This window comes from Urtica dioica, chromosome 2, assembly GCF_054948205.1.
Source record: "Urtica dioica subsp. dioica isolate 48M chromosome 2, U.dioica_male_clone48M_v1_H2, whole genome shotgun sequence".
In the NCBI taxonomy this organism is placed as follows: Eukaryota; Viridiplantae; Streptophyta; class Magnoliopsida; order Rosales; family Urticaceae; genus Urtica; species Urtica dioica.
In genome coordinates, this window is record NC_142757.1 from 33,741,772 (window position 1) to 33,796,834 (window position 55,063).

Here is a 55,063-nt window from a genome sequence, read left to right on the forward strand (position 1 = left end):
GTTATTATTTTTTTATTGGTATAAATTGTAGAGTCATATGCATATAATTTGTTGTGAACTGATTTTATAATTTATTTCAAAAATTGTTAAAAAAAAAAAAAAAACCTCCGATGGTCAACTAATGATAATTTGTAGTGAGATCCAATTAATTTGTTATAAAACTATAGTTCATATTCAAGAAATAAAATACATTTGTAAACAAAATAAATATAAAAATAAAGCAACCAAAATTTTTACTCAATAAACATAGAGTTAGTTCAAGTTTAAATGTAAAGCATATATATAAATAAAATAAAAAGAGAACACAATATAAATATAAAGATTGGGAAAAATAAAAGCTATTTTTTTATATTAATTTGATTTATTTTAAGGACAATTAGACTAATAGTCTAATAGTTCACTTTCTTTTTAAAATATAAACAAAGTTTTATTTTATTAGAGAAATAGTCAAGCATGTCGAAGTTAATTAAATTAAATGTTCAGTTAATTAAATTAACTTTTTAGTTAATTTAATTAACTTTGTACAACTGAACTATATAAAATAAAATTTAGATTAGATCCTAAAAAAAATGACTAATTATAACAAATACTTTTTTATTATTATTATTATTAATAATATGGCCTTGACTTGAGTCTAGTGTATATATGTACACCCATTCACCATTAACACTGAACTCATAGTTAAATTTATCCAAGAGTTTGAATTTTTTTTTAATCGCGAGTTTTAAATTTTAATACAAGAGATTTTAATTAATAAGAAAAGAGTACAAAAAAAGAGAGGCCTTCTTTAAACTTGTTTAGTCGCGCAGTGTAATCGTTGTCGACAAACCCAATCGATCGGATCTCTCTTAAACGTCCGTACCACAACCCTCTCCTCAACACTAAGCAAGTCTCACGCATCAAGCGACTAGTGTGGTTTCAAGGATCTAAATCTTAGGGTCGATGGGCGTGATGGAGGTGGGACCGCCGAGTCCGGTGAGGTACATGGTCGGAGCGGCGATTATGATCGTCGGAATTGTGTTGCCTCTTGGTTACATGATGCTCCGAAACAAGCGCGTTCCTTCTTCTTCTTCTTACTCCAAACAGACGTAGGTCTGCTTGAATTGTCATTACATTTTGAAATCTGTATGAGCCTAGTCATGATTGGTATTGTTGTAGAAACTTTAACTGATTTTTTTTTTTTGGCGCGGTTTAATTGAAATTTGATTTGTTACAGTACCGTTTTCTGGAGTATCTTCGACCAAAATTTGGAATCTAAAAATAGTGGACGAAATTGATAAGATAGGATTGTCATTATTTTTTATTTTTTTTTCAATTTTCGCTTTAACTTTTTGTAATTGGTTTGAGGTTCTCGAAAATTGCATTTGAGTAGAACTGAGTAGAGGAATCTTTGAAATGCTGATTTTGAAAGATCATCTGTTCATAAACTTGTTCAAGTTACTTGGAATTGCCATTTGACAGTAGTCTTTTTGGGCTTAAAGGAGATCGTAGACATTGAAATCAAACTAATTCTTGGACTTTTCTAATCTTTTTGTTTTTCCATTTTTTGTGGGTATTTCAGGAACAAAGTTTTGATATAGAGGTTATAGGAAACCGAGAGCTGTTCGGATTAAAATATTCCTGGTTAAGATGGATATTCAAAAGGCATCGAGGAATCTACAGAAGCAAAAAATGTAAATTGCATTCAAAACTCTGATTTGTATCGTATCTGTTCAGGAATTCAATTCTATATTACAATGTGATCGAAGTCACGTTCGGGTTGGTTTATTTATTTTTTATTTTTTGTTTGTCTCTGTGTATGTCGGTGTCTCTATTCGTTGGTTGAAATCAAACCTGGCTATGTTTTCTTTAATTTTTTTAGCAAATTGAGTTTGATTAAAGTTTGTGAGGAAAAGAATGTATGATTGGCTTCTGTGACCGGGTTCTGAATCCTCATATATCATGGAGAGTATGAAAAAACTTATTATCAGACAGGATTGAAATAGAAACAAGAGAAATGAAGACTGTGAGGATTGTATGTATATGAAATCGAGGAAGTGCAGAATTGGAAGTATCTGAGTTCATGGCATGTCAAGTAGTAGCGCCATCTCCATCGCCGACCCTCGCGTTCCTTCTCAAGGTCTCGCTCTCGACTTGGCTCGCTCTCACGATTGGCCTATCAAGGTATTCCTTGCTATTTGTTTCGCTGCAATCTTATAATAGGTTGGAATCTTGTGTTTTGGAACCCTGATTATTTTTTCCTCCTGATCTGATTACTTTTTGGGGATTTTTGAGGCTTGTTTTTTTTTACTAGAGTTGATCAAATGCCCAGGAATAAAACTTTGCTAATTTTGGAGATGTAGTGATTGTACCTCAAGATACTCAAAGAGCTTGAACTGTGCTGTTTTTATTCGTGGAAATTTCCTTTTGTTTGTGATAATTAAACGAGCATACAATTCATAGATATCTATTTGAATTATAGTCTTAACAGTACCTGTAAATCAAGCCAGAAAGAAATTATAACTTGATTTTTACAGAGGGTAACTTAATCTTAAGACAATGCGTGTCATCTTTACTTTATTGTGATTTTGATTCTTAGTTGCAGTGTTTCTTAGGTGATGAAATTAGGGTCCAACTCTCGAAATAAACGATCATTTGGTGGTTGTGTAAAGTAGTTAGAACTCTAGAATATGTACACTTATTAGTTGCACTTGGTCATTCTTATGCTTACATGAAATTAGTGATTGAAATGTGTTTGATTTCTAAAACAGGACTAGACTTCCTCAGGCCAATCTTTTGCGGCCGCTGAAAGGCATAGAAACCATCAATGCGCATCTAGATTGCTTGGCCATTGTTGTAATTATGATAGGAGTCATGAAATATGAAATTATGATAGAAGTCATGAAACCATCAACTAAATGATGGTTCCTCTACTACCAAATCGTGAAACAGGCAACCTTTTGCGTTCGGTCTGTAATTCTACGGATTAGGTTTCAGTATTACGGGTCATGTAAAAAAAACCATTGTAACACAGCTTTTGCCATTTTTTGATATATAATAATTCTTTCTTAAAAAAATGTTGGTTCCTCGACTGCTACCAAATCAAACCTCAGCAAAAGCAACTTTTATATTTTAAGATGACAGTAGCATGTTATTTATTTCATATAGTGAACCAACTTTTTATTTAGGTCTACCAAATGACATATATAATGAAGTACCTCCAAGTTTTTGTCGCACAGACCATGATGGTATCTTGCTGTTTATAGAGAGTAAATGTGTGATGGCAAAAATGAACGTGTTAGAATGGTAGTGTATGATAAAATTCATAAGAGCTTTCATTTTATTTTACTCGATTCTTGTATATACTGAATTACACACTAGTTATATGGTGGAACTTTTCAAAGATTATTCACCGTGTAGCATGAGCAATAAGCAGCTTTTTTTTTCTTTTTTTTTTTTTTTTCTCTCTCTCTCAGGTGCTATGTAAATTTCCGAGAGGAACTGGTATGTACCAAGGAAAAGGAATAGATGAAAAACACTCTTATTTTTTTACGTTTCCATGTTTCTAATTAGACTGTGTTCAAGAATTCTTGAGACAGGGTACTTTGTCACTTGTGCTTTAAGCCAATAAAAAAAGAGTTACAAATGAAGTCTCTGAGTGCAGATGATTCAAAAAAGAGTCAAACTCTAATCTCTAGTATAATCCTCCTTTAAACGGATTTGAACCTTTCTTTCTCAATGCATCATTATACGGAAGTTGATTAATAACATGAAGCATCCATGCTTTATATGATGTATAGGTGCTCAGAGTTTTCTTCTTAAATAAGAGGTATAATTGCCGATGATGATTCTGCCACAACTGTCAAGTGAATTGTTTGCTAAAGGCTACACAATATGTCACTCATATACCAAAGTTGTGTCATTTTTAGGATAGGGGAGGTGATTGATGAAGATGTACACATTTTATCTAATGCTCTGAATGAAGCCAATGGCATGTGAGACCTACAGATATGGTTCCTTAACATTCCACCATTTGCTCTATTAGCCTCTCTTGGCTAAAAGGCTCAAATCATGTACCACAAACAGAGAAGCCGTCACACGTAACATACTCAGCTGATTATTCCAGTTTTCTTCATCACAGAACAGCTTTTTGTCAGCTTCTTAATTTGTTATCTGATTCTGTCTAATGAAAACTTCAGCAGAATGTTCAGGGTGATATACTAGAGCATAAGTTTGCTTTTAAGGTTTGGCTTTTATCCCTTTCCCTTGGGTCATATTGTAAGACCATTTATTGACACTTATATGGTCCAAACTCCAAATGCCTCTTATAGTCTTTAATTTGTTCAAAAAATTAGGTAAATAGCCAACTAAAACGATTGGAATTACTATATAGCCAACGTTTCGTAAATTTTAAGTAAATAGTAATAAAGATGACATGTCCTAATAAATAGATGTGTCTATTTACCGAAGATTTACTTTTGTAAATATATGAAAATGACTATTTATCTAAGATTTACGAAACGTTGGTTATTTAGCAATGTCAAACCGTAAATGTGAATTTTTACCTGACGGACTTGTTATATTTATGGTAGCACATTCTATGCAGCGTAGATAGACGCTATAAGAAAGGTTGTTCGTGTTTTGGATATGATTTTCAACTCCTTTGCACAGCACATGCGATATCCACTATACTAGTTGATCGTTATACAGGGCCAACATTTACAGGCAAACTGATTTACATACAGGTGCTACTAAACAACCGTGAAAACCGATACATGCTTCTACATTAAAGGGAGATCAATTATTATGGACTTATTTTCTCCATTTAAACTTTGAGAAATAAATGAACGTTGATAGTTGCAACTCCATGCTCTAGAGAAGGGAAATTTACACGTACAGCATAGTCACTGTGTATACTCTCCTAAATCAATTTTCACTTGAAAAACATCTGTGATGAATAGAAAATCAGTTTGCCTGTAAATGGTCTAGTATAAGGATTCAAGTGGCATAGTGGAAACTGCTTTTTGATGTGCAAAGGAGTTGACAATTATATCCTTTTGGTCCTGTTTTCATTGTGAAAAGAGATGGATGATGTGTATGGATCAAGGATTTAAATACCGGGGGAACCGGACGGGAACCGGTCCGGTTCCCCCTTTTTGAAGCTACCCGGCACCGGAACCACCAAAACCGGAGTTTTCCGGTGGTTCCGGGGGATCCGGACCGGGATCCCGGCCCGGTCCAGCTAAAAAAAAAAACAAAACCGGGTATAAATACCCGGTTAACCTAAAAAAAAAAACATTAGGACGGTAAGCTCGAGACCATATCCCGGCGCGACCCATAGCAAATTTTCCAGCTTCCCGACCGGATCCCGCCGTCTCGCCCATTTCCCGACGCGTCGAAGGCTAAAGCTGCCCAGATCCCCCCGGTAAACGACTTCCCGGTGAGCTTCCCGGCCAATTTTTTTTTTGGTTGATTTTGAGTTTAAATCTTGAAATTTCTTGATATATTTAATACCTGACGAGCTTTTCATTCTTGGAGACCATCTAGGAGAGAGAGAGAGAGAGCTCAAATCTGACCCTTCAAAACCCTAACATTAGCATCGGAAGATTTGCTCAACTTTAGCTCTGACTTTCTCATGTTTCTCTATTTTCATAGCTCTCTATTTCTCTCTCTCTAGCTTTTTTTTTCTTTTCTTGCCAATCTCAAGTCTGAACCAAGGATTGAAAAACCGGGGGAACCGGACCCCTTTTTGAAGCTAACCGGCACCGGAACCACCAAAACCGGAGTTTTCCGGTGGTTCCGGGGGAACCGGGCCGGGATCCGGGTGGGAACCCGGTTCCCATTTCCCGGCCCGGTTCAGTTAAAAAAAAAGGAAAACCCGGCTATAAAAGCCGGGATCCCGTTTGTAATTCCTCATTCGTGTCGGTTTTAGGGCTCGAGCTTCCCGACGCCGCGCAGCCCAATTCTTCCCAGATCCCGGTCGGATCCCGCCAAGCCGGCCTCTTCCCGACGCGAACACGGCCAATTCTCACGACTTCCCGTCGGTTCCCGCCCTTCCCGGTGAGGATCCCGTCCTTTTTGAGTTTTTTTATGATTTTGAGTTTAAATCTTGAAATTTGTTGATGATTCTTGAAGATTAACTATAATTTGATAGTTATGACTACTTAGTGAGCATGAATGTAGTTTTTATTTAGAGTTTGTGTTGATGTTTGTAATTTTTTTGTATTTAATGATTTAATCCGAATTATTTATTAATTTTGGGATTAGTTAGTGATGATTAAGCTTATGTAAACTTGTTTATTGATTTATGAAGAAATTGTTATGAATTGTTTTTAATTTTAGAGTTTGTGGTGATGTTTATAATTTTTTTGGTAATTAATCCGAATTATTTGATTATTTTGTGATTAGTTAGTGATGGTTAAGGTTATGTAAACTTGTTTATTGATTTATGAAGAAATTTTGTGACTTGTTTTTAATTTTAGAGTTTTTGTGTTGATGTTTGTAATTTTTTTGGATTTAATCCGAATTATTTGATTATTATGTGATTAGTTAGTGATGATTAAGGTTATGGATTATGTAAACTTGTTTATTGATTTATGAAGAAATTTTGTGACTTGTTTATAATTTTAGAGTTTTTGTGTTGATGTTTGTAATTTTTTTTGGATTTAATCCGAATTATTTGATTATTATGTGATTAGTTAGTGATGATTAAGGTTATGGATTATGATGAACTTGTTTATTGATTTATGAAGAAATTTTGTGACTTGTTTTTAATTTTAGAGTTTTTGTGTTGATGTTTGTAATTTTAGAGTTTTTGTGTATATTACAAGTTGATAATTAGTTAGTGATACTGTGTAAATGTTATTTGTTCATTTGTAGATTACAAGTTGCAAGAATGTCGGCCCCCGACCCAGCTAGGAAGTATTGCACACCTATTCCCGGGAAAAGTAGCGGCCACAAGTGCATATTTTGCGAGCACAATATGGGAGGTGGCGGCATCACGAGAGTGAAAAACCACCTAGCCCATGTAGACCCAACGAGGAGTGTCAAATTCTGTGAGAAAGTCCCTCCTGAAGTGAGAGAAGAGATGCAAGCTTTACTTCAAGGCAATGTCGTAAAAAAGAAGAACAAAAAGTCGTTGGACGCTACGCTTCAAAAGACATTGACTAAGAATGTCGGCGTGGAAGAATCAGACGAAGAAGACTACGAAGCGCAATTACGAGCAGCTATGAAGAGGTCAAGACAAGAGGCGGCTAAGACGGAATGGGAGGCTCGGATGATGTCGGGGCCCGGCAGTGGTTCTACGGCAAAATCTCCACCAGCTGCTCCGTCATTATATAAGTCAGCGAGTGCGAAGCAAACAAAAATCGATGAGATCGTGGATCCGAAGAAGAGAACGTGGCTCGGAAGGCACATAACAAAATTCTTTGTTCACCAACATATGCCGGCGAGTAAGGCCGCCTCGCATGAGTTCAAAAACATGATAGCGTCCGCTCAAGACTTGGGTAATCCTCAATTTGTGATAAGTAATTTTATTTTCATATTGTCGAATCGCATGAGTTCTTGAAACGTTAACATGATGTATATTGACATATTGCAGGTCCAGGCGTTCCTATACCAACTCCGTATGAAATTCATAACAAATACCTCGATATGGAGGTTGCAGATGCGGAGAACTACCTTGACGAACAAAAGAAGCGGTGGGTAAAATACGGCTGCACCATACTCACTGATGGTTGGACGGGGCCGACCAGACTGAGCATCATAAACATTATGGTTTATTGTGCTGGTGCAACGGTGTTCTTAAAGTCCGTTGATGCATCAAAGCACACGAAAACAGGGGAGTACATCTACGGAATACTGAGGTCAGCGCTAAAAGAAATCGGAAGACAGAATGTCGTCCAAGTTGTGACCGAAAACGGCTCGAACTACAGGAGTGCCGGGTTGAAATTACAACGCAAGTACCATGTGTACTGGACACCTTGCGCTGCACATTGTCTAGATCTGATGTTTGAAGATATTGGGAAGAGAGATAGTGTTAAGCAAACTATCAAATCTGCGAGGGATGCGACTAAGTTCATCTACAACCACGGCACTGTGTTGTCCAAGTTACGGGAGACATCCCCAGGTGAAATCATCCGTCCCGGCGCAACAAGATTTGCCACAAACTACCTAGCTCTCAGAAGTCTCCGAGAGAAGAGAGCTGCGTTGAGGACGATGTTCAGTAGTCAATGGTGGGATGATTCCAAATTGAGTGCAACTCCTACAGGTACATCCATAGCCGAGACTTGTTTAAATCCCAGATTCTGGCATTCGGTGGACGAAGTGTGTGCCATATTCGAGCCGATGTACACCACTCTTCGATTAGTGGACACTGAGGTGCATCCCACGATGGGATTACTATACTACGTCTTCCACGAGATGAGAAAGAAGTTGGAAGCGATGAATGGGAAGAAATGGGTTGTCGACATCGTGAACCACAGATGGAGTACTCAAATGGAACATCCATTACACATTGCAGCTTTCTTCCTAAATCCAAAGTTGCTGTTTAACCCGGATATCCACATGGACAATACCCACATGGCAGTTGTGACAAGGGTGTTCGACTTCTTGCATCAGGATCTTGATGGGTCAACTCTTGGGAGAGAGGTATAAAACTATAAATTGTTACAAGCTATATCACATTATGAATATACGAGTCTTATTTGATTTTCTAATTACAGTTAATCGCATTTCGAGACGCTCGAGGGGACTTCTCACAACGAAGTGCTATTTCGGCACGAGGCACCCTTTGTGCAAGTAAGTTTGTGAGATGAATTGTATGCATTAAGCCATTAACTATGTCATGGAATGGTAATAAATGACATGATATGATTTATGTCACATGATTGCAGGTGAGTGGTGGGAGCTTTACGGAAATTGGACCCCGACTTTACAGACGTTGGCTATTCGAATTTTGTCACAAACTGCATCCGCCTCCGCTTGTGAGAGGAATTGGAGTACATTTGCCCTCGTCCACACAAAACAAAGGAACCGTCTAGCGTACTCCAGACTCGAGAAGCTTGTTTTCTGCTCGTACAACATGAAGTTGCAGCTCCGAGAAGAAACTCGGATTCACGACAACAACCTCAACCCCCTGGATCCTTTGGATATCATCGAACGAGCTTTCGAACGCTCGGGGAACGACAATGAAGGAGACGACGAAATGCTCCGCTGGATTGACGAAGTTCACATGGACGACGTCAACCAGAACCCGGATCCGGCAGTAGCTGAAGCGGCTCGAGATATTGGACTTGATCCGGAGCGAGTGCTGAACGAGGACGTCCAACCTCAACGCGGATCCGGAGACAGTTCGGGTTCAGATGGCGGAGGTTCAAGCCGTAGATCAAGCGGAGCAGGTGGAGGTGCAGGTGACGGTGGATCAGGGGGAGGTGCTGGAGGTTCCTATCGGTCTGGGGGTTCCTTTACTGCTGGAGGCACCTCATTTGGTGATGTCGGCGGTTCTCAGCTTGGATACGCACCATCGCAAGAAGATTTTGATCGTCTTCATCACCCTGCCTTTTTTTATTCAGGATACGGGCGCGGAGGTCAGGGCGGAGGTATGAATGATGCCATGTCATTTACGTCTAGCAATGACGTTGATGACTTGTCCTACAACTTCGGATCGGTATCAATTGGTCCTCAAGGCACAGAATCATCTTATGATGACGGATCTTCCAGTTACAACTACCAGGACTCCTATGCATCAACTTACGCTCCCGAAACGGTGCAACCAGTTCCAGGTTATCCCCTCCACTCCATGACTGTTGGTTCATCTCAGTATGAGTACGACTATCACTTGAACAGGTACTTTAGTGCATATGCTCATTACATGACTTGGTATGATTACTGTATGACCGCTGCATACGGTCGCTTTGAGTAGTCATTTGTATCCCTCCTATGTTGAATTTGTTGAACAATAGTATTTGGTAGATTGTGTTGAACTTTATCATTTTGGTTATTGAACTTAGTTTTTGTTGTGTTTGTAATTTGGTAGTGTGTTGAAACATTGTACACTATTTTTAATTTTATGAATTTTATCCTACGTACTTTGTATGTTTTTTTGTATATTTCTTTTCTGAATTCCCCTCGGTAAATACCGGTATTTGACGGTATTCCTCTACGGTAACGGTAAGTTCAACGGTACCGGTTTCCTTTTTTTTCTCGCTTCCCCCGGTATTCCTTTACGGTACGGGCGGTTCCCCCTAAATTCGAAGGCTCGGAACGGTAACGGTAACGGTATTTCGATCCTTGGTCTGAACACGGTGCTAACGTGGAGATGCATTTTTTGGTTTTATTTTGAGAAAATTGGGAAAGCCTTGTAGTCTAATTTGCTGTCGTAATCAAGTCAATGACCTTTTTGACTGCTACGGAAAGCAAATGTGAAAATCATTTTCTAATTTGTCGATTGTCCTCGTCTTTTTTGGAATCGTTGATAATCAATTAAAAAATAATAAATACACAAATTAATTAATATTAATAGCCTACCGTTTATTTAAATTCTATATTCGGTGACATAAAATTATGATGCAAAACACTTGAAACATAATAAAAAACTTATAATATGCCACTATTTCAATTCAAATCTCATACATATACTAAATAATTTGTGTATCATAATTAAAGACAAATATATAAAAAGCCACTATTTAAATATTAACTCAGGATATTTGGTAAATCTGTATGTCATACATATCTTCAAACCCCGTATGCTGAAAGTTAATATTAGAGAAATACCGTACTAAATAAAATGAGTTCCTAAATCATACGTACTTTGTATGTTTTTTTGTATATTTCTTTTTTGAATTCCCCTCGGTAAATACGGTATTTGACGGTATTCCTCTACGGTAACGGTAAGTTCAACGGTACCGGTTTCCTTTTTTTTCTCGCTTCTCCCGGTATTCCTTTACGGTACGGGGGGTTACCAGTAAATTCGAAGGCTCGGAACGGTAACGGTAACGGTATTTCGATCCTTGGTATGGATAAACGCACATGGATGAAGACAGCATCAACCTCAGGAATGGACTCGAACATGTCACCACCACCATGGGTCAACCCACTGCAAGTTTTTTAGAGACAAAAGTACATGACCCCTTCACAAATAATGTTGAATCCCAGAAAGTGGTGACGATGAGATGTAAACCGGGAATAGGCGACCACCTTGGGAAAGTCGAAGCTGATGGGACACATGAATCCGGTCAAGATCAAGCATCATAATGGACTTTTGACCCAAAAAATTATCAAAAAAGCCCTTCCAAACAAATCTTATCATAATTTATTGTATCTTATCGTAACTCGTCATAACTCTTTAACCATCTTATTTCATCGTAATCCATCTTAATTTTTTTTTTAATTCACAGTAAAATTGGTTCAAAAGTCTTGAAAGAGCTTTTTTGTCTGTTTTTTTTTTTTTTGTCAAAAGTCAATTATTAGATATTTTGCAATTAGAAGGTCCATCTTTGATATTTACACACTTAAAAAAAAGGTAAATTTCTCATTACAAACCAGTATCAAATAAAAAGAGGTTCTTAACAAAATTAATAATGAAAAGACTTTATAGTCCTCCCTTCTTGTCTCTCCTAGTCTGTCAGAAGGGCTGGGTCTCTCGGGCCTGGGGCGACGTAGTCATTGACATGGCTCGAACCATTAGATCCGGAGAAACATAAAAGGCAAAAATACTAATTGAACTGATTATTCATCAGCCTGTTACATCCAGAGCGGCAGATCTTCATGAGAACCAGAGGGGGATATATCGCCACTGAATTTAAGAAGAAAAAAAAATTGCATAGATTTCTGTTCATGCCCTCCCAAAAAAAAAAAAAAAAAAAAAAAAAAAAAAAAAAACTGGTTCCATTAGCCATTCCAACTGGAAAATAAGTTTCAAGGTTTTAAAAAGATTCTTATCATATCAGCTGCTACAATCTTTATTGACCTTTAAAATGCTATTATTCATCACACTGTTTGCTTTACATGTTTAGGAAGTGAAGCAGATGGCTGTAAACTGTGTACAGCATCGTCCAATTCAAATGGCTTTTTTTTTTGCTCTGATCCAATTCAAATTGCTTACCACATGGCTTAGCAGCTTGTATGTCTGATTTTTTTTTTTTTTTTTTTTAAGATGAAGGTTTAATTAATCAGACAAGCATTCCAAGATCTCAAAGACGGCTATGTCAACGAAAAACTTCGGGCACAAAACTAATATAGAACACGAGACGCTTGACACAATTAGAATTCAATATCTCATAGTTTATATTAAGGTAATGGAGAAACAAAACAAAGTGTAGCATATTCACTTCAAAATTGTACTACTAGAAAACATTAGGTTGGGTGAAAAAGAAAAAAAAAAAAGAAAAGAAAGAAAAGTAAATCAATTCCAAAAATGCAAAAGGCAAGAGAGTGACAACTACAATAACGTCCTTCCTGATCAAGGCAATCTCCAATAATAAACGACGAATAAAAGAAAGGCAGAGCAAGCAGTGCGAGTCTTCAACGGTAACGCTTGAGGGAGAGAGTGTTGTTTCTCTTCCAGGTGGCCCTGCGAGAAGGCCTCTGCTTGTGGTTCAAGTGTCCCTTTCCGCGCAGACCTCTGTACTTCTTTCCGGCGGAGGTGAGGCCTCGAAGCTCTCTGTGCTTGTGCACCGGGTTGCACAGCCAGTTGATCCTCGGGTCATTGCGAATCGCGTTGTGGGCCACGTCCACCATGATCACCTCGAAATACTTGTAAGTAGAGTCCTATCACATAGCACCCAACAACATATTGTTAGCAGTTTCAATGGATGATATAATAAAGAGTCCATTAGGTATATAGCCATATTTACAGTATCACATTGCTATATAGCCAACGTTTCGTAAATCTTAAGTAAGAAGTCACGTTCATGTATTTACACGCGTAAATTTACGTAAATACCCCATAATTTAAAAAAAAAAAAAAAGAAACAGCAGACTTTATATTAAAAATCACGGCAAAGCCGGAGAACAAGAACAAAGAGTACAAAAAAAAACCAGAAACAAAACATAAGCCCTTAAATAAATACCCCACTATTTTATTTCAATGAAAGGGCAAATCAGGAATGCCACGTCATGTTTGTGACTATTTACCTAAGATTTACGAAACGTTGGCTATAAAACAATTTCAAACGTTTTAGTTGGCTAGTTACCTAATTTTTTGTATAATAAATTTGAAATGGTTAAGGATGGTACCTCGTTCAGCCAGTAAGAGTTGAGAACCCTGAGACCTCCGATCTTGCGGCCGGCGCGTTCCTCGGCGACAGACCTCTTGCTGCGTTGGAATTTCAGCTGAGTGACTCCCTGGTTCGTGGGCTTTCCGTAGACGATACCCTTGGACACTGGCCTCTTACGCCCACCACGCCTCACTCGCACACGGTAAATCACGTAACCCTAATCGAATCCACCAATGTGTTATTAGTACACGCACACAGATAGCACCATCGTGTTCACAACACAAGAACACAACTCGAGCGTCAATAAACAAACCCAACAACAAAGGACATTCACTAGTGACGGTAAAACCAAACAACTGATTAGCTGTGACCCTTAGTGATGAGACACCCTCAACATGTGATTCAACTAGATACGTATATATCTGGTACGATGACGACTCACTTGCATAATTAATTAGTTGAAACTGATCATCAACAAACATGAATTTCAAATGCCGATACTGGATACCACCCAGAGAAAAAAGGGACACTAATGCGCACCAAAGCCAACACAACACCAACAATATTTTTTTATGAACACACTATTGAGGAAAGAGTGAACAACAAAAACATGAATATACTGGTAACGAAAACACATTCGCCCATTTGGAACTCGTAATCAACAACAAGGATGAATTCCGAATGACACCAATCCGAACCAAAGCAGCATACAGTAAGACAGCAAAACAAACAACAAATTAATGGAAACACAGTTTGGTCAAGAGTGGTAATATTATAATAATAATAATAATAATAATATACCTGCTTGGCCTTGTAGCCGAGACGGCGAGCCTTGTCGGGGCGAGTGGGCCTTGTGACGCGGACAATGGAGGGGTGTTGGCGGTATTCCCAGCACCTCACTCTCTGCAAGAACCTCATCACATCCGATTGCTTCTTCCTCCATAGCTCCGACACGTACTTGTAAGCACCTTCAATTTTTATTATTATTCAACCCAAAACTTCATTATTAACTTTCAACCATCTTAAAAAGAAACAACCACCGCTGGCTTGTTTATGTAACAGTTGATTATTACTTATTTGTGTGAAACAGATCTAAGAGCGAGGCACTTGAATTTGTAAGCCTCTGAAAGCCAATCACCAGAAAATTTAGACGGTTCTCGGAACTACGAATCTAAACAGAACGGTTCTCGGAACTACGAAGCTAAACAGAACGGTTCTCGGAACCCTAAGCGGCATATACTTTATGGAATCAAATTCAGACGGGAGAGATGAGAGACTTACCCATTGGATCGAAATGAGTTGCGACGGGGTTTTGGCTACGGTGTGACTTTGTGAGCAGATTAAGGTTTTGGAGGAACATTTACTTGTACATTGTCAAGAGGCCAGAATTCTGGGCCTTGGACTTGGGTGTAAGTCTCCAACTATCCCATTTAAGTAGGCCCAAATAAGGGTTCTTACTGCGAGAAAAATTACAATGCAACGATGATAATAGGGAAATAGCCACAAGTAGTAGAAGAAATAGCCACAACGATGATATTAGTTTCAATACTATTGATCAAAATAAATCAAAACATAATTTTGAAGTAGTAGTGGATCTCATGTCATTTTTTTTTTCTTTTGTATCTCTCAGCGTCATTGTTGATGTCGGATTTCGGTCCCTCAACAATCACGAGACTTTATAATATATTTTTATGTAGTAGAGGAAATAGCCACAACGATGATATTAGTTTTAAAGTACTGATCAAAATAAATCAAAACATAATTTTGAACATTTGTAGTAGTGGATCTCATGTAAAATGTCCATATTACCATGTCATTTCATTTTTTTTCTCATTTATTTTCTTTTTCATTTCTACACTTATTTTCAAATTTCATTTTTTCTTTTTCTTTTTTTCATATAAGGCGGTGAAGGTAGCGAATATTTTTTTTTTCTTATTTTGTATCTCTCAGCGTCGTTGTTGATGTCGGATTTCGGTCCCTCAACAATCACGAGACTTTATAATATATTTGTGTATCGTATTTATTTGTATCTATGTGGATCTTAAGAATTCGTCGTAATAGAACTGAAATAAAGCTTAAATATATCAAAAATAATAACAATAAATAAATAAATAAGCGAATCAATTGATTTTTTTGCAAGCTGATCGAACTTAGTACAACTGGGGTCGAGCTCGACGAACTAAGAAGTGACGAGCTGAACAAAGTTTAAGCACAAATTCGAAATAAAATAACATAGTCAAATAATGAAAATCACGTAATCACATAGGAACTAATCTAATCTTCTTCTATCTATAGATGAGATTGTTGTCGTTCTGTCGTCGATCTGGTGGACACGTGGTCGGTCTGGATGACTCCGAGGTGCCACATGCTGGATGACTTGAACTGGAGTGGCAAGAAGATAGGCTGGAGATCGCTTCTTCCGGGCTGACATCTGTTGGGAAATGAGGGGGGTATCGGACATGAACAATTACTCCAACACCACTCGTCAGTGAAGCACGTAGGATATCAGACATGAACAATCGCTCTAATACCACTTGTTGGAGAAACACGAGTGGTATCGGACACGAACAATCGCTCCAATACCATTTGTTGTAATTATGTGCTCACCTTGATAACCATATAAGTTGTGGAATAAATTAATTATACTAACAAGAGCCAATTAAATGTATAGTTATCTAACATGATCAAGATTTACTTTATTAATTAAATAATGAAAGCATTCAAACATGTCAAGCAACCAATAACAACAAAGAACAAGGTTCATAGAGAACTTACGGATTGGGCTCACGAACAAAAACTTCAAGCTTTCTCAATCCGTCTTCAAACACCTTGATCTCCTTCTTCAAGCTTTCAGATCCTTGTACTCCTCTTGGTGACACCGTAGTCTTCCGAAACGTAATCTTCGGACGAATAAAGAAAGCCAGCGTGGGACCACACTCTTTAATCTCACACAATCAAGAAACAATGTTGTTTCAAGATCTCACTCTTGTTTTCTAAGAACGGAATAAATTAATTCCAAGGGGAGAGAGAGAGAGAGAGAGAGAGAGAGAGAGAGAGAGAGAAGTCGGTCACAAACTATCTTGGGCGAATTTTTGGTCTTCCAAAAGCTTATTTTTCTTTTCTCATGAACCCATATTTATAGTAGTGCAAATGATATATTCTTGGTAGTTTCCAAAATATATTATTTCCTTTTATTGTGTTCACACTAGTGGATCAAAGCTTAGCCATTGGATCTCATCTCATGAATCCTACTTTATCTCTTAGCTATCAGATCAATATCTACGAGATTTTATTTTATGTTTAAATAAAGAATATTTAATTATGAGAGAATAAAGGAAATATCTTATTTCCTTTTAAATATTATTCTCTTCTGATATTCATGAGAGAGAATAAATGACAATATCTTATTTCCTTTTAAATATTATTATTTCCTAATATTCATAAGAGATAATAAATGACAATATCTTGTTTCATTTTAAATATTATTCTCTCTAAATATTCATGAGAGATAATAAATGGAAATATCTTATTTCCTTTTAAATATTTTCTCTCTCCTTTATTTAAACAACTAAAGAGAAAATATTGGTAAGTACCAACATAATAGTGGACGAATTTTATGGCTCTTGGCCAAAGGATTTGCGCGACTCCTTGTTGCCAAATCCTAAAATTCGACTTCCACTTTTGTGCAATGCTCAATTGCTTAAAGCCCAATTAATGATTTATTTACTTGGTCCAACAATAAACAAATAAGTAATTGATTAATTATTTACTTGATCAAACAATAAATTATTAATATTATCATAAATAATTATTTAATTATGCAAATACCCATATTTCAGAATTGATGTTGTCAATCACAATTACAGCTTGTGAGATCTATAATAATGAAACACATTATTATTAGAGGTTTTTTATTCGTCTTATCAAAGCCGAATCGAGGACTATGGACCTAGCAATAGAAGCTTAACAAATCCTATGAAAAGATGAAAAAGTTCATTTTTCTTTTCCACATCGATTTGTCTAATCTTTGTCAGACTCCACCTATGTACGTCAAGACTGAATTCTCCTTCATACTAGAATTATATTTACTCATCGTGACGAGTGTCCACTGATCTAGTCAGTACGTGATTAAGATCCTCCAAGTTCAACCCGTCTCGAGAAAGGTCAATAATCCGTTATACCTTTCTTGATACATATATACCCTAAGCATTGTTGCTTCCCCAGCGAAATATTCTTCCGAACGTACATACTTCGGAAGTGTCGGCAATCTATCGGTTCTGGAATGAACCCTTAGGTGAGTGAACATTGACTGTCTTTCAGGAAGGTTGGATTCCGTATCTTGAACCACCTCCCACTCGATCATGATCACTTCAGGATTTAGATCAAGTCTCACTGTGACCATCATAACGATCCCAGTTAGTGTGTCGTAACGGTACTGAACCGACAAATCTACAACCAAAATCTGTCCGGATCGTGCATTTACCACAAGTGCAGAATGCTCGCACGTCGTGATCAACCTTCACTAGTGTTCCGCATATATGACTTTAGATACAGCTACCCAGACATGTTTTAGCTCATCGCTCGAACTCAGGTGCTCTGCACGTGACTCAGTGTAATACGAAGGCTACGGATGATAGTTTCTATTGATTCTAATACTCAGAGCTCAACCCACTAATCATATTATACTAATAAAGTAAACTATTATTCTATTTAGCAATCATTTATGATTTATTCATTTTCTCTCGTGGGCAAGAATTCCTAACAACAGCATGATGGTTCAGACTTGGTCTAGGCGGAGAGCTGATTCATTGTGAGCAGACTGGACTTGGGCTTGTGACGAAGTGGAGTGCTCTTCACGAACTAGGCTTGGAGTTGAGCTGATTTAGTATGCCGAACTGAAGATTCTTGGGCTTGGCCCCAATTGAATGTATTAGGTGGTAAGGTTAATTCCTACACCCACAGTCGTCACATCCAAAAATCACGATTACAAATATTGTAGACAAACATTATTAGAATTACAGATTTTGTGGACATATTTGTCTACATTTTCGAAATTGTAAACGTAGACGTCTATAATTATAGAAATTGTACATATACATGATTCGTAGACATACATGTCTACTAGGGCTGTGCACAGTCCCGTCCGATCCAAAATCAGCCAAAAAACCAGACCGGACCGCTCAAAATGGTCCAAAAAAATCCAAACCGGACCGGACCAAAAAACTGTATAAACCAGACCGGACCGCTCAAAACGGTCCAAAAAAATCCAAACCGGACCAGATAAAAAACTGTAAAAACCAGACCGGACAGTTTTGAACAGTCCAGTCTGGTTTAAACTGTTTTGAACCGTTTAGACCGGACCCTTCTAGACCGTTTTAGACTGTTTGGACCGTTTTGCATAATTAAAAAAAACCATTAATTTTCCACAAAAACAAAAAACATATAATTATGTACTGGAGGGAAACACATGCACAAATGCCTAATTTAGCTAGTTGGACATTAATTTTTTTTTTTTTTTTTTATAAATAAACCGGTCCGGTCCGGTTTAACAGTTTTTTTTATTAAAAAAACCCCGACCGGACCGTTTGTAATGAGTAGACCGGATCGAACCGGATGAAAAAAAAACCATTTTAAACTGGACTGACGGTTTGAAAATCATCGCTCCGGTCCGGTTTACGGTTTTTACGGTTTTTTTGCGCCGGCCTAATGTCTACATTATCGAAATTGTCGATGTATATGTCTACAATTACATAAATTGTAGATATATATGTTTATAATTATCGAAATTGTATACATAAATGTCTACAATTGCATAAAATTGTAAACATATTGTAAAAAAAAAACATTTCAAACTAGTAATTTGCCGAGAGAGAATAAAAACCTCAAAGCTTTGGCCAATATTTTTTAAAAGGTTTTGGCAATTAGTGTTCGATTCTTTTAAATTAAGAGCATTCTTCAAGTGGTAGCGAAAGTCTCGCGATAAATTGATGATAACCAAACAATGATATATAACTATTTATTCTACAGGAGTTCTCATTTTATATAGAGAGATGCTATTTAGCACGATTAACGACCTCTGACGATCCACTCAAAGATTGACACGTGGATGTTTAATGCCACGTGTCAACTTCTGAGTGGATCGTCAAAAGTCGTCAAGCGTTCCAAAAAGGATTCCCGTTTTATATAAGATACCAAAGGTTTACAGTGATATATTATAGTCCGTAGGCTACAGACTATAATATATCTTCAAGTGGTAACTATAATATATCACTGTAAACCAAAGAAGAAGGAGAGAGTTGAACCGAGAGAGAGAGAGGGAAAGAGAGTGAGACAGAGGAAGAAGCTGAGAGAGCGAGAGAGAGAAGGAGGCGCGCCACCAGCCGAGAGGAGAGAAACGCCGGCCAACAGCTCCTCCACCAAGCCGCGCGCGCGCCACCAGCCGAGAGGAGAGAAACGCCGCGTGTCTCAGGAGCTCTGGTGAGCATCTCCGACGAGGGAAAGAGAGAGTAGACGGTCTGGGTAGCTAAACTCTTCAAGCAAGGTAGGAATTTTTCTTGGCGGAATTGAAGAACTCGAAAATTAGGGTTCATATTCCAATTTTGGGGGTTTCGAGTTCTATGGTGATTTATGAGGAATTGAGTGTTGTTGTTTGAGCTTGATAATTAATATTGATAACTTGAACTCGAATTTCTTGTCTTGGTTTGAATTTGGCCGAAAATGGGTTAAGGGTATGAACTTGTTTTGGGATTCTGATTTTGAGCGTGAATTGTTGTGTGTTTAGTTGTTTGAGAATGATTGATGAACGTTTGTAGGAGGCTATGATGATTTTGGGGTTTTGGAATTGTTTGGTTTGAGTTTTGTTGTGGCCGTGTGTGACTTTGTCGTGGGTTTGGTTTGGGTTGGTTGTGTGTTTTTGCCGTGGGTTTGGTTCAGAGAATCGAGTATTAATTTTTTTTTTAAAAGATAAAGAGCATCAGATGCGACTTTTCGCACCTGATAATCAAGACTTTCAGGTGCGACTTGTCGCACCTGATAATCAAGACACTTTCAGGTGCAACTTTTCGCACCTGATAATCAAGAGGATTATCAGGTCAGGAGTTTCAGATGCGACTTTGTCGCATCTAAAGTCGCACCTGAAAGTACTTTCAGGTGCGACTTTTGCACTTTCAGGTGCGAAAAAAGTCGCACCTGATGCTATATTTTGTACTAGTGTACCATTGTCTCAATTAATCATTTTCTTTTATAATTTATTTTTAACCCAAAAAATACCCTACCCAATCACCTTTCCCTTCTCTTTTCTCTAGTTTCTCTCTCTTCCTCATCTTCCTCTGTGCTTGTCCTCTCTCTCACTTCGATGTCGACCACATATTAGCTCTGACCAAGCTCCGATAAAGCTCCACAGTAGTAAGCTGCTTTTTTTTTATCGTTTTTCTCTCTTCCTCATCTTCTCCTCGTACGTGCTTTTCCTCTATCTCTCTCTCTCACTTTGACAGCGACAACCAACTAGTTCACTTCAATCGCGACAACTTCCAAGGTCCGACCAGTTCCAATCTCCGACAAAGCTCAGCAACATCAAGCTCTCCGACAAATCTCAGCAGCGATAAGTTTCGACCTTTCATCCGGTACGTTCCTTCATATATGAGTTTCTGTTGAAGATTTCCTGAGTATGTTGTCGCAAAAATAGGGTCTACGTGGCAACAAGGTCACACAATCTTCAACAGAAACCCAGATTTGGTTAAACATGTCGTGACATATGTCACGAAATAAATCTTTGAGACCATATTATTACGAAACATATGTATTTCATGATAACATATGTCTTCACGATGAAGAATTCATGACAACATTGTCACAAAAACCTAGATTTTGTCTTAATATTACGTGACAACAATATCACGAAACATGTGTATTTCGTGATAACATGTTGTCAAGAAATACTATGTCCGCTTCGACATTTTTCTCAAATATTACTTAAATTTTTTAACGAATTTTTATTTGTTTTGTATTTGAACTATGTGCAGTGATGAGACACGTTCATGCTTTTGTCAAGCATAGCGGAAGGTGGGTGAAACCTGAACGTTACAAGGCCAAAAGTAGTGAGTTTATCTTAATACATGTGTGGGCGACGTCTATGTTCTTGACAATGTTGTCACAAAATGATGAAATACTTAACTATGCAAACGACGATGTGTCAGGAAATAACTTCAATCACTAGATTTGGTGACAATAAAGATCACGAAATCAATGATAACACAATATCTGTACATACACCAAACGAGCATATGAAATTCTTTGAAATGAAATAACCAAAAAATACAAATCAGACCAACATCTTAACCTGCATTTTAACCAAAACAAACCAGACCTATATATACACAAAAATACAGTTTATCAAACCAAATTTCTACCAAATAAAGTAGCAGTGTTTAGGATATTAGAAAACTGAAAAAATTCGTGATTAAATTCGTGATTTGAATTCCTGAAATACCGCACATTTCTAACAATTTTGGTGTCAAAACAACGTTATAAATCTGCACATTTTTACAAAGTAGTCACGAAATTCGACAATCCACATCCATGGAAAACAGAAAATCTCCATCATAATCCATGGAAAACACTAAAAATCCAGACATAATTACAAAAAACTAACCTTCCGACATGGGTCTGTTCTTCACGGGGCCATGACGAATGCTACGACGTCGAAATAAGAGGAGCTAGACGAACCGGTCCTCAATTTTTTGGCGTTTTCCAGAAAACTTTGGCGGCGCTGATGGCTTTCTCTTCTTTGTCGTCATCGATTTCTTTGTCACAGGAGCCGCCTTCTTATCGACTACGCTATGGCGTTGTGACCCACTTATGATTCCGATGCGATGTTACATGTGTCTCAGGCGGATGATTTTTTGTGGGTGTTTGATGAGAATCGTGCTTAGAATGTTTTCTAGGTTTTGTGGGTTTTTTGGTTGTGGGACCAGATTTGTTCTTCATTTCAGTTGGGGAATGATAGTGAAGAAGAAGAGGTAGAGACGGCAATAGGGTCGGCGAAGGAAGATGAATTTTTTTTTTAAACTTCAGAAAGAGGATATGAGAGAGAGAGAGAGAGAGAGAGAGAGAGAGAGAAATGGAAGAGAAGAAGATAAATGACGTGAATGAAGAGAGAGAAAAGGAGGTTACGTGTGTGAGGGAAGTTAATTAACTATCCTAATTCAAATTAATTTATTATCATGAAAGTTGGAGGAATGATAAATTTGTCATTACTTTTGCTTAAAGTGAGTGTAAAACATAGAAATTCTTTTTTTATATCTCTTGAACGAGGTCTATTTATGATTTTTTTTTTTTTAAATAAACAAAGTTGTAATAATGACATTTTGGTCATAGAATAGGCTAAATTCCTTTATTCAATAATGAATTAGTTATGAGATAATGAATTGTATAGAGTAAAAATAAGAATAAATGACAGGATTGCCCCCTGAATTATAGCACTTGAGACAACATGCCCCTCGGTCTTTAAAATATCGATATTTTCTCCTTAATCTTCATGTTTGTTACAGATTGGTCCTTCCGTCTATGTTGGGTCACGTTCCGCCAGTTATATTTTCACGTGTGAGTCACGTGTTACTAAGTAAAAGGGTATTGTAGTAAACTATCAAATAAATATTAAATTCATTGATAAAATAATTAATATAATCATTAAATAAAGAAAACAAATCAAGAATTATTCACGCTCGGCCACGCCGCTCTGGCTCTGCACTACGCGAACGTGGTCAAAGTGGTCGAGAGGCGTCGGAGCTGTCGCGCGCGCCGATAGGAGTCCCAGCCCGCGTCGGATCTGGCTCGCGCGCTCCGGGAGCGTTTGGGCCAGACTCGTCGGACGACATTCTCGTTGTGGGAGCTCTTCCCCTCGGCGCCCATGGCGTATCGGCCGGAGACCGAGTTTCTCCAAGTTCAGCGCTAGGTCGCCTCCACGGGGTCGAGCCGCTTCCCTTCACTGTGGGCCGGTCCAGATCTGCGCTTTCGGCCGTCGTTCCACCTCGGGAAGAGTTCGTCGGCGGCGTCCATGGCGCGGTCGGGATGGAGGTTTCATCTCGCGGGCTCGGACTGGATTCTGGGGCCGAGCGCTGCCTTCTCTCCGTGGTGTCGGACCCGTCGTCGCTAGAACAGATCTCGCCCGAGACCAGCCCGGTGGACCTGGCGCACGGTCGTCCCGAGGAGTGCGGGTCCCCGCGAGGGCCCTCACCGAGATTCATGGCGCCGAGGCCCCTGCGCGTGCTGGTCGAAGCTCCCGGGGGCGTCGGAACCGAGGCGCGGGCGCTGGGCTCGGCCGTGCCTCCAAGTGTTCGACGAAATGACCAAACCCAATTGTTGTTCGCTTCGTGTTTCTTGATTCTTGCAGAGGCGAGTCGAGAATCGACGAGTATCAGATGCAATTTCAGGGACAACCTCGTTCTGGTTTGTGCAATTTCAGGGACAACCTCGTTCTTCCCTAGCTCGAGTCAAAGAGACGAGAAAGAAGGTCACGACGCCGAAGAGGGCTTTGTCGAGATTTCTTGACGGAGACGTGGACGTTGGCGAGGCGAGGAAAAATTGAGATGTGGATCGAGTGCTTGGTGCAGAACGAGAAAGACTGTGTAAAACCCCATTTCCCTTATTGTCCATTTCCAATCGCTCAGTGGTAAAACCCCAAACCCAAAATATGCGTTGTTGTTTGTTTGTTTGTTTTTAGATATGAGAGAGAAAGAGAGGGCGAGCGTTTTAGAGAGATGAGCGGGAAAAGTGGAAGCAACAATGGAGCCAAGGTCAACAATGGAACTTCTTCAGTGCGAGGAAGATGGTTCAGTGCGAGGAAGATGGTTCTGTATTTCGATTGATTTTAAATTGTTTTGCTTTTCATTTTTATTTCATTATTTTATTAATTTGACCATAACACCTTTATACTGACCAACATCAACATGTGACAAACACGTGATCTTGTCTCTAACGGTGTAACTTTGAATTCAAACAGAAGGAGTGTAATGAAACAAATTGTGATATTGAGGGGATAACATCGAGTTTTTATATTACAGGGGGCAGATTGTCACAACTGCTGTAATTCAGGGGGCATTCTTGCCATTTATTCTAAAAACAAAGGTAAACATTAAGATAAATAATTTTTACCCTTCGCAAAACTTTAGACATTTGGTATTTCATGATTATAAAATTATAACCGGTATTTGTGGAAGTCAAAAAAATTGCATGTCAAATAATTTATTCAATAGTGAATTCGTTATGTGATAGTAAATTGTATATAGTAAAAGAAAAGTTAAACATAAGAAAAATAATATTTATGCTTAAAATTTTAGACATTTGCTTAAATAATTATTGTGTGTTTGATCATCTATGTATACTATTTTAGGGAAAAATATTTAGAACACACCTCATTTATTCATAGTTTTTTTTTAAAGCCAATATTAGGTCATAAATTGTCTGCTAATTGTTAAAATAGCCGTTATATTGATATAAATTTACCACACAAACAAGATCTTAGAGGAATATTTGCATATTCATCTATCAAAATGAGCCTAATAAAGTATATTATTTTTTCGTACTATAGTCTATATTAGAAATTGAGATCCAAACTGACTAATGGGCTAAATCAATATAATAATATTTTATTTGAGTAATTTTCGTAAATTAAGTAGTGAAGTTCAATAAAAAAAAAAAATAGGATGGATAATTGATACATTGTCTAGAATTGTTTTGGCATAAACTTTTATTATCCCAATTTTAATAAGTTAACATAAAAACAGTCAATCAAAATACTGTAAGAGATAATATGTTAACATTATTAAAATTTAAAACATGCTAGTCAAATAAACTGAATGATTATTATATCAATATAATATATTGATAGAGCCGATTTGATTAAAAAAAAACACATGGAATAAAAACAGCATTGGCTAAAACTCAGAAGACATAAATGATACTTTTCTTAAATTTATAGCAGTAATTAACTCATTTTGAAATGAATTTTAACTTCGTTCCTACATATGTACACTACTATAATCTTGGGCATCGGAACTGATTTCAATAGTCGGTCGAATTGAAACTTTGGGTTTCGAAGGGTAGCCCAGCAGCAACGGAAATTATATAAATATAATTTGATAAGATAATACATACACAATATTTATGAAAACTAAAAATACAAAAATCCATAGAATTTCACGTAAACCCTATAATTTTCCCACCCGTTAATCCTTTGTGGTGATCCCTCCTCAATTTTTTTACACAACAAAACCAAAAAGAAAAGAAAAAAAAAAAAGACAAAAATCTTCTTAAAAAAAAAAAAGAAAAAAAAAAGAAAAGAACAAAGAAAATAAACAAAACAAAGACAAATCAGTGACACTCTCCTTTACGGCTCTCAAAGTCCACACCACACCACGCAACAGAGCAAACTCAAACCCTCGACCAACAATGGCGGCTTCAATCTCCGTCGCTTCAAACCCTAACCCTACTCAAGCCTACCTCACCTCCTCCCGCCACGCCTCCCTCTCTCCCTTCCCTCGCACCGTCAAATTCCCCTCATCCACCGGACCTCTCACCAAATCCCTACCTTTCCACCGCCACGCGGCTCCACGCGCCGCCGCAGAATCCTCCTCCTCCTCAACAGCGTCGTTCCACGGCCTGTGCTACGTAGTCGGCGATAACATCGACACCGACCAGATAATCCCCGCCGAATACCTAACCCTAGTCCCATCGAACCCCGCCGAGTACGAGAAGCTCGGCTCCTACGCCCTCTGCGGCCTCCCGGCGTCCTACTCCGACCGATTCGTGGACTCCGAAGGAACCGGAAAGTCCAAATACTCGGTGGTGATCGGCGGCGCGAACTTCGGGTGCGGATCGTCGAGAGAGCACGCGCCGGTGGCGCTGGGCGCGGCGGGGACGACGGCGGTGGTGGCGGAGTCGTACGCGAGGATCTTCTTCAGAAACTCCGTGGCGACCGGTGAGGTTTATCCTCTGGAGAGCGAGGGAAGGGTCTGCGAGGAGTGTCGTACTGGTGATTTGGTGACGATCGAGCTCGCCGAGAGTCGGTTGGTCAACCACACCACAGGGAAGGAGTACAGCTTGAAGCCCATCGGAGACGCCGGTCCCGTCATCGAGGCCGGCGGAATCTTCGCCTACGCCAGGAAGGCCGGGATGATTCCAAGCGCTTGATTCAGGTCATTCTTTCTTCTTCCTGCCTTTTTTCTGTTTCGAAATGTCATATGTAAAAAAAAGATAATACATTGTAATTCTCTTGTTTTGTTTGGAAAATGAAAATTTTAGCAAATTTATAAAATTCCTTGACTTGCAAACACAACAGCTGTGAGTTAGTGAATTGTGATCTGAGATTTGTGTGTCTCTGTTTGCTCTACTGTGTTGTGTTTTAGTAATTTTATAACTTTGATTCCGAGAGTTCATGGTAATAAGGTGTGGTACTAATTTTACAGTTAAGATATCAAGTTTAATTCATAAATGAGGTTATGACAGAATCATGGAGAGTTCACTATTCTCAGAAATCTAGTAAAGTTGGGGCATATCACCTAACAGGTTATGGAGATTTGAGACTACTATTAGAGAAACTTACCAATAAGTAGATAGTAAGGCTTAATAGAGATTGATTAGAAGTAGTTTTAGTCTACAGATAGGGTAGATTATAGGAGCAAAGCCAAAGATCTCTCAACTTCCGCGGATATGTCAGTATTCATCAATCATGAGGCTCCTGAAATATTCAAATTCATCTTTCAGTTATCAAATTTTTTTTTTTGCCATTATTTACATGTCTGATTATAATTTGCCATACGTTGCCATACAAAGAGAAATTGACAATCTTTAACCTCTCATACAAAGAGACAATCTTCTCCAAAACTTTGCATGAGGGTTTGTTATTGGTGCATGTCGTCTTGTGATTGTATTCAAAGTATTTGGTTTACTTATTATTGTGTACTACCATTCTGTTTATAAATTCAATTTTGCAGGAATCTATGTCCCACTACCTTGAATCTTTATTGATATTACGTTGCTTCTACAATTCGGCTTAACTTACACATTTATTTGGAAACAATGCAGGGTTTTCTCTGTGGTGCGAGTCTCAAGAGACTGAATGGTTTCAAGATTAGTGAAACTTGCATTAGAATTTTTTTTCTGCTCATCAAAATATGATCATCCCTTCTGTTGCTAAATAATTCCCAGGTCTCTCTGTCTTCTTACATGTTCCATCTAGTAGGACTCGGCTGAATTGTTGTTTGATGTTCATCATTGGAGTTTTGAATGAAAACAAAAAACGTTGAATTTATTCAGATTGTTTCAGGATCCGTGATATTTTACTTAGGTGTTTCAGATCATATCAATAATAAAAAAAAAACCTTGGCGCCTCTAGCCGTTTGACTCCTTGATAATCTTCACGTTTATCTGTTGATGTAGGGTTATTTATGGCTTTTGATCTAAAATATCAAATACTACATATTCAAGACAACAAATAAACTCAAAATATACACTACAAATAATAAAATACTATGCAAATACTATCAATTTTTAATGTAAATTCAAATATTATTGATTTTCTATTTACATACAATACAATGAATTAATGATCTAGTTTATAATATATTTTAACAATTACAAAAAAGTAGAATTATAATAATTATATGTATATATACGTATATATATATATATATATATTAAAAAACTTGATTTTTTTCTTTTTCATATAAAAATTAAAATTAAAACGAAGACAATGATATGTATATATACATATATATGTATTCAAAAGCTTGATTCTTTATTTTACACAGATATATACATCTATATTGTCATATATATATATATATATATATATATATATAAATATGTATTATTAAATATAAATAAGGAAATATTGATAATAGTAATATTAAGTAAAATAAATAAATAAAAGAAATAAAGAATAAGAAATAAAAATATAGAAAAATAAAGAAAACAAATAAAATAAAAAACAAGTAATAATATTTTTTAAAAAAATTCAAATTTGAATGATTTTTTCACGATATTTGTCGATATTTTAGATTTTTTAATTATTATATATCGATATTTTGTCTGTATATCTTCAATGTTTATAAAACGATAATGCTTATAGCTGATATTTTATCGAGACTCTTCAAAACACGATATATCGCCGATATATAGCTATATTTTGAACCTTCATCCGAATTGAGTCAACAACATAATCTGATAAGGAACTAGCCTTTAGGCGTAGGTTGTGTTGTCAATCCTGTGCACATCAAATTACAAGCAATGTAAACCATGTCGCGTAGATTCAGACTGATTTTAAGTATAGACAATTGAACGAGCACATGAACAAGAAGTTGATTTTTTGTCATATCTATCAAAAATCATGAAAGAGCTGATCAACTTGAATTGAGCTGTCAAGGATTTCGTGTGGTCCGGCGTCGTTCTCCTTGTGTAGGCTCGAACTCGTTCCTGCTTTTGAATTTGTGATTTTTTTTGTTTCTCCGTATTTGGCTGTATTTAGGGGGTTTTGGCTTCTCGGGTTTTAGTTAGAAGGTAAGTTGGATTTTGTTATAAGGGAAGGGAAAAAGAAAAGAATATTGTGACTTTTAAAGTGATAAGAATTAAATTGAATAAAAAATAAAGGCATCGTCTGACATAACTTTGTTTAAAAAAAAATGCTTTTAGAAAACTGTTTTTTTTTTTAAACTGACAGGTGTTTGATAAACTGTTTATAAAACAATTATTGCTGGTAACAAAAGTTTATTTAGCGTTTGCTAAAATAAATATATTATAGTAAAAAAAACTAAAATAAACATGTTCTTAAAGTAATTTGTATAGCAAACTTAAAAACACTTTTCCAAAAGCTAGAAATCCTAGCTTTTCCAACTCATGTACAAAATCTAAAATTGCTTTTGAAGTTTTTTGTAAAAACAGTTTTGACAAACACCAGATAAACAGTTTAGTTTATTCTAAAAACAAAATCAGAGCTTTTTAATCTCAACCAAACGCAGCTAAAATGTGTTTTAAAACCGGTGCAAAGAGGTGTCAATGGAAGGTTATTGATACAAAAAAAAAAAATCCATTTTTTTCTTCCATGTTCCCTTCTTCTACTTTGTGTTCAGCGTCGTATTTTCCTAAGGAATCACTGTTGTGAAGAGAAGGAATTTGTAAATACTTTCGTATTCCTACCAAAGCAAAACTCCGCAAAGAGCTTCGAAGCTGTTGAACATAGAATGCATTGTGTTTGTCAGATCCTTTAAGAGAGATGGAAAAGCTTTATAGATCTTTGATGTGCTTTGTTATTTGTGATTTATGAAGAATGGAATTGGGTTTTGGTGCTCTTATATAGGAGACTAGAGATTGTGTCACTTCATCTCATTTTCTGTTATGGAGTTTGTCGAATAAATCTGAGCCTTGACTCAGTCTTGTATATATATTTATTATTGTAAATATAGGAAATAATATCCCTGAGTATTAGGAGTAGATATTTGATTTACATTAGCTGTTTTATTCTATCTTTATTCTGTAGTTATCTGATCCTAATTACTAGGGATTTAGTTAGTCTATTTACCTGTATAAATATCTATTCGATCAATGAGAAGAATTATCTTTTCCGCATATATTTGTTTCACTTTCATGGTATCAGAGCCTGGTTCTCACAACCATGGCCGATAAAAAAAATAGTACCAGCTCAACAGGTGATTCAACCAGAGCTGTTAGTACAAATAATAATTATATGTCCTACTCTACCCCTGAATCTAATCAGAGCCTTTGTATCACCTCTCACAAATTAAATGGTGGTAATTTCTTGGAGTGGCAACAATCAGTCAAGCTCTTCATCATCGGGAAGGGCAAATTCGGCTATCTCTCCGGCACGGCGGCGACGCCAGCAAGCGACGATGAAGGCTATGGTCGCTGGGAAGAAGAGAATTCGATGGTGATGTCTTGGTTACTTAATTCCATGGAGCTAGGGATTGGAAGAACCTACCTGTTTCTACCGTCGGCAGGGGCCATCTGGACAGCTGTACAAGAAACATACTCAGATCTGGGAAACGCAAGTCAGCTGTTCGAGGTCAAGACCAAACTCAGACTTGCCAAGCATGGAGAAAAGTCGGTAACTCAATATTTCACTACACTTAAGACTCTTTGGCAAGAGATAGATCTGTATTGTGACTTGAAATGGACGTGTACCATTGATAGTGCGATGTATGCTCGAGCAGTCGAGAAAGACAGAGTCTTTGACTTCCTACAGGGTCTAGATAAAGAACTCGATGAAGTTCGTGGGCGGATCCTTGGTCGAGAGCCTCTCCCGAGTACTAGAGAAGTGTTCGCCGAGGTCCGGAGAGAAGAGAGTCGTCGCGCCGTGATGCTTCATAAAGAGTCAGCCTCTTCCATCGTGGAGACATCAGCCTTGATGACATCTCAGCCTGAATACAATCCACAACGACTTCAGAAACGACATGAGAGACCAGTGTGTGAGCATTGTCACCGCCCTGGTCACGTCAAAGCAAAGTGTTGGAAGTTATACGGAAAACCCGCAGACTACCAGCCATCCAATCGTACACCGCGTGACAGCAAAGGCTACCAGGTCTCGTCAATTGAAGCAGCCCCCAATTCCTCGACCGAGCAGTCCTTCTTTAGCAAAGAAAATCTAGAACAATTGTATCAATTGTGGAGTTCTCATCAGAATACCAACCCATCTGCACCCTCATCTTCTCTTGTTCAAAAAGGTATAATAGGTTCAGTTTTCCATACCTCTAAAGATAACCTTGACCTTTGGATCATAGATTCCGGAGCCACAGACCACATGACAGGTTCATCATATATGTTCTCTACATATTATCCTTGTTCGGGTACTCAAAAAGTCAAAATTGCAGATGGTTCACTATCATCAATTGCTGGAAAAGGGTCCATAATTATATCTCCAGCAATAACGTTACACAACGTTCTCCATGTTCCCAAATTATCTTGCAATTTAATATCTGTTCACAAACTCATATTCGACAGAGTTTTTATGTAATCTAACTTTTTACAATTTCTCAAAACGCGTGGAGGTCAAAGTTTCAAGGCATCTATTTTTTTACAAAAATGAGCTTCTACGTCGCTTTAGTTCCAAATTATATATTCAAGTGTGCTTTGCTTTTGTTTCTACTAATTTTTTCTAACCTATTATTTTCAGAAGTAATATTCTTTGGAAGAGTTCCTGGACTGGTTTGTGGTTTTAAAGACTGGCTCAATGCAATAGAGACAAGCTGGACTAGTATTATGTCAATAGGTACATTGTACCAATGCACTTTCAATATGAGGAGCAACTTCTAGTTACTCTTTCAATCCCCCAAAGTTATCTTGTGTTCTGGTGCAGTTAAAAGATAGAAACTCGGTGAAGCTTGTGGCGCCTTTAGGGCTTCCAAGGCCCTTCTTCACCTATAAATACCCTCCCAGTGGAGGGGAAGAGTTAATCCCTCATAATTCATTCCAAACACAGAGATTCCGATTCTAGAATATTGAAACACTGCCGAAGACTCTCGCACTTGACTTCGCTTAGAATCTTCCAAATAAATCTCGATGACCCCACCTCGACTAAAGCAATCAGACGAATGTTGAGCGTCAGAGAGCGCACCAGACTCTTTTCTACTTCTTCTTATCCACAAGTCTCTGTGACGAGCAAATAACGATCTTGAAGCTAAGAGAGCATACTCGAGACTTTCGAGTTTCGTATACCCGACTTGGGTGCGATCGCTTGGTTCAGCCTTTGATGGAACAACCCAAGTTCATAAATCGTTATTCAAATTTCAACGACAACACACTACGCATCCTACACTATTCTTTTTCTTCTTTTGTTCGAAGGATCTTTGTATATGAGGGTAATTTTGTCATTAAAAAATTTAGCTAATTAAAGTCAAACAAATTGAAAAAAGAGATATATTTGATTTTTTTAAAAAAGTTAAAAGATAACTAAAACAATAAACTCAAGGTATCATGAATCATTTGACTAAAACTGTTCCATACATAATTCCAAATATAACTAGACGGGTTGAGGACTTCTTTCACCAGGCAGAATTTGCCATACACCCATAATACAAAACAGAACAAGTACTCAACTCAAGTACACTAAAACATAAATATTATTAACGAATATTCAACGGGAACCATTAAGATGCACAAAACCAGATCATTGATGAGAAATATGTGCAAGAAAAAGCGAAATTGTTGAAAAATACTTCATATTCTCAATTCCTGAGGGGAAAAAGTTATACAAATTCTGGATGAAAAAAGGTCTCCAATTCCAACAAAAATAAATTTTGATACATTACAGAGACTGAGAGGATCATCATATCACCACTCTCCCAAGTCTCAGGAAAAGAAAGTATGGAAGCAAGCGCGCTCGAAAATGACAGGCAGGTTTTCCATTCATCATCGTATCGTGCCTTTTGCTATTTGATTCTCTATCTGTGCTTGTTGTAGTCCCTCTCCCTGGAGCCCCTCCTCGAGTGCTGCCTCGTGTCCACCGGCGGAGGCGGCGGAGAAGGCTCATACCTCGACGGCTTCCTCTTGAAATGCCGATCCTCCTCGTCCTCGCTCGAGTCATACTCCACCGACCGCGATTTCCGGCCCCCGACGCTCGCTGAAGTCGAAGTCGTCGTCGTCGGCGTCGGCTTCGTCTTGTGGTCGTCGTTGTAGTACCCGTTCGGGTTCTTGTGATCATCGTCGTGGTGTCGGTGATGGGACGAAGAGGAAGCGGGCGGCGAGGAGACCTTGCTTCGCTTCTTGCTCTTGGCCTCTCCCTCGGGGAAGCTGATGCGAGAGAACACGCTTGCCTTGTGCGCGTCCGAGGCCGCCACCTGGGCCGGGGTCGGGGATTTTCTGGAAGGTTCCGTCGCCGGAGGCCGGGCAGAGGATTCCGAGCGGCGGTGATCTCGGTGATCGCGGTCCGTGCTCCGGTGGTGGTGGTGGTGGTCGGCCTTGCGCTTTAGAGGGCGAGAAGATGGGTCGAGGTCTCTGATGTTGGGCCTTTCCGAGGTCGACGATCTCTCGGGTCTGTGCTGGCGCCGCTGATACTCTGGGCTTGCTGGCCGCTCCAATGGTCTCTGCGTGTTTGATATACTATTAGGCAATAGTACTCGTGCATAGATCTTTGTTCTTTCTACTATTCTTGCTTTCTTATTATGATGTTGTATAGGTATGGTTATCCCATCATCATCTGTCATTTTTTTTTCTTTTTCAGGAACTTGGCTGTGACAGTGACGACTAATGTTACGTTAAAAAGTAAAAACTGCTGAACCAACTGGCTAGGGCATGACTAAAGTGCCTTAAGTTCGATACCTCTTCAAGAAACAACTCTCAAGTGAAAGAAAAGAAAAAAAAAAAAAAAAAAAAAAAAAAAAACCTCTTTGCTTTGCTAAATCAGATTGTTGAGACTGAAACATCTCATTATAATTTTGATAGGAACCAAAAGGTTGATATGGTTCCACCTTCTACGGTATACACACACACACACACACACATCACTGAAGCCTCCCATAATTGATTAGAGATATAACAGGAGAAAAAAAAATGTAAACAAAACAGCACTAGACAATAATTTGTAGCTTCATATATCATCAATCACTCGGTTATCCATCCTAAAGTCTACTGAATTATATTTTAACAAATTAACATGTAGCAGAGTTCTGTTTCCTTTCTCATAGAAAAAAGAATCGAGTTGAACGTCACCAAATTGGAGTTCTTTAACCAACTTGGTGCCCTCTAGTGAATCACAAAATTTATAAAGGTGCTTAAAGTTAAATGTATCTGTACACATAAGAGAAGAGAAACTAGGACTGTAAAAGGGACATACAGATTTTGGTTTCATCATAGGGCCGTTGCCACCACCGCTGCTCACTTCTCGGTTGAAATCCCGGTCTCTTGGAAATTCTCGACTGCTGCAAAACAAGAAGAAGCATAAGCATTAGCACCTAATAATCGTACTAAGCCACAAAAGTGTCACGCTATAACCATCAAATAAAGGCTCAAAGAAAGAAACAACGTCATGAAATTTGACCACATCTTAAACTTGAGTGAAAAGGAATAATATAAAAGCTCAAACTGCAACATCAGTCAAGCAAAACATGCAAACAAAATGAATTTACAGCAGAATCATTTACCTTTCAACCCGTCTCTCCATTTCACGTTTCCTTCGCAAGTCAGCCTTCCGGGCCTCAAACTCCTCTCTACTCATGGCCGGGGGCGGATTTTTCATACCCATATTAAACTCCCCAAGATCCCTGCAAATTTCCCATATTAGAATACACATACAAAACGTTCAACCCCATGTCTTGCTATTGACATTGTGAGTACCTTTGAGGTGGCATGGCGGGGAACATATATCCTTGATTGGCATAAGGGTCGTGTGGCGGCATAAAGCCTCCGAAGGGCATGTCTAGTGGGCCCACATTGTAGCCGCCCATGAAGGGGGGTGGCATTGGTTGAGGGAATGGTGGCATATATCCGTCCATGCTGGGTTGCATTCCCCCTCCCCAGTATGGATTATACGTTGAAGGCCCCATTGCCATTGGCATCATGTAGTTCTCAACTGGAACATCTGGAGGACCCTTCCATTGAAGATCTGCGACGAGTTTCGTAACAGTCAAAATAATAACTAATTCGCAACCATCAGAGTTACATTAATAACAAAAAAAGAAAACAAAGTATGATACCATTAGTGGGAGTGGGGCGGAGAAGTTTCTTCTTTTTCTTCTTCTTTGCTGTAATAGCCAAATACAAAAAAAAAAAAAAAAAAAAAAAAAAAAAAAAAAAAAGAAGAAGAAAAAGTTATAAGAGCAAGCAACATGAAAATCAGAATCCCGCAGAATATGCATTACCTGCCTCAGAGGAAGCCAGCCTCTGCTGCACTTCTTCATCAACCAATAGAGCACTACTTTGAGATGCTGGTTCCTTGACACTCACGGACTCATGGGTGGCTTCAGATACATCAGGTATTTTATTCATCCTATTCTCTACTTGCTGCTCTGTGACAATTACAGGCTTTGCTTCTGCTGATGCGATTTCATGTACCTTCGGAGTTTCTTCATTGCAAGGCAATGAAGTGCCTTCTCCTTTAGATGCAGCGGACATGGTCGGGGATGGAATCTTTGGCTGCACACACCGCGCTGACTCCATATCTAAAAACAGCGGATCAAATAAGTACCTTTTTATGCTTTTAACATTACATCAAATTTGACAAGAAGCATGGCGGCAATAATTATTGAAATACAAACCTTGCACATGATACGCACTCCCTGCATTATCAGCACTACTGTTACCGGATTCCAAGATGCGGTTGATCGTATCCCTGAGTGTTTTATTTGGTAAGAGATCATCGGCAAGTACGTTTGTAGCTCCGCAAACACAAATGGACCTTGAGATTATATAGTCTCTTATACCTGAATAAAATATCATTAACTTGAGTTTACAATATATTTTTAAATTATCAGGAGGCAGCAACAAAGTTATGAGAATGTCTTCATAGCTCGCCATCATAGAGTAAACAACAACAGGAAAGATGGAGCTATGCAAACGAAATACGACAACATTATAACTTCTGTAAAAAATTCTTCTTGACTCGAACCCAAAGAAGCTCACTTATCCTTGTAAGATAATAAGCAAAGAGAATTAGAAAGTTACATTTATCACAGAAGCTCGTAAAGCAGCACTTGCTTGTCAATACTGCGTCCTTCATTACTTCCTTGCACAAGGGACAGTGTAGCTCAGGTGGTAGATCCCCAACAGAACGTGTGGTGGATGGTAACCCTTCAATTTCTCTCTCAAAAGCAGCTCTGTTCAGTGATAAAACATTAGTTACAATTTTTTTTTGAAAGCCAATGGTAGTCTAAAGAATAAAGCAACATGGATATGGAATTCAGTTTGCATACTCGTTTGGCCTTAGGACCGCCACTGCCCCACTGGGCAATGCATATGAACCATCGGGCGTGGCCATTAGCATGGACTTGGGAATCCCGGTGGGCGGTTTTACTCTTTTGACATCAAACTTCGGATCACCATTAGTAGGGCAGTGCTGAATAAAATGTCCTGAAAAATTGGACAAGTCGTGATGCAGAGTTTGACCCACTAAAAAACTCAGAAGAGATAATATACATACTGCAATAAGATGGAATATATATTCTATATATATAAACTTACCAGGAACTTTACACCTGTGACAAACATAGCCCTGTGGAGGTGTTTTCCTCTCCAATCCTGCTCGATGCAATCAACAAATAAGCATTCAACCACATCACAAGATTGCATACTAAAGATTAGAACAGATAATTACCACCAAACCCACGTCCACTCATCATTCTTCCAGGCATACCCCTGCCGAAGCCCCTACCTCCACCAAACCCATCGGAACCTCCTTGACTGCATCAAATACAAATAGTGAGAGACATGATTTAAGCCAACAAAACGGTAGGCTTTTAAAGAGTAAGACAGTAGTTGATGATAATATCAGAACAAAAGACTAAAAAATGAAAACAGATTTGTTTATGTTTTTCTTTTTACCGCTGCCAATCTAATGCCGGGGTATCAATTAAGGCCTTAATCTTGCTATCCTCGTCAGCGTTATTTGCAGGTGGAGCTTCTGAGATTACATTGATTTGCTGAACTTGTGGGGCATCAGGAAGTTCATACAAATCAGCCCCCAGATCATCCCATTCCGAGTCATCAGGCTATATACAAAGTAAAGATCAATGTGAGAAATTGAAAATACACAATAGTGTACAAATATCACTATGAGTTAACTTCAAGAAGGGGGCGGCCGAGGATTTACATATTTCATCGTAGACGAATCAGCCATTTGGAAGCTGGTCCTTTCTGGTTCAATGTATTCCACCTTCTCTTCAACCTTCGGACTGCACCAAAAATACAGTCCAAAATTAAACTAATATTTTTATTTCTCATGCAATTTAAGGTTACAAATATTTTAGCTTGCAGTCCAATAAGCTACAGTGATACTCAAAATCATGGGATATTATACAAAACTATGCAGCCATTAAAACGAAATTATAACTGAATGTACAATGATAGCTATACACTCTAGAAATTCAGACAAATAACAACCAGTTAAAAAGGTTTCGAGATAGTACTTTGGATCAGCAACAATGGGCATACGAGGACGTCCTGGAACCCGGCGAATTAAAACCGAAGTATTTTTTGGAATCAACATTGCTTCATCAAGATATTCTGAAATTCCAAACAGAAAAGAGGTCGATAAACACTGCATAGACATTAACCAAAAAAGCGAATCTACCCCCAAAACACTACTGATTGCTTCTCAGAAATAAAACTAAGATTGATCACTCACAGGAATCCAATCTCAGTCTTACTATGAACCCCTTATAGATTAGGAAATTCTTCACAGATTTGATGGTGCCAGTTTTCTTATAACTCAGTGGAAATCTATGAAATCACAAGCAGACTTGTTGAAATAGAGTATGAATTGGGACATGAGATAGCAAAAGAATCTCTCCCCTCATTCACATCTGGACCACTTTTATTACAAAAGCAAGATCATGAAAGACAGGTTCGCTGAGATTACTCTCAGAACAGTTTTAATGATGACCCAGAAAGGAGACTCGGGGCTAAATTAGCTACTTTACTCATAATGAAGAATACTCAAGTCAATTAAGGTTGTTAAGACAGTCTACTAATGGGGCTGTGTTTTGGGGGTAAATTACAATACTCAAGAACAAACTAAGATAATTAAACCAACCTTCATTGGACTGGGCATTGGTGACCAGAAGGTCAAAATCAGTACCCCTTCCCAAATGCTTAGATTCAAAAATTTTCTCTTTCAAGGTACCAACTGAGATGAAAGGACCGTCCATAGCAATTGAATCATAATCTTTTGCACTCTTAAATTTATAATACACCGCCATGGTAAATCTTTTTTTTTTTTAATATATTCTAAATAAGAATATTATATCAACAAACAAAAGCCCTGAAAGAAAAAAAAAATCAGAGTTCAAAGGCCTCCCAAAAATAACGGGCCCTGTATTGATAGAAAACAATAGAAAAGTACAAAAAAAATCCACTCTTTTTTTTCCTTCAAAAAGTAACGAACAAATCGAACCGCTACGAAGGTAAAAGCTTCAAAAATCTTCTTATACGACTATGAAGACTGTCTCCGATGCGATTCCTGGATCTTGACGGCAAACCAGCGAGCGTTGAAATCTGCAGAGCCTAGTTGAAGATGCGATTTGATAAGCCTCCAACGATTAGTCCGAAGGTTCATCCACAGCCGGTCCAATCCTTCAATCTTCAGATGCTGAACCACCGATCTTCACCGAAACTGAAAACTCCGCCTAGTAAAAACAACCCAAGATTCAGGATTTCCTTCAGAAAGCGAACAGCAACATAGAACTCGTGCGAAATCCTTCGATCGGCCGATGAGTATCTTCCGAGGATAGATGCGCCAGCCGAAAAGCTTCTGTGCCTCCGATTGAGAAGATGGAACGAAATCGGGAACAACCGTCCTTCGAAACAGAGAACTGATGGAGCGAGACCTGAATTCCTCGACTGTGAGGCTGAGGCTCAATCCCGGGGAGCTAGGGTTAGGGTTTGTGAATTTTTAGCCTCAGTTGGTATCGAGGATTGGATTATGATGCCATATTAATAAAAAATGGACCTGATGATTTCTGATTTATAGGGATTGGAATAAGCGAAAAATAGGAAAGTATCTGTTTCCTTCCTTTGTTTTTTTTTTTTTACCTTTCCTTTTTCTTTTCTTTCTTTTTTCCCCCCAAGTTTTCTAACATTTATTTCTACAGATTTTTCAATTATAGAACTAGACAAATTTAAAAGTAGAAAGTTCTAATAATTCGATAAACTGTATAGTCACATCAAACTTTAAAATTAGATAATGATTATTTTAAGAAAAATTGCACAAACTAACCAAACTCAAACGTTAAGATTGCATATTAGTCAATGTTTAATTTTTTTTTTTTGAAAAATAGCCAAATTCGTTGATGTGACGTTACAGCCAACTTTTGAATGTCGAAAAGTTGGGACACGTAGGGGATTTTCAGTAGAAAGCCCTAGGCACAGCTTGTGCGCTAGATTAAGCGCTCGATCAGAGGAAATTGTGCTCAGAAAGTCTCCATCAGCGTTTCAGAACTCTTAGAGCGAGTAATCTTGGAGTGGAATGAATGTATCTCTCCCCCTCACTTAGAGGGTGTGTTTATAGTGAATGAGGAGGACTAGGAGAGCTTCTAGACGCACCTCAGGGAGCAGGGCGCAGGTTTCGGGCGCGCGAGGCTATTTCGGGGTGCGCGCAACATTTGGGAGCGCTGCGCGGGCGCGCCAGGTGCTCTGCGGGCCGTGTGCGCGCTCTTTTAAGGAGTGTGCAATAGAAAATCTTTGCTCCATGTGGGAGCCTGGAATTGGACTTTTTGGGCCATTCGAATGGGCCTTAGCCATTGTGGGCCTCATGGATTTCTTTCGGAGTTCGGGATTTTGCTCAAGTCGACGCGAGGACTTGTCAGACGACTTGTGGACGGAAAACTCGACTCGAGGAGTTGGATAGATTCGACACGAGGACTTGTCAGTCGACTCGTGGAAGAAGATCGTCGCTCCTTGGGACCTCCGGCCTAACATCGGCCCCTTGAACAGCGTGTTTTCTTGATGTTTTGGGTTTTTCGAGAACGACCGACAACATAATCTATTCCATTCTATTACCCTTTCATTCTTTCCAACTAAACATGCCCTTAGGCCCTGTTTGGTAAAGTGGATTTAGGAGAGTTGAATTATGATAAATGGATTTGGGTGGATATATTTTTTATTTTTCTTGTTTGGTATATAAGAAGGATAGTAGCATGAGTTTGAATATGTGGGATCAACCAAAAAATCCTCTCTTATTTGGAGGAATTGATAAGAAAAAGAGCATTTTTTATTTATTTGTTTACAATAATCACCTTACAATGTAATGGCAATTTTGTAATATATTCTCAAATTCACTCTTTTTATTCCCATGAATGATTTTCTCTACCATACACAACTTGTTACACAAGTAAGCTTTAATATATATATATATATATATATATATATATATATATATTTTATCTTCGCGCTACGCGCGAATGATTTTAGCATATTATAAATGATAATAGCAAGTAAAATTTGTAGAGGTTAATTTGTGCTATCAAGAATCGTAAACAATGGGCACCAAAGAAATCGACGATTAAGAAAAAAAACTCTTAAAAATCATGAACGAATAATAAATGTAAAAAATTTATTTTGTACATTGATTAGACTTTCATGGGTAAATAAGACTTGCGTTCACTTTCTAATGGAATATGAAGACACATATAAGGTGAAAGTAAATAAATATCAAAGATAAAAAGAAAGATAATTTGATAAAGGAAATATAAAACTAACATACCCTCAAAATAATGTATGTTATTGATATAGTATAATATAGTATCAGTAATTATGATTATAAAATACATAAAAAAAATTATAAAAAATATATTGATGAGAGAGAGAGAAAAAAAATAATATACATTAATTTTTTTTTTTACAAAATAGATTAAAAAAAACTAAAAAAAAATGATATAGTATAATTAAGAAAAAAAACCTTAAAAATCATGAACGAATAATAAAATGTAAAAAATTTATTTTGTACATCGATTAGATTTTCTTGGGTAAATAAGACCTGCGATCGCTTTTCAATTAAATATGGAGACACATATAAAGTGAAAAGAAATAAATATCAAAGAGAAAAAAAATAGAATTTAATAAAGAAAATATAAAACTAACATACAGTCAAAATAATGTATGTTATTGATATAGTATAATATAATATCTGTAATTATAATTATAAAAAACATAAAAAAAATTATACAAAATATATTGACGAGAGAGGGAGAAAAAAAACAATATTTACGTAAAAAAAAAGATTTACAAAAGAGATTGAAAAAAACCTAAAAAAAACGATATAGTATAATTAAGAAAAACCCTTAAAAATAATGAACGAATAAGAAAATGTAAAAAATTTATTTTGCATATCGATTAGGCTTTCATTGGTAAATAAGACGTACGTTCACTTTCCAATGAAATATGAAGACACATATAAGGTGAAGGGAAATAAATATCAAAGAGAAAAATAAATAGAATTTAATAAAGAAAATATAAAACTAATATACAGTCAAAATAATGTATGTTATTGATAGTATCAGCAATTTTGATTATAAAATACATAAAAAAAATTATACAAAATATATTGATGAAAGAGGGAGAAAAAAAACCAATATAAATAAAAAAAATTTACAAAATATTTAAAAACTAAAAAAAAACAAAAACAAAAACAAAAAAAAGGCAAAGAAAAAAGAAATAAGAAAAAAAAAAACTGAAACGCACAAAGGCAAAAAAAAAAAAAAAAAACCGAAAGGCACAGGGCAAAAAAAAAGGCGCCACGTGGCGGCCTGAGGATAAAAGTTGGGGGAGAGGTTGCATTTATTATATATGTTATAGAAATAATGTATTTTATTGATAGTATCAGTAATTTTGATTATAAAATACATAAAAAAAATTATACAAAATATATTGATGAAAGAGGGAGAAAAAAACCAATATAAACAAAAAAAAATTTACAAAATATTAAAGAACTAAAAAAAAAACAAAAACAAAAACAAAAATAAGGCAAAGAAAAAAGAAATAAGAAATAAGAAAAAAAAAACACCGAAACGGACTAAGGCAAAAAAAAAAAAAAAAAAAAAAAGCCGCCACGTGTTGCCGCCTGACGACGCTACGTGGCGGCCTGAGGATAAAAATTGGGGGAGATGTTGTGTTTATTTTAGATGTTATATATATATATATATATTATTGCTCTGAACATTTGTTTCTATTTTTTATTTTAATTGTACATTTTTTTAATTGTTTGTGCTTTGAAAAAAGAGTCTTTTATTAACCAATTTATTGCAACAAAATTCAGTTACGGTTAAGTCGAAGTACTATTTTTCTATTGTTTAGTTGTTGAACTAAAGTTGTCACTTTTATGCTTATTGATTTATTTTTTATTGGTTAATTTTGTGTGTTGTACAACAGTACAAGTATATGATAAAGCAATTTGGTATTATTTAAGGGTACAAAAATAATTTTAATACACAAACATTAATCATTCTATTCTTTTATTTATTTATACCAAACTACGGATTATTATATTTCATATCATTATAACGAGCTGCTCCCTTGAGTTAGAACGGTAAGTCACGAGTCAAGCGACCCCTCTAAAGTCTTCAATAGAAGCCACAAGCGAGGTCATTCTCTAAAGTCTTAAGTTCTCAACCTCTGAGACGAAGATAGCTATAACCTTCACATTGAACTACGTTCTGACCTGATTTCAGACCACGGGTACGTAGGCATCCAACACTTTGCACGGTCACACCTTCCAAACTACACCTCCGGGTTTGGAGGGTGCAACTCGGTCTTCGAGTTCACACTTTGGCTCGGGCGCGATCACTTGGTTCAGCTTTGGATCGAATCGCCCATAGTTTTAAATAGTTGTTCATTTTCATGTGACAACATTTGATATGAAGGATCTCGGTGATGCTAAGAAGATTCTTGGTATAAGCATCATCCGAGACAGAGCTAACGAGAGCCTAGTGATGTCTCAGCAAGGCTACGTGGAAAAAGTCATTGACAGGTTCTCTATGAGAGGCTCAAACCCTGTTAGACAGCCTCTTGGATCTCATTTCCAGCTGTCTAGTGCTCAGAGTCGCAATACCTTGTCAGACAAGGAATATATGAGCAAAGTGCCTTACTCAAGTGCAGTAGGATCAGTGATGTATTCTATGATCTGCACGAGACCTGACCTTGCTCATGCAATCAATACTCTAAGCCGTTTCATGTCAAATCCAGGCAGAGAACATTGGCTAGCAATGAAGTGGTTGCTGAGATATATTGCAGCCACAAGCAATGTTGGTCTGGGGTACTTGAAGACAGGTACACAATTAGAGGTTGAAGGCTACGTGGACTCAGACTACGCTGGTGATAGAGACAAGAAATTCCACAACTGCCTATTTCTTCTTGCTATGTGGAAATTGTATCAGCTGGAAGTCTCAGTTGCAACCTGTGGTGACGTTATCTATAGTTGAGGCTGAATATATAGCAACTACTGAGGCAGTGAAAGAAGGAATCTGGCTTAAGGGAATGCTAAAGGAATTGAAGCTTTATGAGGGCTCTGTGAATATCTATTCAGACAGTCAGAGTGTCTTGCATTTGTGCAAAAACCCTGTGTTTCATGACAGGACAAAGCATGTGGATATTAAATATCACTTAATCAGGGAAAGTGTATCAGATAGAGAGATTGTCATGAACAAGGTGGGCACAGATGACAACCCTGCAGACGTTGGCACGAAGGTGGTAACTCTAAGCAAGTTTAAGCATTGTCTTAAACTGCTGAGAGTACTTACCATGTAATTCAGGGTGTATTCGAACAATGATTTTAGAAATGAAAGGGAAGGTTTGCACTAAGTTTTTGACCAAGGAAGGTGTCTGAAGCTGAAGGTGGAGATTGTTGAAAATTCAGCTCCAACAGGTGCCTTGCAGTACACGTCATGAAGATCAACGGTGTCTACATCGTCCAGGGGCATCTCCAGGCTGAAGATCAAGCTCGAGTCACTTGGTGACGTGGTCTTCTGAGTGGTCAGGATTAAGAGATCATGGACGGTTGTGATTCGTGCTAGGAGATCTAAACGGTTATTCGGTTATGCTGTGTATTTGTCTTTATATATGGACTTGTACTGAGAGATAAGTAGAAGATATTGAGAGTGAAAAACAGATAAAAAATCACAAAGAAGAAAAAGGCAAACTGAGTGCGATTCTCTGGAAAAGCCAAGTTCTTGAGAGTTTGTGAGTTTTTGTAGTTGCTCTCGGAGAAGAGTTGTAATCGGATTGATTGTTTGTTGCTTGAAGATTAGTGCAAATCGAACTTCCTTGATCTGAAGGAGTTCACGGGGATGTAGGCTCGTTAACGCCGAACCTCGATAAATCCGGTGTTCTTCGTTCCTTTATTTTTCGTTTTAATTTCCTGTTGATTTGTGTTTCGTGTGTGTTACGTGATATTCAAGTTTCTATCCAAACATAGTCTGAGTAGTGTTCGATCTTTATAACACTTTCTTTTACTTTTTCTTCCATCTTACTTAATCTATCCACCCATTTTTCCCTCTTTCCTACCAAACAAGACCTTAGTGTTTGGCAAGGGATTTCATTTCCTGGGGGTTTAGTGTTTGGCTGGGAATTGTGTTTTGACAAATTTAGAAGTTAAGGGACTGAGAGAGTGTTTGGGAATGGGGAGGGTATTTTTGAAATTTCAAGCCCTCAAAACCTTAGTTTTCCTAAAGTTGACGATAACGACCTTGGTTTTCAAACGCGGTGTTACATGAATTTGGTTTATCAAGTTTCCATTTTCACCTTAAATATATATGAGATGGTAAGCTCTTTTGCTTAATTTAAATATAATTATAATAATAATAAAAGATACAGAGTATTGACTTTTATTACTTGTTAGCGTGTTACCCCTTAGTCAAGAACGAACTTTCTATGAAGCATCCCATCGATTGTAGATGAATCAGCATCGTCCAAAGCTTCTATGTATATATATATATATATATATAGAGATATCGTATACGGATATATTTCACATATAGATATCAAATCATTAATAACTAGTCTCATAGATCGGACAGTATATACTGGTTTTTGATGGTAAAGAAACGTGATTCTCGTGACCAAGAAGACGAAGCTTTTGGAGTCCCTTTCCGCCGACAATTCAAAAGGCAATCAACTTTGAGGTTAAATATTAATCCTTCTCTTAAAGCCCTTTGATTATTCGAGACCAAAAGTATTGACAGCTTGTTGATTTTTTTTTCTTTTTCTTTTGTAGCCGTATCAAAGAACTAATCAATGGGTCTTCTTCCAGTGAAGCTTTCCTTGAAGCATCTCTTCGGAGAGTGGTACGAGAATGATTTTCTTGCTTTTTTTTATCTCTCTTTCTCTTTGTCAATTATGATCAGTTTTAGCGAAGGGTTTTGGTTTGTATTGCTAATTAAGTGTTACTTGGGAGTCAAGCAACCAAACTTGTTGCTTTGAGGTAAATAAACTTGTCGTCGGTTTTGCAATTAACTTGAAAAGTAATTTAATTCCCACTTTATCTATATTATTTTATATTTAACGTCGTTCTCTGCTGTCCACCGATCTGTTTGGTTTCAAGGATAACCCTCAAAATTGACCATACTTTCCTTGTTGACTTATCTATGGCACAATGAAATGGCCAAAAACAAACTAACCAGTTTTAATCTCTCCGTGGAATTCATAGGTCCGTGAAGAGGTAGAAAAGAAACTTTCGCTCTTCAATGCGTCTTCAAGGTTAGCTCTCCGTTTTTTTTTTTTTTCTTAAATGTTTAAACTGAAAAGATGAATTAGTTTTCTAGTCAAATGAAAACACTAACATGGTCGGTCTGCAGCGGCGCGGGCCCGCCCATCAGAGTAGTTTCCGATCTCGAGCTCCGATTCCATGGCAAACTCCCGAACATTCTTTACACCGGTAGCAGGATCAAAACGGAGGACCACCCAAAGTCCAACCTCAGCGTCCTCCTCTTCGACACGCGGTCCAAGACCCTCGTGGCGACGGGGCCCATGTCGTCCATGAAGGTCGAGATCGTGGCCCTAAACAGCAAGTTCGGGTCCGATCCGGACGATTGGACGAAAGAGCAGTTCGACGGCAGCGTGGTGCGCGAGCGCGAGGGCAGGCGGCCGCTCGTGATCGGGGACACCACGGTGAGCCTGTCGGGAGGGGTTGGGGTCTTCGAGAGCGCAACATTCACCGACAACTCCAGATGGCAGCCCAGCGGCCAATTCAGGCTTGGAGTCCGCACAGTCTCCGGCGGCTCGGAACGGGTCAAGGAAGCCATCACCGAGCCCTTCAAGGTCAGAGACCAACGCGGAGAAGGTGAGAGCAGTGGTGTCGTTTTGAGTTACTAAATTAGGGGGGGCTAATATGCTAATAAAAGTTTAGGGTAAAAAAAACTAAAACTTGCAAAAAGGGCTAATCCTCACCTGCATGGATCCACTTCATTAGGAAACTAGAGCAACTGCTTTCTTGATTTTTGAAGGCGTAAAATGTTTAGAAAAAAAAAAAAAACAGCTATGAGTAAAATCGATTAGGAACTATTTCCTCGACATTTGTTTGTTATTTATTGATTATTGCCATGGTTTCACTAATGAAAACATTTTTTCTGATGCAGTGAACAAAAAACACCACCCGCCCTACTTGAGGGACGAGGTGTGGCGATTAGAAAAGATAGGCAAGGACGGCCCCGTCCACAAGAGGTTGGCACAGTACCAGATAACAACCGTGCAGGACTTGCTGCGCTTGTACGCACGCGACCAGGATTTGTTGCGTCAGGTAAAAGAGAAAAAAAAAGGATTTTTATTGAGTTGGCCCGAGTCTCTCTTTGCTTTGTTGTAATTAGGTGTAGCAATGTTTCGGATTTTTGTGCAGCTGTTGGGCGGGAAAAAGAAGACTTGGAGCGCAGTTGTAGACCATGCGAAGGAGTGTGTCGTTGATGATAACAAGCTCTACGCATTCCAAAAGCACGAGCACGACGTTATACTTGTCTTCGACTCGATCTACAGAGTGACCGGGGCCTTTTTCGCCGGTCATTTTCGTTGCTTGGATCAGTTCAATCCATCCCAGATGGTAACCGCTCAAATCTCTTTCCCGAGTTTTAGAAAGAAAAGCAAAATGGACTCAATTTAACCTTGTCTTTTTGTGCTTGGATCACAGGTTTTGGTGGATAATCTGAAACAGCACGCGTATAGGAGCGTGAACGAGTTGGTCCTGGTGGACATGACATCTCTTGTTAGTCCCGATTGGCCTATTCTCCAGCCTCACCACCCAGGTAAGATATTCACTATTTTGGGTCCTTTTTATTTCATTATAATATAAAGTCTTGAACTGAAAGAGACATATTCATTTCATGTGATGAAGGGGAACAAATCTGCTGTGAGCCGGAACCAGCTCCTCTGATCTGCGGCCCAGATCTCGCCAACCAATCAGCGGTGTCATCACAACCGTACATCAGTCAACAGATTGTGTTCCCCCAAAACTACCACACATTCGAACTCGGTAGCTCTTCGCAAGCGCCGGATAATTTCAACATGGGGCCGAACATGTTCAGCCACGCATGGGACGACACGGGGTTGGGGTTTTACGTAGGCGGCGAATACGAGCCACATGGAATATTCCCTCTGATTCCCAGGAATGGAAAAGGAAAGGTGCAATGGGGCAAGATTCGTGCCGCCATCAAGTGTTGGCTTTCATTCAAAGACGTGGCCACTAGAAAAATGTCAACGCCTGTGTACTTAAGCTGCTAGAGATTCATCATTCATCTCCCTTACAGACACACTCTTCTTTCTAAAGATTGCTAGGTCTTTTTTATTTTTTTTAATTAAAAAACGCTTCTAAGGTCAGTTTGATTTAGTTTCTTGTTCACTCAGCAGGACTTGGGTTTTGTAGTGCATGACAGAATAAAATGTGTGGTACGTTGTTGTTGTAATTTTTATTTTTATTTTTTTTAATTTCTTCTGTAAATAGGGTATTCATGCTAGGGATTAAGGCAATGACCGAAGAAGGTTTCTGATCAGCAAATTGATCCACTTGTTTTCTCTAATAGTACCGTCTGTAATATAGTGTTCTTTATTCAAAAAGTAATTAATACAACGCTCTTTTGTAGTGTTGGGTTTATTTTTGTAACATCAATCAAGTATAAAAGCTAGCTATACTCAGTTTACAGAGCTATGTCTCTCAATTTCCACAACAATTCTTTAAAAAAAAAAAAAACCACGTAAGCATTTGTCTTCTAACTTACTAGCAATTCACAACCAATTCTTCTAACTCAGTTCAGATTCGAAGTCGTCACCTGTATACTTTTTTTTTTGTTTGCAGTGTAGCGAAATAGCCAAAATGAAACTATAAAATTTGTTTTTAGACTATGTTTCACAACTTTTAGGTAAATAGTCAACAAGTTTATGTGGCAATAATTAAGGTCTGATTTACCCTTATTTATTAATAAATTCGTCATTTTCTCTTTCCTATTTTTTTTCTACGCTTTTTTTTACATATAAACTTTAAAAAACCATATTTATCTCATATGAACTCGAAATTGAGTGATTCCAAATCTTACGGATTCGTGACGCCGAGATCTTAAAAAATAGATCCATTGTGTTTGATGAAAAATCATGTTTAATACCATAGATGTAGAAAAATCACGTTACTACCTTAAATATGGAAATAACTGAAATTTTTTGAAATTATCAAAAAAATAAATGGAAATGTAAATATGATGCATTAAATAAAAAATTTCATCAAACACAATGGGTCTATTTTTGAAGATCTCGACGCCACGAATTTGTAGGATCTGAAATCACTCAATTTCGAGTTCTTATGAGAAATATACGAATTTTTGAAGTTTTGATGCAAAAAAATTATTTGAAAAAAATAGGAGAGAGAAAGTGACGAATTTATTAATAAATAAGTACAAATCAGACCTTAATTATTGCCACATAAGTCATTTGGCTATATCCCTAAAAATTGTCAAACATAGGCTAGATCCAAAATCACATGTTTAAAGTGGTCTACTAGTTAGTTACAAATCTTCTCCCAATAACGTTTTAAAGTACAAAATACTTATTTTTGTTGATGCCATAAATAACTAATATTTTTAGATTCATATACTTATATACCTGTTCTTCGAAACAGCCATCTGTGGACAACAAAAAGACAAAAAAGCCATTGGTTTATTTTAATTAATTAGCCACCATTTTGAATAACCAGAAAATGGGCAACAAAAAAGACAATTTTGACCAATTTAATTTCCCGTTATTTGCTACTGTGTGCGATTTTGTTTTGAAGTATTTGTTGCAAATAGCCGATCATGTGATCTAGCTCAACTATCATTTTATTAGAGAAATAGTCAATCAGACCGAAGTTAATTTAATTAATTGTACATCCAATTTAATTAAGGGCATTCTAGAACTATGGCCAAAAGCAAACCTTTTTTTTTTTTAGTCCATGTTTATCAAACTTTTGGAATATAGCCAAACGGATTGATAAGCAAAAAAAAAAAAAAAGAAGTCAGATTTGCCCTTATCTATTAACAAATTCGTCACTTTCTCTCTCCTATTTTTTTCCTACACTTTTTTTTTCATAAAAACTTCAAAAAACCATATTTATCTCATATTAACTCGAAATTGAGTGATTCCAAATTCTACGGATTCGTGACGCTGAGATCTTCAAAAATAGATCCATTGTATTTGATGAAAAATCATGTTTAATGTCATAGATGTAGAAAAATCACGTTACTACCTTAAACATGAAAATAACTGAATTTTTTTGAAAATCATCTGGAAATAAATGGAAATGTAAATATAATGCATTAAAAATGATTTTTCATCAAACAGAATAGGTCTATTTTTTAAGATCTCGGCGCCACGAATCTGTAGGATTTGGAATCACTCAATTTCGAGTTCGTATGAGATAGATATGCATATTTGAAGTTTTGATGCAACAAAAATGTTTGAAAAAAATAGGAGAGAGAAATGACGCATTAAAAAATACGAAAGAGAAAAAATGATGAATCTAGAAAAAAAACGTTATATTTATTTAATGACAAATATGAAATTTTAACTCATTACATCTAGTGCCACCTAATATAATTGGCTACATTTCTAAAACTCTCAAAACGTGGGCTAAATCTCAATATTGAGTTTAAGGTGGCCTAGTTAGTTATAAAATTCTTTAATTAAATTAACTTCGGCGTAGTGAGCTATTTCCCAAATAAAATGAAAGTTTGACTATTTTTTAAAGGGAAGGTGAACTATTGGATTTTTGGTCTAATTGCCCATTTTATTTTTACAATATTAATTTATTAATTGAAATCGCGAGAATCGGGGAATCAGTTGAATTTTCTTTTAAAATTCTTCTAATTTTCTTTCAACATTTTTTTTCTTCAGTTTTATTTTTTTTCTTAAACATTATAACAGTTATTAACTACTTTATCTTGTTTATGCATTTGAGTATTATGTAGAATAAAAAGATGACATTAGTCATTATTATCTTTTTTTTTCTTTTTTTGTAGAATCTTAGTCAATTTGATCTTTCAAATATTTGTTTCCAATCCTTCGAACTTATATTCAACGAGAATTTCTCAGATGTTCGTTAATGATGCATATTAATTATTGTTTACAATTATTAACCTGCAGATCATGTTCTATTTTTTCAGTCCAGATTTTCAGCGTTAATATTTGAATCTCATAGCTTATCATTATCGATTATGAATTTAGATGTTAATGATTGTTAATATTTATTAGGGTTATTAAGTTATATAGCCACACAGATATAGTGGATTGAGATATAGCCCACATTTGGTTAATTTCTTGTAAATAGTCAAGTAAACTTATTAACAGATTAATAAAAGTCTTATTTAACACAACCAAACATATATTTTAGGTAGTTAATAGGCTGCCACGTATGCAAGTTGGCTATTTACAAGTATTTACCAAATGTTGACTAATTTACAATTCCTATAGTTTAGGTGGCTTACGTAGCCAATTTTTTGTATTTATTATGAACATAAAATCGCAGAAAAAAGATGAACATGCATATTTGATTGATAACAATTAATAGTAGTAAATAGTCGTTAATGGCCCCGTTTGGTTAAGTTTTTTAACGCCTGTTTTCGTTTTTACAAAAAACTAAACTGCCAATGTGACGTTTGGTAAAACAGTTTTTTCTAAAAACTTCAAAAACGATTTTGCAGATTGTACGTAAGTTATGAAAGCTACAATTCCTAGCTTTTTTTGTAAAAGCGATTATATCTTCTGAACTATAATTACTGTAATGTCCTCATTTATTTTTGAAATCCCGAAATTATTTTCTAATAACCCTATAACAAACCGACTACTTCTTCTTCAGAATCACATACAAACCAAGTCACAATTAATTAACAGATTATCAGAAGAAAATGTAAACAAAAATCTCCTAAAATTTATCAACAGATTATCAAAAATAAATTAACAGCTTAAGTGTATAAATTAATTAACAGATTATCAAAAGCGTTCAGAAAATACAGAGTTTCATATTAAAAATGAAAACCTGTAAGCAGCGACGCATTTGAAGCGGATCTCTCAATCAACCTCTGACCACTCTGTACATTACGTTGGGGAAGAAACTGAAAGGAATATATTCAAGGTTAGTCTGTTTTTTGTTTGTGTTTCTAAATAATATGAGTAGACAGTAAACCTAAAGTGTAAAAGAATGAAGAAATAAGACAAACCTAGTTTGAGGAGACACATTTGCCGCTATGGCTCGAGTACAGAGTGATCGGAGAGCTGATGAAGCGTCTCAAGTCGGCGGCGTCTCTGAAGGAGCTGTTCATCCTGGAGCAGAAGATAAACCGAAGCTCTGGCGCTGGTCCACTGGAAGGAGGCCAACGACCCCAACAACCCCGAGAACTACACCAATGTCCAGACCAAGGCCTGGAACCACCTGGCGGACGACGACGACGACATGGACCCTGCCTTGGACGACGCTGGCCTTGGACGAAGCTGGCGACAGCGACAACGAGGCGGAGGAAGAGTTCAACGACGTGAATGAGAAGGATTTGAAATCAAACCAGAAAATAACAAAACCCCAAAACCCTTAAAATCAGAAAACCTAGAAAACCCCTAAACCAGAAAACCTAGAAATCAAATTCCCCCAACTTAAAAATCAGCTCACCGATTTGAAGAACAACCTAGAGCACAAGGGATTTGAAGAAAAAATCAGCTCATGGCCGGCGTTCTACGCTCGCTCGCTCTCTCTCTCTAAAAAAAAATGCCGCGAGGTTTTGAAATGTGGAGAAAGAGAAAAAATTAACTTCAGTTAAAGGTAAACACCACTGAATGAGTTAAAAAGAGCGGTGCATGTATATCCGGTTGGTGCAAATACATCTTAAATGCGTTTATTAATCACTGAATGATCTTTAATGCATTTGTTTTTAATCGAAACATCTTTAATACGTATGCCTCTCCATTGAGTACACCTAAGACATGGACAGTGAATCCTCCAGTTGTATCGAGTCCTATACCACCTTCTAAAACAAATTACAATATGGAAATTGTGGTATCAATTAATTAATATCATTGCATATATTACAAACAAGGGAACACTTAATAGTCATTCATTATACATGTCAAAGAAAGCAAAATGACTTCATATATGAACTTTGTAACGCTTTCTAGCTTGGGCCAACATACAAAAATAAATAAAATGTCATTTTTTTTAACGAAGAGAGATAATACTTTGATTATACCACACACAATTTTAACTATCAAATTAGTAAATATTTTGATTCTCTCATTGAAAAATAAATATTTAGTATTTTTATATGTTATATAGTAGAAATAATTTATTTTTTAAATATTATTTAATTGTTATAGTAAAAAGTTATTTTAATTAAATCTATATTTGTAGATGACTGAAAATCAAGATACACGATCTCGACCAAAAGCAATATGGGATAATGATGCGGTTGATATCTTATGCGACGTATGTATTGCGGAGATTGAAGCTGGAAATCGACCGGGTACAAGCTTCACCAAAATAGATACGATGTTCAAGGATATAGTTGCAACTGGAGCGTATGCATTTTCATCTACAACTAACCCTCGTCATTACGCTAGTAGTGAGACATTTCCTAGTGCTGACATCTAAGAAAAAAGAAGTGATGAATCGGAGGATCCTGTATCTTAGCCGAATCCTCAAAAGAATGTGACTAACGACAAAAAAATCTCGTAGACATCAACACTTTTCCAAAATTTAAAAAAGCTGGTGGAAGGAGCAAAGTTAGTGGAGCGGCTAAATTATCTTATCAAATCGAGGGTCTTGTGAAGGCAACGGAAGAGCGAAGCGACACCATATACGTAGTACGCAAAGACTTGCCTGGTACTAGTATCGCCGAAGTAATGGAAGTTGTTTTGTCACTGGAAGATATTCATGTAGGACATCGAACGTGGCTTTTTGCGACAGGACTATTTCAGAGTCGTGAGAAGAGAGAAATGTTTGCAACAATACCAGATCCGCATACTTAAAAATGTTGGCTCAATTACGAGTATAATCTAATTCATGGTTCTACTCTAGGAGGAGCTCCAAACAACTCGAGCTTTTAAATTTTAACCAATCGTATTTAATAAGTGTTCTTATATAAGAACTACATTCATTGTTTTGCAGTTGTTTTTTATTTTGTTTTACTATAATAATCAAACAATACGAGAACGCTAGTCTTGTTTATATTCCCTTGTTACTTACTATTTTTTTAGACAGCAGGTTATATATTTGTTTTCAGGAACAAATGGATATCACATCAGATGATGAGTTTGAAATTGTTGCCAAAAAGGAAAATAACGACCGCATTGTCCTTATACGGAAAACTGCTCATTTGATGCAAATTTATTATGATACATACATACATAAAGTTCCTTGTATGGATTAAAAAACAACGGGGCATATTTTCCTTCAAGAGCTATTGAGGGGAAACAGAATTCGGTGCCAAAGAATGTTCAGAATGGAAAAAGAGGTTTTCATAAGTTTGTGCAATAACTTGGAAATAAGTTACGGATTCAAAGGTTCAAGACATATGACTGCATTGGATATTTTAGGAATGACTCTAATTATTCTGGGACATGGTCTAGGAAACCGGTTAGTGCAAGAGATGTTTCAACATTCTGGTGAGACGATAAGTCGATATTTTTCGGAGACGTTGGATATATTATGTCTCATGAGAGTCGATGTCATAAAACTTGTTGATCCAGAATATAAGAGTACTCCCAAAGAAATAGCAAACGATCCAAGATATATGCCACATTTTAAGGTATTATAATCATATTTTTCTGATTTATTTTAATCGATACTTTGTATAAATTAATTAAGATATTTGTTTTTTTAAAGGATTGCATTGGTGCTATAGATGGTGTTTACATTCCAGCTTCTTTACCTCAAGCAGATCAAGTACCGTTTATCGATAGAAAGAAGATTCCTACTCAAAATGTTCTGGCTGTATGTGATTTCAATATGAAATTCACTTTCGCGTATGCTGGTTGGGAAGGTAGCGCGCATGATTCAAGGGTATTCTCTGCCGCTTTGCGTGATACTGAGATTAACTTTCCAAAACCTTCAGAATGTATGACTTTAATATTTTTTTATAGCTTTGTCTTGTTTACAGTTTAAACTAAATCATTATATTCAACTTGATATGTCACATGAAAGTATTATCTGATTGACGCTGGTTATCCTAATTTGCCTGGATATCTTGGTCCGTATAAAGGTCAAACATACCATCTGGAGCATTTTCGTGCGAGAAGAACTCAACCTACAACAAGCAAAGAAATCTTCAATCGTGCGCATTCTTCTCTGAGAAGCGTCATCGAGCGGAGCTTTGGAGTGTGCAAAAAAAAAGATGGAGAATCTTGAATGTCATGCCGAGTTATCCATTCAAAAATCAATAGATGGATTTTGAATGCATGGGGAGGGATTTCGAATGCATGCAAGACAATATATGGATTTTGAAATATTCGATGAGATAGAGGGCGATGGGGAGGAGGATGAAAACGACACAACTGAAGATCAAGATGAAGATTGTCAGACTTCTTCGAGTAGTATGGACAAGTTAAGAGATGAGATTGCTGCAAGTTTATTAGTAGAAACGATAAATTTGTAGTTTACATTTTTGTCAATAATTAAAAAAATTTATATTAAAAATAAAATAAATTTTTGTCGTCCATATTTTTAT

The 55,063-nt window shown here is 37.3% G+C and overlaps 6 protein-coding genes and 1 long non-coding RNA gene across 13 annotated transcripts; 5 read left to right on the forward strand and 2 right to left on the reverse strand.

Annotated features, from left to right (window-relative positions):
• Positions 1–774: 774 nt before the first annotated feature.
• On the forward strand, positions 775–4,185 carry LOC149404475 (uncharacterized). Of its 5 annotated transcripts, none has more exons than XR_016293910.1 (3): positions 775–1,088; positions 1,562–2,163; positions 3,456–4,137. XR_016293910.1 is itself a non-coding variant. In XM_089601953.1 (2 exons), exons 1-2 carry the CDS (start codon positions 943–945, stop codon positions 1,578–1,580), a joined length of 165 nt encoding a protein of 54 aa, XP_089458079.1. In that variant the 5' UTR covers positions 775–942; the 3' UTR covers positions 1,581–1,912. The 5 variants fall into 5 exon arrangements, 1 of the variants encoding a protein (XP_089458079.1); XR_016293911.1 differs by lacking the exon at positions 3,456–4,137 and adding an exon at positions 2,751–3,426; XR_016293912.1 differs by having other exon boundaries at positions 945–1,092; positions 3,456–4,184.
• Positions 4,186–6,823: 2,638 nt separating this feature from the next.
• LOC149404476 (uncharacterized) lies at positions 6,824–8,531 on the forward strand. Its single transcript, XM_089607544.1, has 3 exons — positions 6,824–7,484; positions 7,580–8,358; positions 8,463–8,531. The coding sequence occupies exons 1-3, from the start codon at positions 6,875–6,877 to the stop codon at positions 8,529–8,531; spliced, it is 1,458 nt and encodes a 485-aa protein (XP_089463670.1). The 5' UTR covers positions 6,824–6,874.
• A 41-nt stretch (positions 8,532–8,572) lies between these two features.
• Positions 8,573–8,999, forward strand: LOC149404477 (uncharacterized). Its single transcript, XR_016293835.1, has 3 exons — positions 8,573–8,628; positions 8,703–8,778; positions 8,874–8,999. It is a non-coding gene; the product is annotated as an uncharacterized LOC149404477 (long non-coding RNA).
• Positions 9,000–12,238: 3,239 nt separating this feature from the next.
• On the reverse strand, positions 12,239–14,635 carry LOC149404478 (large ribosomal subunit protein eL15z-like). Its single transcript, XM_089606841.1, has 4 exons — positions 14,481–14,635; positions 14,001–14,167; positions 13,219–13,416; positions 12,239–12,750 (listed from the first exon to the last, which is right to left on the reverse strand). The coding sequence occupies exons 1-4, from the start codon at positions 14,557–14,559 to the stop codon at positions 12,505–12,507; spliced, it is 690 nt and encodes a 229-aa protein (XP_089462967.1). The 5' UTR covers positions 14,560–14,635; the 3' UTR covers positions 12,239–12,504.
• Positions 14,636–25,538: 10,903 nt separating this feature from the next.
• On the forward strand, positions 25,539–27,610 carry LOC149404479 (3-isopropylmalate dehydratase small subunit 1-like). Its single transcript, XM_089606782.1, has 2 exons — positions 25,539–26,392; positions 27,282–27,610. Exon 1 carries the CDS (start codon positions 25,647–25,649, stop codon positions 26,385–26,387), a length of 741 nt encoding a protein of 246 aa, XP_089462908.1. The 5' UTR covers positions 25,539–25,646; the 3' UTR covers positions 26,388–26,392; positions 27,282–27,610.
• Positions 27,611–32,391: 4,781 nt separating this feature from the next.
• Positions 32,392–38,936, reverse strand: LOC149404480 (E3 ubiquitin ligase PQT3-like). 3 transcript variants are annotated; one of them, XM_089603422.1, is made up of 16 exons: positions 38,311–38,933; positions 37,951–38,178; positions 37,325–37,421; positions 37,009–37,090; positions 36,741–36,907; positions 36,514–36,599; positions 36,381–36,437; positions 36,113–36,269; positions 35,865–36,016; positions 35,459–35,623; positions 35,063–35,362; positions 34,898–34,945; positions 34,539–34,806; positions 34,346–34,465; positions 34,039–34,123; positions 32,392–33,289 (listed from the first exon to the last, which is right to left on the reverse strand). In XM_089603422.1, the coding sequence occupies exons 2-16, from the start codon at positions 38,114–38,116 to the stop codon at positions 32,648–32,650; spliced, it is 2,592 nt and encodes an 863-aa protein (XP_089459548.1). In that variant the 5' UTR covers positions 38,117–38,178; positions 38,311–38,933; the 3' UTR covers positions 32,392–32,647. The 3 variants fall into 3 exon arrangements, with proteins under 3 accessions (XP_089459548.1, XP_089459556.1, XP_089459540.1); XM_089603430.1 differs by having other exon boundaries at positions 34,039–34,120; positions 37,951–38,936; XM_089603414.1 differs by having other exon boundaries at positions 37,951–38,933.
• A 5,862-nt stretch (positions 38,937–44,798) lies between these two features.
• Positions 44,799–47,993, forward strand: LOC149404481 (calmodulin-binding protein 60 B-like). Its single transcript, XM_089600968.1, has 8 exons — positions 44,799–45,028; positions 45,121–45,190; positions 45,553–45,602; positions 45,701–46,185; positions 46,481–46,641; positions 46,738–46,935; positions 47,023–47,137; positions 47,227–47,993. Exons 1-8 carry the CDS (start codon positions 44,940–44,942, stop codon positions 47,610–47,612), a joined length of 1,554 nt encoding a protein of 517 aa, XP_089457094.1. The 5' UTR covers positions 44,799–44,939; the 3' UTR covers positions 47,613–47,993.
• Positions 47,994–55,063: the final 7,070 nt, after the last annotated feature.

Coding starts and splice junctions, on each gene's coding strand:
- LOC149404475 (XM_089601953.1), top strand. CDS start 943: ATGGGCGTGATGGAGGTGGGACCGCCGAGTCCGGTGAGGTACATGGTC.
- LOC149404476 (XM_089607544.1), top strand. CDS start 6,875: ATGTCGGCCCCCGACCCAGCTAGGAAGTATTGCACACCTATTCCCGGG. Junction 7,485..7,579: donor AGCGTCCGCTCAAGACTTGG/GTAATCCTCAAT, acceptor GACATATTGCAG/GTCCAGGCGTTCCTATACCA. Junction 8,359..8,462: donor TTCGATTAGTGGACACTGAG/GTGCATCCCACG, acceptor CGTGAACCACAG/ATGGAGTACTCAAATGGAAC.
- LOC149404478 (XM_089606841.1), bottom strand. CDS start 14,559: ATGTTCCTCCAAAACCTTAATCTGCTCACAAAGTCACACCGTAGCCAA. Junction 14,168..14,480: donor AACTCATTTCGATCCAATGG/GTAAGTCTCTCA, acceptor TAAAAATTGAAG/GTGCTTACAAGTACGTGTCG. Junction 12,751..13,218: donor ACTCTTACTGGCTGAACGAG/GTACCATCCTTA, acceptor GCTATGTGATAG/GACTCTACTTACAAGTATTT.
- LOC149404479 (XM_089606782.1), top strand. CDS start 25,647: ATGGCGGCTTCAATCTCCGTCGCTTCAAACCCTAACCCTACTCAAGCC.
- LOC149404480 (XM_089603422.1), bottom strand. CDS start 38,116: ATGGCGGTGTATTATAAATTTAAGAGTGCAAAAGATTATGATTCAATT. Junction 34,807..34,897: donor CCGCCCCACTCCCACTAATG/GTATCATACTTT, acceptor AACTCGTCGCAG/ATCTTCAATGGAAGGGTCCT. Junction 34,124..34,345: donor ATGGAGAGACGGGTTGAAAG/GTAAATGATTCT, acceptor CTTGTTTTGCAG/CAGTCGAGAATTTCCAAGAG.
- LOC149404481 (XM_089600968.1), top strand. CDS start 44,940: ATGGTAAAGAAACGTGATTCTCGTGACCAAGAAGACGAAGCTTTTGGA. Junction 46,186..46,480: donor CAGAGACCAACGCGGAGAAG/GTGAGAGCAGTG, acceptor TTTCTGATGCAG/TGAACAAAAAACACCACCCG. Junction 46,642..46,737: donor ACCAGGATTTGTTGCGTCAG/GTAAAAGAGAAA, acceptor ATTTTTGTGCAG/CTGTTGGGCGGGAAAAAGAA.